Genomic DNA, 72089 nt, shown 5'->3' with positions numbered 1-72089 from the left:
TAGGCTTATTAGGAAAAGGTGGACTCACCACAGGAGAGTAGCCTGGACACAATGGCCAGCTCCAGAAGTCCCTAAAATACAGCTTATTAGAGGTTATAATCTCTAATCTAGTATTTCCACCCTCTCTTTGTCCTCTTTTTTATAACCTTTTTCAGCAGCTGCTACTGATAACTGTCAAAGACAGGATACTGTCTTGATGGGCTTTTGATTTGACTCAGTGCAGCCACTCTTAAGTGGTTTAATGGACCAGCTCCTCCTTGGACCGATTCCAATGTCTTCAATGAATTTGAAGCAGAAGTGATTTCCTACGTGTTTGACAATTCCTGCTTTGTTTCCTTTTCAGCATTTCCTAAGGCTTAAAAGCTGCTCTTAGCCTCTGAACTTTTCCTTTGAGTTCATGTCTTGGTTCTCTCAGTTGTGCTTGGCATCACATTAAGACAATCAAAAAAATTCTACCATAGTATTTTATTAAATCGTCACAACAAATGATTCTAAATTAGGACTAGAAACTCTCAGTTATCCTGATGATGGGATGAGACTATATCACTTCTACTCTGGATCTGAGTATTTTTAAGTACCTGCCAAGAGGGGACAGACAAGCTGTAATGGGTATATCCTTGTAACAATCATGGAAAATACSTGGAAGTACCAGTGCAAGAGGCCATAGGCAAGCTGGGTTCAGATCCCAGCCCTGTGAGAGCTGTCTGAGAGGCAGCAACCTTGGTCTCTCTGGTATTTCTATAGAAGAGGGATGACCTAGGAGCACTTTTGGTTCCCCAGGCCAGGCGCACCCCCAGCCGTGCCGCCTGCCCCCAGATGAGGCAGAGGTCCTGCACCCTTCTCCCTCACTCTACTCCCCGTGTCCAAGTCTCCAGTGAAAGGAAACAGAATTCAGAGTTGAACAGAAGTCACTTGCACTTTGTCAGAGCTTCAGTAGGGCAGACCAGGAGACCAAGCCCTGGGACTTGCTGTGCCTTGCCCCAGCAGATCTGTGTGCCTCTATTCACCAGGAGCAGGAGAACAGTCTTTCTTCCACGTAGCCTCTGATCACCACAAATACTATGAACTCTTCAGGGCAGATGCTGTCTTGTCCCATTACACTGATACTGCATAGCCTATAGGGGCCCAGGTGTAATTTGAGCCTCTTATGCAGCCTAAAGAACAATAACCTCTTGTCTATCTCAAAAGTCTTTCCATCCTCTCTTGTGATAAGAGATATTATCATCCTCCATAATTACAGGAAGAAACCATCTGGCTTAGTATGAGGTGGAACTGTGTGCTACAGACCTTCTGGCCCTTGCTGCATGGACCAGACAAAATGCCTGCTCTCTGGCTTACTTGAGTAAGTAGAGTTTATGCAATCTTGGATGTCTGCACAGCAGCAATGGGAACAGACACCTTCCTGGTGGTCAGGATCTTACTGCCAACTCTCCTTGGTTTTCTCCCCACCTTAGGAAGTGGTCTARTGTAAAGGAGAGCAGGGATGTTAAGCACTGCATATTTGTTGGAAAGAATGAGCTGTCAAAGCTAACACAGTTCATGAACCAAGTGTTAAGGAGTATCCTGTACAATTTATCAAGGGATATATTATGAGTCCAGTCCTCCATCTGTTTCCTGAAAACAGGCTGGAGAGTTCTTCCTCTCTGCTACTGTCCTGCTTTAAAAACAAGTCTTGCAATTGTAAAGAGACTCCTTTACAAAGCTGGAGCAGCAATTAAACCAGGGCATCTGATCTCACCTTGACTTGCTCTTCTATAATAGCCTTTTTTTATGGTATGTGCCATGGGGAGAAGGGGTTATTTATTGAGAGCCACAAATGGGCTGGCTCAAAAGAGATAGCAACTTCTGCTTTCATTTTCCCAAAAGTGGGCATCAAAAGGGCAAAGAAGGTTTATGGAATAACTGAAAATAAAGATGTTAACAGAAGARCTAGACTTTTACCGGGAAAGAACTGTGACTGCCCCTGCTCACTTCCTCCCTGTCCTCCCAGTCCCATGGTAATGGAGCAGATTGTGGCTGTGCAGCCCTCAAACTCAGAATGGAGCCATACTGAGCCCTGTTGGGCTCAGCAGAGCTGATCCCTGGGGTTATACATTAGAAAGCCATGGAAAGACTATTCTTTTCTAACTTCTGTGTAGTTTCACCTTTCTTGAAAACTCATGACAACTGATTAAATACATCCCCCAGGATTCTGTCTCCAAAGGATATCTGATGAAATGAAACTCACTTTTAACAGGAGACAGATCCACTGTAAAGAATTCACTGTTCCTTGGACTCTCAAGACACCTGATTTCACATATCGGCTTATGTCAGTGTAGACTACCCTACTATTTCTCTACTGCCAGTGCAAGCTTGAAGTTTAATTCCTGTTCATAGCTAGTGGTAATAAACCTGATCTGAGGCTCTCCGCCTCAGATAGGAAATCTTCCACTGATCTGATGGACTTTGGCCTGTTGTTAGGAATTCAGTATTTAGCAGAGTGTGGTTATTCAGCATTCTTATCCATGTAATTACCATAATGACCATCTATCGCAAAGATTCCAGCTCTGCTACTATTTCTGCTCGCCTTCTGAGGCTTGCCTAGATTTATGTTCAAGAGTTTGAGAATTTCACCTGACTGGCTTTCTTTCCTTTGGCTTTAGTTTTTTAAACACACCGTTTAGTTTGTCCTGAAGCCTGCTTTGTCGTAGGAGAAAATCTTTTTCTGTCAAATTTTTAGAGCAACTAGGTGCCCCTTCCAATATTCTGATTCTCACCCAGAATCTAAATGAAGCTGAGCCAAGTTGAATGATTCCAGAAGTGAGTTCACCCTTATAGGGCAACACAAGCTGAGAGATTAAACATTAGATGGGTGCTTACAGTTGGGAGATTAATGGCAGTGCTTCAAAATGTGTGGCCCTTTGGCCATCCAGTTCCCTCTAGTAATGTCAGAAAGTACATCGCACACCATCTGTATCTACCAGTAAGAATTTCTGTCACACCTGCAAGACCATTCTAAAATGAAAAATATTGCTAATGTTATCTCCTGCAGCCAGGGCTTGTACTTGCACAGGGAGTTTGAGGCTGCATGTAAGCTATTGCTAATCCTTTGATAGCTCCTGGTTGCATCTATGCTGTTGCTGTATTTCCAATTAAGTGGTGGGACAAAAAACTAGTCTGTATTACAGAGAACATTTCCCCCAGTTCTTCAAGCCCTGCAAACTCAGATATAAACCTTTCTTTGTGTAGATGTTCTGAAACTCCATGGTAATTTTGCTGTCAGCTTCTGATGCAGCTCCATCCTATGCAATTGAGCAAACCTGGCAAACAAGTCTTGACTAACGAGTGTGAAGATGGGGCCAGGACTCTACACTTTTTGGAACTCCTCACCCAGTGAGCAGGAAGACAATGCGATGATCTGGGATTTTTAGAAGCAGTCATGTCTTTGAAAGGATGGAAAGTCCTCCAGGCAGGACTGAACTGGTTTGGGCAACTACCCAGGGTGAAATATTGAATGGAGCAGCACCACTTCTGCGTAGCTTTTGCTCGACTAGTCCAGCTGTATGAGCACAGTGGAGGAGCTAAGTCTGCTCTGACCTGCCACCAATTGGTGATGCATTGGATGGATTGATTGGATGGTACTTTGCTGGGCTTTTTGTTTTACAAAAGTGGACACAGTTTTAGTATGTAAGTGCATGACTAAAAATGGTGGTATCTCTGCTTATTCTGTACTGCAATACTTGGAGCTCTGCCTCTGTTGATACAACATCCCATTTGTTCTAGGTTATCACAGCCAGCACTGAGGCATGGCTCCCATTTCCAACAGAGAGGGATCCAACCCTTATCATTTTGACTCACACTGCGTCTMAGAAAATAGGCACAGAAATGTCCACATGGAGAGTACGGAATATGCAATTATATATTTGGATTTCTTATGTATGTATGTGTACACACAAATTAATTTTACTTGACTTAGCTATATAAACCTATATGTCAGGACATACCTGAATCATATACACTTATAAAGAAACTCATACATATACACACATCCATGCTCACCAACATACATACATATGTGTATGTACATAGTTACATACATATATTTAGTCACCTTTTCAATGAATATCGTGGTCCTATCCCAATCTGTTACAAAGCAGACAGAGGCAGTGTTTCTAACCTCATACATGTGCAGGTAGATGGTATACCCTGTTGTGGAACTAATTGTTCCTGAATTGTTCTGTTTTAGCTGTGGGACAGCTCTGTTTTAAGATAGCACTAAARAAATTCAACATTTCTACCTTTTTTTTTTTTAAGTCAGATTGCTTTCCTTGCTCTGCTTTTAATTTCAGGACTTCAGGATATGTTCACCATCTCCTGCGCTCCTGTTGTGGAATGTCAGTTCTGCAATTTGTCTAGGTTACAAATTGTTTTGCTTTGCAGGCTTGTAGCTTGAACCAGAACTGTTAGTGAGAAACTCAGATGAATAAAATGAAAGAGACCCTCCAGGCACCATACAAATTTATAGTGCAGATTGCCAGTGCCACCTAGAAAACAGAGTGAAATCAAACACTAATCCATCTATGTCTACAGGATACTATGGAATACAGCATGGCCAAAAAAGGACACATCAGCCTTTTTAAATATGAGTTATACTTCTCATACATCAACAGAACAGAAGGATACAGACTCTAGCTCTCTCAAGGCACTATAAGAGCACATTAAAACTTTACTGCACATATGTATTTCTTAAGTTACTACAGCACTGTTTTTTCTTAGTGCAAATTGCTTTAAAATGCACTAAGATTACATTTAATAACATATATTCCTGTACAATACAACTCTGTATGTGAGAGCCACTGGTAACCTTCCCATGCAAAACAAGATGCAGTGAGTGTGGTGAAAGCTGTACATGTTTCTATGATCCCAGTCTATAGATTTATGATTCAATAAACAGCAACAACAAAAAAAAAATTAGCTGAAAAATCCTTCCAGACCTGCTGAGAGCACCTGATTGCTCCAGAACTCAATAAGAAGACACAGTTTAATAAACCCCAACCCATATTGTCTCACCAATGCTGCTTTATACATCGTTATTGCCCAGGATGTCTGAGGTTCATTTTATTGTTCAGAGTCTTTTGAATATGCTCAGGCTAAAATGAGGGATTGCAAATACTAATTTGTGGTGACCCACTTATGTGAAAGGACCTTGGGATGAGCAAAATTTGGAATGAAGCTCATATTCCTTGTGTTTTCAACTATTCTTTGTCACTACAATGCATAGTCTCAATTCTGCAAAGATTTTTGACCTGTACATTTAATTTTAAACATATGTTTAAGGTCATTCAGATTATCCAGGTTTAACCATGTGATTTATATCTAGACATAAGAGCTTGGCTGAATGAAGTCATATAATAAGAGATAACTGAGTTTTCGTAGTGAGTCCAAATGAAGCTGTAACACAGCTTCAGTATGCAAAACTCTGATTTATATGACAGCTAATGTTACAGGAATAAGCAAACATTTCTGGCGTGGGGGGAAGATTGTGACTGACAGCTAAACAAGAAAAAAATGCCAAGCTCCTAAATCACACTAACAGCAGATGAAATAAATTGAAGCTGTCACTAGAGAAGAAAACAAAAAATTGTCCGTTCATCTAGCCAACATCAGAAAATGAGGCAAAAGTGTGAAACCAAAGAGGGGTATAAATTCATTGCAATTGCTCCTAGATGCCTTAAGTCGGGAAAAAGAAGAGATTAAATCAGCTGTACTGAAAGAGAGGGAATCTGATGCACCTAAAGCAGAGGAGGACAAAAGCAAGTTCAAGTGCTCATTGGTGGTACTGAAAAATGGATGGTCTTTTCTAAAAGAGAAGAATTTGATCTGAGTGCATGTAACATAAGTTCTCTGTTAGATTTATTTTAAAAGAAAAAGAAGAAAAAGAAGAAGAAGAAGAAGAAGAAGAAGAAGAAGAAGAAGAAGAAGAAGAGGGAAAAAAACCTCATGGATAGACCATAGGGACAAAATAGGCCTGATGTAATTTTAACAAACTACAGTGGATGCTGTAGATGGAAGAATGGCAGCAAGGTCTAAGTGGATAAGAGGTTAGCATAGACTTGAGAAAAAACAGCCTTTGCAGCCATGTCATTACACCTAACACAGTGCCCATGGCTTGTTTTACCATTTGTTTTCTCCTCCTTGTGAGCTTCATATCTATACTGATTTGATGTTTTCTGTATACAAATGCTACAGGATCTGAAAAGTTACAACTAGGAGAAATGTAACAGAAGTCATCATATGCTTCTTCAGCCACAAGTCTTCCAAAGAAGAGCTGGAAATCCTATTGCTTGAAATATTTACTACACCGGACACAGAATAGACAGCTGTGTACAAGCTTGCCCTGGCAAAGGAGTGGAGTGGGTAACCTCATCTACCCTTTCAGTCTTTAAGCTTTGATGATTCATATTTTGCAAGAGCAGAAGAGCATTTATTTTTATAAATAAAAGCAGGTTTAGCAAGTGAAACCAGTTAGCCTTTAAACACAAGCTAAACTCATGTTTCCTAAGAAAAGGAAGAGCTTGCAGTCAAAGAGCAAATCCCTCTTGCTGTGAAATGCTTTCCAGTCTTTAATTTCACATGCAGGACCAGAAGCACTCACAGTGGGAAGGTGGAGTGAATCATGTGGGGATGTCAGGAACTGGGATGAGAAAGCATTATAAAAGTATCCATAACATAAATTGCTTATCGTCTTGTCTTTTGTTCCTTAAACAGTGATGACTTTGGCTCTGTATCCTGTTCCAAGAAAAGAGGAAAAGCAGGAGGGTGCCAGACTGAAGGCTAATTCCACCAGCACTATTACCATACTGAAAAGCAGCACAATTGTTTCTTATTCGATGCTGTAATGCACGATAAAGGGAGAGAAAACAATGTTTTTGGAAAGTTGGATTGTAYCTTAGTTGCCCTGTTTCTGTGTGGAGTGACTTATTTTGAAATGAATGAGAGGCAAAAATGCTTCATTCTGGTTTGACAGACTTTCTACCTGTTCCCAGAGTCCTTTACACTGCTCTACAAGAAAAAGTGCAAGGCAAAAGATATTCAGGCATGTTGCTAGTGACAGAAACTAACAACAACATCCTTCCATTTTATCTCCAGTCTGGTCCTGCCTTATCATTCATACCACTGCCTGTCCAGCAGAGAGGAAAGAAGCCACCGAGGAAAAATGATTTTCTTGGCTCCTTCTCAGGGTAAGAGCACACATACTCAATCCAGCCTACACAGGTTTCCATTTCTCAAGGGCTTTTATGCCTGAAAACCACCTGCACAAATGAGGCCTCTTCACTTATCTTATGGAGAAAAAGCCCTGACACAGAATACTGTTTCTCTTCCCCTATATTTTTATGTGAATCCCAAAGTGCAACATTTCTCTCCAATGTAGTCTCAACATGGAGCCTGATCGATGTATAGCTTTCGTATCAGTTTAACTCTTTCAGGGAAAGGGAAAGTAATCTTTCTAGGTAGTAGAATAGTTCCAGAATGGTTCTCATTTCCTAGGATAGGTAGTACAACTGGGGTGAATCAGTCAAATCAGAGCAAAGAGAATCTATACTAGTATAGTTTATCCTCCTCCTTCGGTAATGGATATTCCTTGTCTGCTTTTGCTGCATCCTGTGAAACAATTACATTGCACCAAAATCTTTCCTGATTCAAACAGTTTCCCGTCAAGCTTTGGGAAACGCAGAGATCATGGTGGAGGTCAGTTAGTTCATCCTGTTAATATGAATGCAGTCCAATGTTTTGTTCCTTCAGCAGAGAGTGGAATTAAATCACAGAAGCAATACAAGAGCCCAAGAGGCTCTTTCCTCCACTACCCATCCCTGTCACAGTCAGTAACCCCAGCACAAAGTGGGGACGAAATGCTCAAGAACAGAAGACAACAGGAAATATACTGCAAATGTGTTTAAATATGCATTGCCCCAGCTCTAAAATGTACAACTGAGTGAGACTTTTATGACATTTGTTTAGTCTGGGTATATCCAAAATTGGAGCCATGAACCTGTTTTCTTCAATGCCTTGCCTGCTGTAGTGAGGGATGGGTAGCCCAATGGCATTTCCCTTTGTTTTTGTGTCCACAGCAATTTTCTGAGAAACTGAGCAAAACAAGGGTCCTCCCGTTAGCTTGCTTGGGTTTGAGTGAGTCACCTGCTTGGGAAATATGTCTGTTGCATATGGGAGCCTTCTGCTTTCACATGAGGTCTGAAAGGATGGAGAGCTGGTCCCTTATAGATTGCTGCATGATAACCCAGGAAATCCAGAGATGGAGGAATAAAGGGGAATGGATCTGTCATTCAGAGCAGATTAAAAATACAGTACTGGAAAATTAATCCATATTTGTAGATGCCCCACAACACAAGGATCCTATCATTTCATTCAGCAATGGGAGACATAGGAACATCTATCCCCTAGATTTAGGTTTGGTTATTGTGCTTTTGGAGTGGGACTCATCTCATTAAAGTTCTGATATATACATGCAAGCTAGTCACATCAAGCCCATTTTATAGTCAATGGAAAGAAATGGGCGCTTCTAAGCAACCATTCACCTGATCATTGTAGAAGATTTCCACAGGCTGAAACAAATTTAACTTTTAGTGTCTTTCACCTGTGGTGACTGCTGTCTAATCCTCAGAAGATAAAACATTCAATAGCCCCGTAGTGAAACTACAGAAAATGCAATCTCCTACCAAGTACAAGGAAATTTCTACTTTGTCTTTATTAAACAGCTTCTTTCAGTAGGCAACACTTTTTAGACAATGCCTTGAACATTACCTATCCTGCATCACAAATTAACATGAAAGGAGCCTATTGGTAAGGTCATGTTTCTATAGATGAGATCCATACTTGGATATCCTGTGCAAATCCCCATCCACATTGTTATCAAYGGCCAGAAGCCCTGCGGGGGTGGTGAACTCTGCCTAACCAATGTGGCTGAATATGTTTGCCTGTCAGCTCCCCATCCTCTCCAAGCCTGAAGTCAGACTTGTCACATATTTGATTTTCAGAAATTCGAGAGGGCATCATAGCCTGTCTCATCAGCAGCGCTGCTAGCACACCAGGTCACAGGATGATGAGGAGCTCTGAGTGCTCCTGGTGGAACACATGCCCCCTTTAGAGGGCTCCTTTGGAGAGTGGGCAATCCAGACAATGGAGCAGTGTTCAGGCATCTCTTCCAGCCTGTGACCTGACTTACCTACCCTAGTTGTTAGCAGATCAGAGGATCCACTGGCCAGCAATACCTGCATGGCACATCGTGGAGAGGGAGAGAGACCACAGCTCTGCATTGTAAATGCATAAAGCAAAGACGGATAGGGAGGGAACCAGGTGGGAGCTTCATGCTAAAATACACAGGACCCACCAGGTCTGAGGACTGCAGCTGATGGTTTCAGGGAGGAGTCTTGTTTAATGTATCTGAGCTGGAATGACAGGTTAGTCACSCATATGACCTAAAGCAAGGAAGAAGCAGCGATGAAAGAAAGGGAATCCCAAAGGGAAGAGAGATGCAGAAATACACACCCCAGTAAAGATGACCCAAAACTTCACCTTGGGAAGGGCGGCTTGCTCTGGAGTAACAAGAACTACACAAACAACTGAACATCCAGGTGTCGAGGGTAAATCCCACAGATCTTTGTCCTGAGAGGCTAGGGATGGATGACAACTCATAAACCAAATAGATGACACATGACCTGCAAGGCATGTAACTGATCTGCTAAACCATGTTAAATAGCAAATATTATTAATTTTCTCACTGCATGGGCCTGTGGTCCATGAAAAGTTTGAAGGTTACTGATAGTCTRCTGGTCCAAACATTTGTAAACCACTGCTTTAGGAGTCCTCCCCCAGGCAATTTCAGGAGAAGTTTTCTGTGCTTTGTGGGGTAGAAAATGCAGGACTATCATCACCAAAGGAATCTGAAAAGGAGGTGCGTTAAACTAAATCAAAGTGGAGCTTTGGCTGTAACCCATGCCTAGGCATGTGAGTTAACCTTAACTTCCATTACAGGCACACAAGCAAGGGGATGGGCACACTGCCAGCTGCTTCATAGTAATTTTCTTGATTCTGTCTCTTACTCCACACTACACTCAAGATCATTTGAGATCTTGAAAGTGCTGAAACTGCCTTGGAGTGAGAGCCTGACACTGGGTAGTAACCATTAAGTAGCTCATTTGCAATAATATGGCATTCAGGAAAAACTTATTTGTCTGCAAAGGTTTGTTTTTCACATGCTAGGTACACAGACAAGCTAAAAAGAGATTGAGACTCTGGGCTGGTTCTGTAGTGAAGACTTGTCCTCAGATCTCAGACAAAAACATTAGTCCAGTCATACGGAATCAGGAAAACCAACTACATGCTCTCTGAATTTCTGTATGAAGCAATCACAGCTACACAACACATAATTGAGTTTACTGTTCTTTATTATAGTGTTGACTAATGAAGTCTTACTTTAAAATAAAACCCCTCTTCTGGTAACATTTGGGTGTTAACAAAATTGGCTTGTACTGTATTGTATTGTACCTGTGCCAGTGCTAAAGAGAAGATGTTAATAGTGAAATCTGAAGAGTTTATTATAAGCAAAAACAATTAGCTTCCTGTTCTGTAGGAACAAGTCTGTTGTCCACCAGACTAATTAGAACATCAGTCAATCTTGTGTCATGTTGTAACCAGATCTCTGAAATGTTATTTTTTAAAGTTCCTAGGCCTGACAATAAGGAACTCATCTGGATATCATATGAAAGGCTTGATTTTGCTCTCATTCATCCCTGCACCACCCTATCTATTGAAGTGGCCGTATACAGATAAGATGTTGTTATAATTATTTTTATCCTTGTTACTGTTACATGCTACGATTCTAATAATATTATCTTTTTATTTTTATAGGATCTACAAGCCCCTGTACACACAGACAGAACAAAAAGATATTTTCTAATCTAGGAAAACTTGCAACTGAACTCAGAAAACAACAAGCGGATAGAGTGCACTTTAGAAAAGGTAGGGACCAATTGTAGAGATGTCAAGGAGAACAAAGAGAATGACCGGACATCTGAGAAGGGACACAATAGCAGTTTTCAAGCACATAAAAAATTGCTGCAAATGAGAAATGAATATGCTCCTGTATTTACGTTAGATAGGACAATATTTAACTTGCACCAATGGAGATTCAGTGAAACATTAGGAAAAAAACTTTCTAATTGTAAGGGTAGCACAGCACTGGGATAGATTGTCTAGGAAGACTACAGATTTGTTTTCTCTGTGCATGTTAGACATCTGCTGTCACTATGGAAGCTGCTGCGGGGTAAGATAAGATGACCCCTGAAGGTCCTTATGCTTCGTGATTGTATGGGAGAGCTAGCCAGGCTGTCAAGGCACTGAAACAATGAGACAACCCAATAGCCAGAGCTGTTATGTAGATAGATAGGAAGGACCACATTTTAGAAAAGTTACACAGGAAAAGTCTGCAAGATAGTCTCGGTGTGAAGACACAATCCATATTCTGAGATGATGGGCTGAGGGTCAGAAGAGCAGCAGGATTGTCTAGGGTGACTGGGACAGAAGCTGACAAGAGGGTCTAGTCATGGGCTAGGCTTAAACATTGCCAAATCTTTTAATACAGCTGCTCGAAAAGGAGGGCCAAAAGAGCAGGGACCAGTTTCATAGGTTTGTGTTGTGTAATGCTGGTTTCTGTTTCTCTTTTTGCAATAATAAGCTGCATCTGCTGCTTCAGGGATTCTACAAAGGGTGCAGTTTATGTAATAWCCATTTAGAAATGACAAAGCTTTCCTTTCTGGGCCTTTCACGTAGTAGTCCACCTACACGCAGGCAGTGCACACAAATGACGTACCACTCGGAGGCTGAGACTTGCTGCAGAAATTGATAGTAAGCCGTTGTTATTCTAATTATGTGGCCGCCTTCCTTAATTAAAGCTATGCCACAGGTCATTTACCCTGGTGCAGAGTCCATGAACACTAAGCCAGGCAGTGTCTTGAAATCAGAGAGTTCTCATTAGCATAGGATTGGCTGTGAGGGAAGTATAATCATCTGAAAGGCTTTACAAAGGAATGTAAATTAGCATCCATGCCTCCTGTGTACTATTGACACAGTGAATTATTTTACTGACTAGAAATGAAAATGAGCATGGAGCAATGACATTCATATTTGCAGCTCAGGTTCTACTTTCTGTTTGCTGTGGGGATTTGTGTGTGTGTGTGTCTATCCACAGCCAGAAACTCCAATTATCATCTTTGATGGCTCACCAGCTCTTGAAGCTCACACTCCTCTCCATGCAAAGCACTGCAATCTGTTTACACTGAAGTACTGACTGAGTATAAAAAATAGACTTTATAATGCCTTATTAATCTTGGTGTGCTTTGCTCAGTAGCACAGAGCCTCATACTAGGAGCGGATCTAGGTTTGGGAGTGGCTTCTGAACCCTCTTTTAATAAGAGGATTTTAATCTCTGAGTTATCTAATCAAGCACTGTTAGAACTTAGTTTGGTCACAGCCTGGCATAAAACCATGGTTCAACATAGACCTTTGCTTTTGTAAAGTTTTGCAAAGTTTTGCAAACTATGGAACCAGCCTGGAGAAGAGAAAAATGGCTGGTTGCGATCAAGTACCTCAGCACTAACTATACACCAAAACCAAGATCATTCTAACTGTAAGTAACACAAAGTGTATCAAAAAATGTGCATTCTGCTCTCAAAGAGATTATAACCACATCATTTTGGTCGCTTAGAAGGTTTCCACATCCAGAAACTGAAATCTTTCTTCCCATTTTTTCATTATCTCTCCTTTTATGATATGCCTTCAAAAGATCATGGAGCACATCACCCACAACTAATCAAAAATCATTCTTAACCAGGAGATGAGATGATGGTGGCCACCCATGCTAGAGCAGAAGAAAGGGACACTGCACACAGAAGAGAAGGCATTCTTTCCATTGGTCCCCTATTCTAGCTATCTGATGCCATTGCTTTTACATTTATGTTAATATGGCAGCATAGAAATGACAAATGCAGTTTTATAAYAGGAATTGTTCTAAACAGTTGAGTTCTTTCTTCTTGAATAATTATTTCTCTGGAATAGTTCCCAGTACCATGGCTATCACTTGGAAGACTACTTTTCAGAAAAAAAAAGATTTATGTGTTACTGATAGTAAAATGCAGTCAGGACATCAAGACTGTAATAGAAAGCAATGCAGTATTCTACTGGCATGGATTAAAAGGCTATATTATACCATATGGATATAGCCAGAGTAGTTTTCATAAAAGTGGAAAAGTCAGGGAGTGGCAGGATAAATCCTGTTTTCCTCAAAGAGTCTGGTTCTAAGATGTGACTATTATGGCAGTCTTTACTGGAAGAAGGAAAAAACAACTAAAGAATAGGGACTTGTATATTAAAAATGAGCAAAAATAGCAACTGATCTTAAGGGCCACATCTCGACTAGGATAAAGCAGTCTGCAGTAAAGTAATACTATGTCTATTTAATTTATATTAAGGTATTGATAGGATTACCAGTAACACTGGTAATGTGTTCTGGGGATGGTGGTCAAGGGTCTGGGAGCCCAGGTCATCTTCTCCTCACTCCTGCCAGTAAGGAGGATGGATGGGAGGAGGAGACAGATTTTCCAAGTTAACAGGCTGCACTGCTGGTGCTGGCAACAGGGTTTTGGTTTCTACAACCATGGAACCCTGTTTGAAGATTGACAGTTGATGGGGAGAGATGGGATCCACCTCACTAAGTGGGGCATGCGTGTCTTTGCCAACAGGTTGGCCAACTTGGTAAGGAGGGCTTTAAACTAGGAAAGATGGGGGAAGGGGAGAGTTACAGAGACAGGGTAGTTGGCAAAATGCAGCTCAGGTCGGGATGCCTCCAGTGGGTGCATGCAGCCAGGGAAGTGCACACAGGACATGGCTATGGAAGATCCTCTTGTATCCCTCCTGGGAAACCTGCATGCGCCAGTACAGGTTGGGGGTTGACCTGCTGGAAAGCAGCTCTGCGGAGAAGGACCTGGGAGTSCTGGTGGACACCAAGTTAAGCATGAGGCAGCAATGTGCCCTTGTGGCCAAGAAGGCCAATGGTATCCTGGGGTGCATCAGGAAGAGTGTTGCCAGCAGGTCGGGGGAGGTGATCCTCCCCCTCTCCTCAGCCCTGGTGAGGCCACATCTGGAGTACTGCRTCCAGTTCTGGGCTCCCCAGTACAAGAGGGATGTGGCACTACCGGAACGAGTCCAGCGAAGGGCTACAAAGATGATTAGGGGATTGGAGCATCTCTTWTATGWGGAAAGACTGAGAGAGCTGGGCCTGTTTAGCCTGGAGAAAAGACTGAGGGGGGATCTTATCAATGTATATAAATATCTAAAGGGAGGGTGTAGAGAGGATGGGGCCAGACTCTTTTCAGTGGTGCCCAGCAACAGGACAAGAGGCAATGGGCACAAACTGAAACACGGGAAGTTCTGTCTGAACATGAGGAAAAACTTCTTCACTGTGAGGGTGACAGAGCACTGGAACAGGTTGCCCAGAGAGGTTGTGGAGTCTCCTTCTCTGGAGATATTCAAAACCCACCTGGACACAATCCTGTGCAATGTGCTCTAGGTGACCCTGCTTGAGCAGGGGACTTGGACTAGATGATCTTCAGAGGTCCCTTCCAACCTCAACCATTCTGTGATTCTGTGATTCTGTGATTCTGTAACACAATGTCCAAGTAGCTCACAACACTGAGATATTATTACCATCAACATCATCATTTTACAGATGAAGAAATGAATGTCCAAATTCTTAAAGCTATTTAGGTACATAGGATAAGTTACCTCAGCTAAGTGATTTGCCCTGCGGTAGGTCAGAAAATCAAATTCAGGTTTCTTACTCCCTCAGCAGCACTCAGATAACTAGTCAAATGGTGGGATGGTTTTCCTCTTGTTGTAGTATAAAATCATCTTAATCAAGCACACATTGTGTTACTGAGTTCTATCTTGCATGGGTTCAAAAACTGTTCAATCTCACTTCCATATTCAGGAAAGTAACATGTATTCCTTTGAACATTCAAAGTGATCTCACATGTGTGTTTGCTAACAACTCATGATAAATTTGTTTTCTCCCATATATCTTTGCCTTTAGCAGCCATTTGCTCCTGGTCTCCAGTCATCATCATTTTGATGATTCAAACCCAGCATCTTGGCATCAGAATTATTTGATCGTCAGGGTGAGTGGACAAAGAAGGTAGACAGTTKTAAACACTTCCAAGAAGCATCTGAATGACATGATAGAAGGTCTGGAGCTGACAAAGAGGTCACTTATTCTGCCAGGATTTGAATGCATTCTGCATCCCATGGTTCCACAGCATTTATGCTGTTTCTTTGTGTTGCAAACAAAAAAGTTGGGAGGTCAGTTAGCAAAACAAATAAGACTGGGCCACGGAGGAGTTTTGGGAAGTAAAAATTCAAACACTCCACACTGCTTTCTGTAATCAAACTTTCTTTCCTGATTGAACATCAAAAAATTTGTAAGCCACATGGTTTTGTCCAAAGTCCAAGCAATGTGAAAACAAAGGAAGGACTCCCATTGACTTTAATGGGCAGCCTGCCATATGACTGTGGGGTGGGTAGGTAGCAGTTGCTGGTGTTAGTTTAGTGAGATGACAACAGTGGAAAAGTGGCAGCAGGGACTTCAGCAAAGGCTGGAAACCTGAACATACTCTGCAATCCCCTGGTCTGGGTATGCAGGGTCCTATGGTGAATTCTTTGCTGCTTTGTTTTCCTGACAGAGCTTTCCCATGCTAGCAAGTTTTATGCTTGCTTATACTACAACATATTCTAGGAACTGAAAATAAGTAGGCAACAATATGTCCTTTAAGTGTACTGGCAACAAAAAGGCTTAGGAAAATGCTGACTCTCTGCTCAATGGGACAGGGGACTTAGTAACCAAGGACATGTAAAACACCAAGGTACTCAATGCTTCTTTTGCCTTAGTTTTTGCTGGCAAYGTTAGCCCTCAAGCCTCCCATGTCTCTGAGATTACTAGCAGACTAGGGGTGCAAAGCATTATTCACAGTAGAGGAAGACAGAGTTGGGGAGCATCTAAGTCAATTGGACATGCACAAGACTATGGGACAAGATGGGCTGCATCAAATAGTGCTGAGAGACCTGGTCAATGTCATTGCAAGGCTACTCTCTATCATATTTGGAAAGCCATGGCAATCAAGAGGTTCCTGACTGGAAAAGTAAATATCACATACTTCTTGAAGAAGAGCAAGAAGGAGGATCTGGGAAACACAACTCAGTCAGTCTCACCTCAATCCCTGGGAAGTGAGCCCAGAGGAGGGCCATCAAGATGGTCAGGTCACAGAGGCTGAGGTTAGATCAGGGGAGATCTTACTGTTGTCTGCAACAACCTAAGGGAAAGGTACAGAGAAGAAGGATTCAGATTCCTCTTGGAGTTGCACAATAATAGGAAAAAAGACAAGCTGCAACATGCACAATTCAGACTATATAGCAGGAAGAAAAACCAACTCTGATGGTGCCACAAGTTTCCCCCAAAAGCTGTGGAATCTACATCTTCAGAGATATTTAAAAGTTGGCTGGACATGGCCCTGAGCAACCTGAGGTAGTTGGTACTGCTCTGAGCAGAGGGCTGGACTAGATGACTTGGCCAGGTCCCTTTCAACCTAAATTAGCCTATGATTGTGTTATTTCAGGTGAGCACAATGACTTGTACTGGTCTAAGGAAGATCTCTCAAGAAGGTAGCTAGTCGTAATCTGAAGATCTGAGAAAACAGAAAATCCATTTCTTCTATTACTCTTGGGTTTCAGCTACAGTGTTAGAAGCAAGCTCTTCCTCCCCTCTCAACATCCTTCTCAGTTGTGATATGTGAAAGAAACAATGACTGTGCAGAAATCAGAAATAATTGATTCTTTTTATTTACAGTAAACCTCTGCCAAAAAGCAGATGCACATTTCAGTGTGCTGTATTAGACATGCTCTCTCTGCCCTCATCAATTTGTATTATTGTAATACTTGTCAGCATTTTCTGGGAGTGTCCACAGAACACATCCACCTTTTTATGATGTGCTTGTACAGACGCTATTATGAATACAGCCTCAACTGGGGCTTCAAGGCATGGTGGCAACACAAACTGAAAAAAATCCTAAATAAACACAGTGCAGACAAAAGGCTTTTCCACTCATAAGTAATTTTAGGGAAATGGGTAGGTCATCCCTTACACTCTATTTTCAGCTGGGAGGAAGCCCTTGAGATGCAGATTACAACAAGGGCAGAGGGAATAAATTTGTCATGTATGCTAGCAGTGAGCTGCTTAGGTATGACTCTGCACCTTCCACATGGAAACCTGAGCATGAAGAGGGCAGGGAGCCTTGGAGGTGAATGCAGCCAAAGGCAGCAATGTGCCACCCATCTCTGCAGCCTTACGGCATTGGCAAACAGGTGATGGGACATTTTGCAGGTCTGGCCATCCCCTCCCCTCAGCAGCTGCCTGATTTGCCTGCGCCCTGCAACGACTGTGGAAGAAAATGCCAGGGACAGAGAGGGAAAGCGTCCAAAGCTGACAGAGCTCATTTAGCCTTGGATGACCAACAGTCAGGGAAGGGACTTTTTGAATTCAAATCCAGTGAAAGGGTGGGACAGGCAAAGGGACTCTCTGCTGCCTGTATTTCTTTCAGAAAAGCCGTGTTTGTCGTGCCACCAGTCTTTAGGTTAAGGCATTTGAGAGAGGAAGGAAGGTTCTTTTATAAGAATTTTGATCTGATCTGGGGAGAAGAGAGAAAGAAGTCCACAAGCTTATTCTTTTTTTTTTTCTTCTTCTTTTTCTTAAAGACAGATAAAACAATGTACTTTGTTACACAGCAGAGATGTGCAGCCATGGACTCCCCTAAGTGCCTGGGGAATGTCCACCCAGGTAGTGACTGTGCTGGGGTTAGCCTTGCTGCATTTAGGTTAACTTGCTGACACAAGTGGGTAACAATTAAGGTATTGCAGTTGATCTTCATACAAGGTCCCCAGTAGTTATGTAGGGCCACTGACTGCAGTGGGATTTAGGTACTGTACATGTCCTTGGGAAGCTGGGCATGAGGGTCTCCCTAGATACTGCAGCTCCGAGTCTCTCCTCTAAGCACTGTGTCTGCCTGAAAGCACAACCAAGCTATTAATTACTGGTGGGGAGTCATACCTCAAGTAATTTGGCAGCAAAAAATACACATTCCTCAGGCTCTTAGCTCTGGTTGTCAACCACAAAACTGTCCTCTTCTAATGTATATAAACCAAAACCATTTTGTTACAGGAAGAACTGGCAACATCTCCCCCCCCCCAACCCTGCCTTGTTTGAAATACTTAAAGTCTTGTGTTTAAAAATGTAACAGCAATGGGCTAGACTACAGAAGACAGCCTCCTCTCCAAAATGGCAACATGTCATGCCTGACCGACTTCTCCAAAAAACCTTTTTTGGTTCACAGAAACGAACACAGAAATTGCACAGTTCTGGGCTGAAAGAGAGGCCAGGGAAAGGTAGAAGAGGGAAGTGATTCCACCAGGCAAAGCAGGCGCAGTGGCCACACAGAATCGGGTAAACCCAGGAGACTTCCATTTCCTGAAGCTGGATGCACACATCATGACCTCGTACCAGGGCAAGACAGAGGTGCACAAAACCAGTTATTCCCTCCACTTTTGTTTTCTGTGGAAAAGACTTTACCTGAAAGGAGGTGTGGCATCTTCCAGGCAGGTCCCTAGTCTGCTTGATGTCGGGGCCAGGACTCCAAGATGTATTCCTGCAGAGGCCCATGATTCAGACCAGCCACAGCTAGCCATGCTCAAATCAGGACTGAGAGGATTAGTGGGGGGATGTTTGGTCAAAAAAATCAAGGAACTGAATTAATGAAAAGTGCAGGTCCTCTTTCTGTTTGACAGGATTTGAAATGTTCCCCTTTACCAGTTTTCTTTGTATCTTTACTAAGACTTACTAAAATAATTTAAGAACTAATCTGTTAGTTATCAAACACCCAGACTTACCAGGTAAAAAATAGTCATAATTTTCAGAAAATGAAAATAGAAAACATGAAAATAGAAAACATGGTCTAAAGCCATTTGCTAGAAATATTGTTCACAGAATGGCAAACAGCAAAAGCTCTGAATTCTTTTAAAGTTGAAACCTTTTGATCCTAAGTTTCATCTTCAAGAAAAAAATAACTAACTCTGAAAAGACAGTGTTGTTGATAACATTTTCCAATAAGTTTTATATTGAATCATTTGAAAAGCTGGAGATGCAAATGTCATGTTAAAAACAGAAACAAAAAAGGAGAGAAAAAAAAATCAAAACAGACCAAGCTCAAATATTGTAAATCATGAAAACCTCTCTGGTGATTTACACTGTCTTTGGACTTAGCCCAGATGACATAGCAATGTTTTTATTTATCAGCTAACTTTTTACAGTCCTCTGATAGGAACTCTGCATTTTATAAATCTGTGTGCAGAACACTTTGACTTTTGAGGGTGATTTTAAAGGGTATTTTCCATCTGCTACCTAAATCCCTCACCTATATGATGTAAGAAGCCTTGTAGGGCAACCTGTGATGATGCAAACAGGAGTGACAGGTTTCCTAAGCCTTGTCAGTGCTGTGATTGCAAAGGGAAGGATGTGTTTGTGGCAGTGGTAGCGGCAGGTGTAAGGTACTTGGCACCACAGGTAGCAACCAAGCGCGTGTCCGGCATTCCTGGATGGACAATGCCGCTCAGTGGTTCAGTTCTGGCACTGCAAGCTCTGTGGGGTGCAAACATCACTGCAAACCGCCGTGGCTCCAAACAAAGGGAACAGCAAAATGCTAGCAGATGAAATGACTGACATAGCTCTGGGGATGGAGTTCAGCATGGCCAAGCTCAAACTCTGAATCTGAGCCCAGTCCCAGAAGGTGCCAAGTGCTGGTCAGAACTGGGAAGGGTCTCATTTTTTTACAGAAGGGGCTCAGTAGGTTTGGGCCTAAACTAATACTGCAACATCCTAAAATCCAGGCCTGAAAGGACTCTCCATGGGACCCATGAGACAACCAGAAGACACCCTCCAAAGCAGTAAGGATTCCCTATTATAGAGAATACCAGTCAGACCACACCATAAGGACCAGATGAAATTAAATGAAAATTCCCCCTTTTTTAACTTGACAGATAATTTAAAAATTTGAATGAGGATGTTTATAAGAACCCTTGCTTCATAAACTGGGGCTAGCAGACCCCTGCAGATGGTATTTACAGTGGATTTTTAAGCAGGTATTTCAGTAAGATACAATGAGGGGCAAGAGACATGGAGAAGGAGGAGTTTGAGGCTCTGTTCCCAGCTTTTCTATAGGATTTGGGAAGAGGATTCACCCCCTCCTGCCCATTTTCTGCCTCACCTGCCTACACCCTGCTGGCACAGTGCCTAACACGGAGAGACATCTATCTAGGCACTGCCATCGTACAAATGATAATAGTAATAACGCTAACAGATGGCAAGTCTAAAAGGAAACCGCTGCGACTGATGCAGGCTAGCAGACAAACATTCCAGTTTTGGCAGCTGGAACAACGGTAGCACAAATGAAACATGAACAATTTCCTCCCTGCCAGCAAAGAAAATAGCTCCAGGGAGAACGCAGGGAGAATAATTGTCAGCCTCCTCTAGGTATCAGAGGAAAAGAGGCCATTCAGTAATCCTGGAGTAAACAACAGCTTCTTATTTTTAATACAGAATAAAACCCCAAGAATCTAAAAACGGGTACAGTACAATGCTGAATCAGCTGCTCCAGTGCCCACCTCCTYCTGACCTTTCCTTGAAAATTATTGAAGTGAGGCACCCAGGACTTTAACTGTAACTGAAATGTTCACATAATAGAGGGTGAATCTCTTGTCACAATACAATGCAGATACGACAAATGCTTCACATTCTTTCTACTCTCTTCTTCACAGAAGATGCTAATCATTACTGTAGTGAAATTCCTCCCAGCTCCAGCCCCTCTCTTGGGATTCAGCCAGGTCTCTCTTTCTGTCTTCAGATGCTTGTTTTCTTTCAGTCATGTTTAAAATATACTGCAGCCTTATAACATGTACCTCAGACCCAACAGTGTATCCCCCCAAAAATTTCAGTAGCAGCAAGGCTTGATTCTCCCTCTCACAACAATGTAAATGGTATCTCTGCTGATATCCAAAGAGTTAGACCAATGCATCAGCCTCACTAAAGTCAAAATCCTGTAAATATTTACTGGTAATTCATAATAATACATCCATGAATGGTGCCATTGAGTTCAGTGGGACTATTCCTAGCAGAAGGAACTGTGGCAGAATATCAGAATAACTGTACTCAGCTAGAAAGGTCTATCTCACCCAGACTTTTTAACAGCAGCTAATTATGGCTATAAAGGAAAAGGGCAGATGTATCTCCCTATTACATTTTCTCAGTTTCCAGTAACATCCAATAACACTGGCAGTTCCTTTTTAGTTACAGTACTCTTAATATAGCAAAAGTTGTTTTTATTCCTGAGGAATTTATCAAATGTCCCTATTTTCATTCCACCAGGTACAAGAACTCTCTCCAAGCAGGAGTGTCAAAATGGCTCCTTAATGATCATCTTATGCCATGGCTTCTCCTTCACATATACTTGCAGATTACCCTGATGTTTAAGAGGTTTCTCTCACACATAGGGTTTGCATACGGATGGTGCAGTAGAGAGATGACTACCAGCTTTTCCTATCTGCAGCGACCTGCTGTGCAACATGCCTCTGGCTCTGGTATAAGAAAACTGATGAATACAAAACTGTCATGAAAACACACACTGTAGTGAACACAGCTGTCAGAAGAAAAAAAAAGAAAAAGATTTCTATATCCAGGGCTTGGAGAGCAATCTCTTTTCATATCCCAAAACTTGGAATATGCACAGATCCAGAGAAGTTAATGAGAGGCCTGCTCAGCCCTTATCACCCTTTTTCTTYTCCCTTCTCTTCCTCCATCTTCCTCACTCCCCCTCCCCTCTGCTCTGCCACTAAAACCCTGCACTCATTTCCTCAGACACAGCAGAAATAACACAGATAAGCAGAGTGTTTTCCTTTGCCAGATGATTTGCACCCAGAAGCCCAATTCCAAAATGCGATCTGCAGCCCCCATCTCTCCTTGAACCTCCGCAGTGGAAAAAGCCCCACAGGTGATCCCTCTAAACCCCCTTTTTTCCTCCATCTCATTTAGGGGGGAGGGAGGAGGGAACTGCACATTCCTGTAACAGCAAATAATAATGAGAATGCCCCTGGCATTTCTCAGAGAAGAACCTTAATATATTTTGACAGCAAGGTTGTGTGAACACTACTGCAGCAGGGCCTAGAAACTGGCAAAGTCTTAGGAGAGCACTTGGAGGTGTGGAGCAGGGGGATATGGCTTGTCATGTGAGCAGCAGCCAGGCTGGGCAGGATTTTGACTCCTATCTTCCATGTGATGGGGAGGATTCGGTTTCCACGGAAACAACTGCGTGATGCCGTCCCACCCTCCCCAGAGCGTGTATTCCGCAGTTGCTCAAGCGAGTTACATTTCCCCCAAGGCTTTTATTTTCCTCATGTATAATTTTTCAGTGCTCCAGCAGATCTTCCTTTTGCAGTTTCCGGCAGCCTGTTTCGGGAGCCAAGGGGCCCTTGGGAGGCCGCACMAGTAAGGCTCTGGTCGTGCTTTCCATGTGACATCACTCCACAAAAGACACAGTGTTCCCTGTCCCCATCTGACTCGTCTTCACCAAGGTCCCCCTCTTCTTTGCTTGTCTCTGGCAATCAGCTCACGCATGCCTGGCTTTACATAACAGAGCAGAGTTGTGTGTGAGCAAGAGGCAGCCCCACAAAGCACGAGCGCTGCCCACAGAGGAAATGTCAATACCATTTGTTATTCACAAAACCTGTGTTTATCCTGCTATGGAGATGCRTGTAGCTGTGAAAACAGTCACACCTGCATATGCTCTTCTCTGYCTCAATTTTACCCACATGCAATGTAGGGAGCCTTTTGCTTCTCTTGTTGCAGAGAATGTTTCTTTCACCAAAAGAGAGCAAAATGCACTCAGAAATAGGATAACTGTGTAACTGCAAACTGCACTAACTATTCTGGGGATGCGTAGGAGGATCTGGAAAGCAAAGCTAATTCATTTCTGCAGCTGATCAGTCTTCAGTGCAAGTGTTCCTTTAATTTTGTGCATTCGACATTTGTCTGCTTGAGAACTACGGGACTAAATTCTGTTCTTAGTGCCACAAAACGTTTTCTCCTTGGGTGTGGAGTCCACACAGAGAAGGGGCCAAATTCTCTCCGGTGCACTGATTTTGGCACGTTTCCTGAGATGCGTGCGCCCAGTATATTGCTGCCTGTGTTCTGGGAGAACCCGAACCATGCAGCTGGGGCACACGTGCCCCATGGAGGCCTGCCGATGGGCAGGACACATGTGCTTGGGCTCAGCGTCACACTAGCACAGTCTCCAGCCTTTAGATCACAGCTGGCGCTAGTCCTACCAACACAGAGGCTGACAGGTTGAGCCACCACTTATGCTTTTCTGTACGGGCTTGCCATGTAAGGAGCAGAGGATATAGCACCTGGCACAGCCTTGGCTTCCTGCTGAGGTCTCAGTGCATCTGCTGGTGGGAAGGGCACAATTTAGCATCCACCTATGTTCAAATATCAGTCAAGATTGTTCCCACTGCTTCGACCAGCTTGTTCCTGYGCTTTGGGCAAGCTAATTTCTCCCTGCCTATGTTCACTTATTGGCATTAAGATGTTCATTCAACCCTCAGAGGTGTTATTTATATACACGAATGTTTATAAGCACCTTAAGAGAAGTGGTTTGATCATCACTTTCAGTAATATTGTTGGACTGATGTGGCGGAAGAGCCTCAAAGGCTGCACTCACAAATCAAGACCTCCTCGTGGTAAGGGATGCTAAGACAGATTTGACCATGAAAATCCCATTAATTTCCATATGTCACCAAATTCTCCAGTCCTCTTGGAAGAATCTTCCACTGGAATGCAACATCTGTTCTGGCTCAGAAAGATGGTGGTAAATATCACATCTTAATTAGAACTGTGTATATAGTTGTGGGAGACATACTGGCACCTCCTAGAAAAAGGATATTAATGGCTCTGCTCCCAGGTACTGGCAAAAAATGCCTATTACTCTCATTGTTTTAGTGAATGCTGAGATCCAGTTTGTTCTAGTCAAAACAGAGTTCAGAGGAAATGAAGCAGAAGGGTACTGCCCCCTCTTGGCAGAGTGTCCTTCTACTGCAGAAAATAACAGATTACCCTTCACAACCACCTTGACAAAAAAGTGCCTCTAATCATTACTTCAAAGGTAACAGATGTAGGTTACACATTCAGAATGGTATCTATTAGGTAAAGGGATTAATGCTTTACCCTTCTTTTTACTACACTGAAAATCTCTCTCTGAAAGTAATGATGGTTTTCTCAACCATGTACAAATCAGCACAATCTTTCTACATCAGCATCAGCTAATACATTCTCAAGCAGCAGGCTCACAAACCGACTGCATTGCAAATTTAGTCCCCTTTCTTGCAGACCTATTAGCAGGACTAACATTGTAATGACCATATCACTCAAATATGAATACAACAGCTTCAAGAACCTGTTTTCAAYATCCTATCCTCATCATGCACTGTGAGTTGCTCAAAAAGTACGATTTCATGAGAACTCTTTTCTAAAACTGTTTTAGTTTGAACGAGACTGAAATCAAACTAGAAACTCCTTGTGGGATGCAGCAGCTCAGCAAATGTGTTGAAAGAAAAGAAAAAAAAGAAGCTATTTTCTATTTTGGGTTCATCCTTCCTTTGATAGCTGAGCTGGATTTTCACCTCTGTTATAACCTGATGTTGGTACAAGCACGTGTTACGTTGCTGGAGGCATAGCACAAAGACTGCACCCCACAATCCAGGATGCAGCTCTTTCCTTGTTGGCCTTTCAGTCTATATGCAGGCATAGCACAACTGAGTACAAAGCAGACAGAAGGAGCACACAGGTCATAACTGCAAGGCTATGTCACTCTGTAATGAATCCCGTGAGTATCTTCATTGGTTTTATGTTACAGTCTGTTTTGATTTGTTCCATTTCTTTTCTTCTTGTTTCAGTAGTTTTGTAATCTGCTTGTTGCTTTAAGGAAAATTAACAAACACACAAAAATAATGCAAAGCTCATCCCATTTTATTACTGTTGGCATTAGGTAAATTAGAATGAAAGTATAGTAAGTCAGTTCTACAAGATAAATACGAAAAAGCTGATGTTAAATAAGTTTATTTTGTTATGGACAATGTTGACACAGATGCTAAGTATACTTAAGAGTTCGTTCTGAAACCATTGTGTCTTTGCTGAAGTAAAGGGAAAAATGATGGCATAGTCACCCATTCAGGGAAAGTCCAGAATTGCAAAAATGAAGTGGATAGAATTAATCAAAAATTCAGAAGCTGAGTGATTTGTGTCCTTGTGAAAGCCTAGGCAGATCATTTCATAGGACTCTATTTTAAAAACAAAATAGGAGCTGCATAAATATGTAAATGAGACATCCAAGAATGAGCAAGAGAGAGAAATATTATTGCTATTTGTCTGGCTGGCCTGATATATAACGTTAACAAAAACAAGCTCAAAGTCGTATATRGCTCTTGTGTGCATTTTTAAACACAGATGCATAACTGCAAGTGTGTGTCTATGCATGTAAATAAGTGATAAAAATATGGATGGAAGCATATGCATTCAGATTAGTTGGCACCTCTATTCAAAGAGCACACAAATCTGTACATTCAATGATTTCTTTTTAAATTCAAAGGATCTTTCTTCCCCAACTTGTCCGCATATTCTTAAGCACAAAACAAACTCTTCTGAGATACAGGAGACCTTCAACTTCATTGCTATTTTTCACATTTTCTGCCAATAATTCTATGTTCCCTCTCAAAAGATTTCACATTTGAGACTTTCATATTTTGATCTTACCATCATGTTCTTCCACAACACTACTAATGYTTGTTTTCATTCAGAATTAATATTTTGTATTGAGAAGCTGTGGTGTTCATTGTGGAGTAGAGTTTGGCCTCTTGAAAATGGTACCTTATGGACTGATAAATTTCTAAGTTTTCCAGGTCTAGCTCACAGATCACCCTTCAAAATTTGAATCTAGTTTCCAGTGTAGGCTGCTTGAATTGTATCATGAGGATCTGTCAGGGCCCTGAGGGCACTAATAGCCTTTAATTGCCCTGCCCAGCCTCACCTGTGGCCTCCGCCTACACCCTGCCCATGCCCCGGAGCTTTATGTTAAGCTCAGCCTGGGACCATCACTCCCTATCTGAGCTATGCTGGAGAAGTGCTGGTCTCCAGCTCAGCCACAGTCAAGCCCATTCCTGGTCATCGACCCCCTTGATCCAGATCCCAAACTGTGGACCGATTTCCCAACTTGACCTCAGCCCTGCTTCATTGCTATGGACCTTCCTTAGGTGAAGGTGTGATCACAGGACCTGAACCCAAACCTGTAGATTGACTTTCTGGCTTGACCTCAGACCTGCCTCATTGCCATGATCTGTACACTTCGTCGGTCCTGTCTGCCACCTCTGGGTCTGCCCTGTTCACCTCACTTGGGTACTGTGGTGCAGGCCCTGGTCGGGGAGGTTCCTGCCCTGCTGGCCATGTCACCCCCCTCAGCTCTCGCTCACCTTCCCTTAGGGAGCTGCTGGCCCTCGTGGCACCCTGACAGCATCACCTGTGCCAACCAGTATCCTCTCTCTTTACACCAGTTTATGCTGAAAAAGTGAGAAACTAATACTAGATAATGAAGAATGAAAACTGCAAAGCACATCAAGGGAAATAGCAAGAGAGGCTTTACGAGATCTCTTTGTGATCACTTGCTTGGAAAAAAAATAGCACTTTGAGAATGTTATGAGAATGTAATAGACAGATGTGCTAGAGTTTCTGGTAAGAAGAGATCAGAACCACTGGCAGCACTCAACTGAGATTAAAATATTGTAATAATTATTGTCAGTTCTGGAGGGGAATAGGTTGAAATGAAAACAGGCATTTACAGGGATGCTGAAGGACTAATTGATCTAATTTCTTAACAGATATGAATAATGAAGACATATTAAAATGGAAGAAATATGCAGAGAACTTGACTTACAAGCAAAGAAATACACTGAAGTAGAAGCTAAATATTGACCTGGACATGCAAGTGATAGGAAACAGTTTCAAATAGTAAACTGCTTTGATTAAATTAACAGCACACAGACATGTCCCAAGTAGTTCCAGTGCAAGAGTTCTGGGTGTCCTACAATATAACTGATAAATCAGTGTAAGCTTTCATTGGGCAGTCTCTAATATTCAGCTCATGCTGTGAATCCTCTATGGATTATCTTTGTGGGCAAAAAAGTGTCTAAAAGGGATCTTATTTTGCAAGCAAAATGTCCTCTCTTTTTCCCATAGGCCACTAGCCAAACTAAGAGGATAGGATTCAGAAGCTGAATTTTTGCTTTTTATCCACACTTCATTATTGTAGCTTGTCCTCCTCTCCTCCCTCTCTGGATCCCTCATGGCCATCAGTCTAATTAGGTCTCCCATGGGAAGGGATGATGTCCAATCTTCAGAAAAAGTACCAAAGAACTTCAAAGTATACGTCATGTTTGACAGTTGAAAGACCAAACCCTGGATGACTTAATTTTAAGGCTTACTGGTCAAGATGAATTAGCAGCCTTTTGCCCAGTATAGTTCCATTTTTTCACAGTTCAGTAAAAGTAATGACATATTCACACCAGTTACCATAGGGTCCTACTGAAGGGGTCACACTGAATCTCTGTTTTCTGTGGAAGGAGGCAGCATTGGGCGAGTCTGGGTACTTTAATAGAGTGTATACTCCTCAGCAAGGTTGACCAGAACGCATTTCCCCCTCTACCATTTTTGGACCAACTGTGCTACCAGTGCTCTTGTTTTTTTTTTCCCCTTCTTGCATTAAGATGAGACTCTACATGAATGGAGATAGGAAATGGCCCTTTGTATCATGTGGCCTTTGTGCTCTTTCCAAACCATGCAGGAACAAGGTATGGCACTGCCTTTCTTCTGTAAGGTCCTCAGCCCACCATTACACTTTTGGCTAACAATATTCCATCCTGCTCTTGTTTTTATGGGAGATGTGCTCTGTAGAAACAAAGTGAATTTTCCACTTCAAATTATCTGGGATTATTCACTTCTCTTTTTAAAAATGATCTCTTTGGTTATGCTTTTACTCTTTATATACTTGCTTTCCACAAGTTTTTACTCATTTTGTGTTGGCATTTATTTTTCCAACATGGGAATTTGGGGAATTTTGAGTCCCTATGTGACTTTGGTAACCACACCTTCAGTTCCCATGCAGCTATATACGGGTAAAGGTAACTCACACTCCTCCAGTCAAAGAACTAATTTGATCAGTCACAGCTTATCAGTAAATTCAAAACAGAAACAATGACTTTCAGGAGACTTTTTTTGTGATCCATCCCATGGTTGAAAATTTTAAATACTCCTCATTTCAAAATACATCTATGAAAACTTCAATATGCAACCAGGAGAAGAAAAAATATTACAGCAATTTCAAATTGTTCCCTCTGCTCATTTGATAAATAAATTATCTGCTTCCRACAGCAGATAAGGCAGGAAATAGGAAACAGTCCAAAATTTCCTGAGATGGTCTGTAGAAACTGCATACTCAGACAGAATTTGAGAACAAAATGGTCAAAGTTGTTTTTGTATTGTTCATTAAACCAGATGATTTGTAAGAACACTAACTCACAATGAAATTACTATATTATTGCAACAACACTGATTTTCTTTGAAACAAAGGGCCTTACCTATGGCTGGGAAATTCCACTGCTTACATAAGAAATGTTTTATATAATATGTTTCTTGCTATAACAAAAATATATCCTGGCATTCCTATCCCTTTAAAAAGTGTAAATTTCTCACAGTGGGCCAGAGACGGTCTAAAAATGTGAAAGGACCTTACAGTGTCCCGATGCTACTACATATAACCAATGTAGCAGGCTGGGGGTAGACGACTATGTCTTTCAAGTGACATGAGGTTCACAAGCTCTTGAAGTACATCTCCCAAATCAATTCTAGGTCCCACAACTTATGCAAGAGGGCTGTTTTTTCCTGGCAGATGCTGTGCTCCTAGGGTGCCCTATGGCAGACCCAACTGTAAACACAGCCACAGATGCCTCCCAGACACATCATACATAAAGCCATGGGATTTCTGCTCTTTGAATCTCTTCTAGAAATCTCCCCATCTCCTCCCTTAGTTTTGAAAGTATCTGGTATGTGTCTCAGGACTATGAAATTTTGGGATGGCATTTGCAGGGCCTAGAAGTTTGGTACAGTCCTACAGGCCTCTTGGTCTATAAATCTTGCATGTCTGGAATCAAATACTAGAAATCGTCTTGGATCTCTAATCTTCCCAGCAGAACCCAAGAGAACTGATTCATTCCTTTTCATGATCTGCCTTTTCTCAGCACTGCAGCCTTGTGTAGAGTCTTACGTTGGCTACCATGTAAATAAGGAACAGTTTCACCATATTTAGCACCCTTGTCCCCTCTGCCCTCCTAGGACTGACTTCTGCCATGGGGAGAACAGAACAGCTGAGAGTATAAGTGTTAATGGTAAGTGCTCGCAGAGTTAAGATGTTCAAATGGGGCCCCATAGCAGCAGGGAGCCTGGACTTCTAAGCAAGAAGTTTGGGATTTGCTCCATAACAAACACAAAAAGATCCTTCAGAAATCTTAAACTCTCAGCTCTTGAGCCAAACATACCTCATGCCATTTATTCTCACAGCTAGCTTCAGAGAAATATTATGATAGAAAATCTTCCAAGTCTGTAGAATTGGGCTTTTAGCCAAGCTAAGTGAAATTTCAAAAAGCAGCTTCTCTTCCATATCTTCAGTCCAGTAATACAGCTATAGTGGGGGAGGATAGGTTTGCCCATCATTCTAATTGTCCTGGACCTGCTGAGGTGTCAGAATCCTGTGTGTAAGATAATATGTGCAGCAGTCATTCTCTGCCTCTCGTAATAAGCTGTGGTCCTCCCAGTACTTGCATAGATTAGAAGCTTGTAAATGCATGATATACCTATAGCTGGGGTTAAATTAGAGGTAAAGAGAGAGGAAAACTGGCACATGTCCATGAATACTCCATACCCCAACCTTCCCCATGGGGAAAAATCCTGAATACCCAAAGCAGCTTTGATAGCTTTAGCACTGTGGCAAATAACTGCACATAGGAAGATGCTTGGCAGCGTTACTCTTTGCTTCTGGCAATATGGTAGGGGGTCATTTTTCCACATGGATGAACTCTTTTTGCTCTACATCTCCCATGTGCAGGCACAGAAATGTCTTCAGCATCATGATGCTGTCTTTTTCTGCCTCTTCTTTCCAACAGTTTCTCATCATTGATATTCAGGCTAGCTGCATCCCAAGGCAGATTTTTGTTCCCTGTTTCTGTTTGTTTATAACAGCTTCCAAGACTTCAGCAGAGCCAAGGAATGACTGGCTGTTTTTTTCAGTCTCAGATATTGGCTTGGAAGAACATGGCTCATCACCAGCCTTAGCACTCGCTAACTCACTTGCTAAAAAGATGCACCAGAACCAGAAGTACCAGCTAGGAATAAACATGGCTTCCAGAGTGAAAAACTGTGAAGTCAGGAGGTGCTGCTGAACCCCTGTTTTCTGATATTTTTTATAACAGTGGCCATAAAGCATCACCCCATTATTCCAGCTCAGCCCAGTCTGCTAGGGATAAATTAGCATGTACAAAGGCATCCAGTTCTGATGTAAATATAATGCAAAGGATGAATGTTAGGTCTCACAGAATCACAGAATCGCTGAGGTTGGAAGGGACCTCTGGAGATCATCTAGTCCAACCCCCCTGCTCAAGCAGGGTCACCTAGAGCACATTGCACAGGATTGCATCCAGGCGCGTTTTGAATATCTCCAGAGAAGGAGACTCCACCACCTCTCGGGGCAACCTGTAAATATAAACCTGTCTCAATATAAACCTGTCTCATATTTTCTTTATTTTCTTTAATTGTAAAACTTTGAAATTATTTCCATTTTTTAGTTTCCTTGTGTCAAGGTTAGATTTTGAAAAAGTTTTTGCTAAAGATAAAATTTTTCTCCTACCATAAATCCTGTGTCAGCCTCAGAAATACCAACTATTTTTCATTTGCTGAGTTGAGCCTCATTCATGAAGATTGCTTCTAGAACAATGTGATGGATTATGAATTATATCTGGGAAGCCTAAAATAAATCCTAACTGAAGTGCAATAGACTATGACTCCTTCGAAAAAGAAGAAATGGAGGGAGACCAAGCTTATTCATTTAAGACTGCTTCAAGGTTTTTTGTACTGAGAAACACAAGTTTGCAAGAACAACAGAAAAATAGTTCCTCTACAAAGTTCAAAACAAAAATTGCTACTGATTCATAATCCCTAAAATACTAAATAAGTGTGGAGCTGTTCATGAGATTTTTCTAGAAATAGCTCATCACTGTTGCATAGCATTTTTATTACAATGTCATTTATGCTAACATGAGGCAGGCTGAAGAAGTGCCTATGCTCATGTCTATGTCTATGTTCCAACCATTTCTAGCATGGAGTTACATGAGCTGGGATGCTTCAGTAGTGGGAGAGCTTAAGCAAAGCTTCGGTGTAATTGAGGAAACTGAAGAAAATCTAACTATCAAATGTAGCAAGAACTGTCCACGAACCTAAAGGAGCTTTTCTAACTTGCATCTTGGTCTGCTCACTTTTCACCTCCAGAAAGCTTTTTATTGGGATGATATAAAGAAGAAAGCAAACATTTAGAATAAAACTGTCTGTATAATCATATTTTAAAACTAATTTTATGAAACACCAATTAAAAGCACCCATTAAAACCTATTAAAAGGGTTTGAGTCACCTGTCACAACAATGATTATATAACTGAGTTCTTTGTGATTCATTCCTGTGTAGGAAAATCAAGCTCATAGCTTTCACACAAAGAAAACAAAAGCAGAAAATAAATGTTTTCCTTTAGCAGTGATGTATACTTGAATGTTCCTTTAGAACAGAGCTCAGCGCCTTGTAGAGAAGCCCTAAGATATTTATTTCAGATAGGTAGGGCTTTCTATGGTTGTCATTAGTAAAATTATTTTAAACTAAAACACCTGACCAAAACTATGAATCACTGCCCCAAATCATTACATCATATTAAAAAAGGGGAATTATACATCTTGAAATGCAAACATTGCTTTCAGTCTCCCTTATAGAATGCATGTTCAGTTCTACAGCAGGCACAGCCCCCATTTTTGTTACGACCCATTTCAGATTTCAGCCTTTGCTATGGGTGGGAAAGGCAACACAGGAATACAAATAAAATAGTTACTATTTGTGAATTACATTTGAACTAGAATAGAGGAAATGACCCCTTAGATAAAAGTATTTGTGAAAATGAACCTAACAGTTTAGTATAGTCCATATTGATTTTGTCTCAGATCTCTTTTCTGTTGCAGGAATCAAATGGAAATCTATGCCGTGTCCTTGCTCCATGATTGCCAGAATTCAGGTTGCCCTGGAGACATGATGTCACATTTGCCAAAGTGGAATAGAGAGACCTCAGCCACACCGTCCTCCCGGGACCCAGCTGATGAAATTCTTCTGTAGGTCTCCTTTGACCCCTGGGAACTCGCAGACAAAGAGATCCAGCAAAATATTTGAAACATGAGATGCTACTGTAAATTAAACGCTTACTAATGAAAGATCAGAGGGATCACTTTAGAAAGCTAGCTTCCTATTTCTCTGCATGCCTTTGGGAAACACATAACAAGGCTCTTAAGCAGCACAGCCACAGGCACTGTATATTTAAAGCAAGCAGACCAGCAAAAGCTCTTAGTCTTATAAAACAGTGTGACACTGGATAACAATCAGTAACATCCTGGATACAAGAACATGCCTAATAAAGGTAGTTCTTAAATCCACATACATTTCTAACTGAATAATTCATCTGGAAACACTGGTTAATATCTGCTGGAAATGGAAAGTAGAACAAGTCAGCTTTACAGGCTGAGTTTGCTGTCACTCTTTGGAAGTATGCAGATCTCTCAGCAGGCCAATACATTATTTCCTCTGTCACATATAGAATCTACTGCTCCTGTCAGTGCACTGTCATCTTATATTGTTGCACAAGAGGTCTGAGTTCAGAGAGGACTTTGGTGCTCAGAGAACAAAAGCCTAACACACATGACATTAACACACACACGCATGCGTACACACACACACACACACACTGAGCCTCAGGATGAGTAAGTGCAGCTCATCTCTCTCTTTGCATCACCCAACTGCAAATTGAGCATGGAGTGGAAATGAGGACAGCAATGAGGGAAGCTAGAAATATTGACTTCTTGCCACACAGGCTGGAAATTAGGAGCTCTTGTGGAAACCTATGCAATGGGAATGGGTTGGAGGACACTGATAAAGATGCTGTACTGAGGGAAGAAGTTTCAGACACTGCTGCTAAAATAAAAAAGACATGTGTACAGAAAACAACAATAACTGCACTGCTCTGCACAAAATGGAATGTGTTTCCTCCAATACTGCTTGGTGCAGCCTGTTACTTGATTCAGAGGCCTTGTGGGTGGTTGTCAATGTTGCCAGACAGAAAGATAGCAATAGACAAGAGATAAGCATGAGGAAAATAAGCCTGAAGGCAAATTTTGCAAACACTTTGCAAATATACTTTGCAAACTGTATTACTGCTGGAGAAAGGTGATACCTTTCTGTCATTAAATGGCTATAATTTGGGGGGAATGTGTTGTCATTTTGATACACTTCTTGTGAGTCAAGAAGTGTCCTAATGTTCTGTTGACGGTCCAGTCCCAACTTCTAAGTCTGCTACCACTCTCACAAACACAGCCATCAAATGCAGCATCCTATCTCCAAGGGTTGTCAGTAGTAGGAGACTATCATTAGACCATCTTTAATAGCCACTGATGGACCTTACCTCTATAAATTCATTTAAGCCCTGTTTAATCTAAACCCCTTTATATTTTTGGAGCCATTATACATTCGAGCTGCACTGTTTTACCAGAATAGTGCATAAGGCCTTTCTCAGAAATGCTTTGATTCACTTCATTCAAATATATAAATGTAAATGAAGGTCCTGCTTAGAATTTGCAAAGACAACAAATGTTAATTAAACAGTAGGATCTACCAAAAACAGTATTCAATGTGATTATGTACTTGTGCTTTCCTCAAGGCATACCACAATGATACTTAATAATGTTATTTAATAACCTAATAATAGAGCAGAGACAGATTATAAATTCATGGGCAAGGTTAATAAATAGAATATGGTCATTAAATAGGTACAGTTGAACAATTTATGAAACATTTTAAGAGCTTCCCTAGAGATGGTGAATCAGGGATGATCTGTTTGACTCTTTTAGCAAGTATCAGGAAAAAAAAAGGAAAATGCCTACAAATTCTCCACGTACAGATGGAAAAATGGCCTTTTCTTCTTTTTATCATGTCCTTCGTAAATTTTTCATGTTTTTTATATCAGAATTATAATGTCTTTTTAGCAAGGACTTTTGACAGAAACTCTCTCTGTATGTGGTAGAGAGCCTAACCTGTTTGGAGACTCAACATTATTACCATTACTATTTTTTTATTGGTCTTGGAGCTCTCCACCTCAGTAACCCATGTACAAAAGGCTGCTTCCTGTCTTGACAGATTTACGAGCTAGGTAATTCAGTGTAAAAGAAATAATGAACAATAACTGTGGTAACGATTTGTCTTCTAAAAGCTAAAGCCTTCGGTGTTTCTGCTTATTCTGACATGTTCTCCAGCTTGTATGGTTCTACCGTGACCTGTAAATGGTGTTTTTCCAAACAGAAAGTCTCTGCTGTCATTCTTGAGCAGGTATAAACAAGCCAGGGTTTATAATCAGTTTCTAGTCACTGTGTCTTAATATACTGTTCAGCATCTGAACTGTGGAAACTAACATAGGTACAAGGTCATTTACTTACTGCAAAGTGAAATGCATTAGTTTGAAATCATGTTTGAGGTGAGATGGGCTAAAAGCAGGCGCATGGACACCTATGATGTTTCGGCTGCCAAGCGGTAAATTGCAAAATGAAGTAACTCAGCTGCTTTTGATCACATGCTCTTAATCTACAAGGGAAGAGGGTTAAGAGAAGGGCACTGACAGATAATCTCTGGCAGAGCTTCAGGTGCAGGGATTGAAGACTACATGGTGCTACTACCCCCACAGCAGAACAACAGAAGGGAACACATCTTACTCACTCCATTGCTAGGTCAAGCAGTGCCCATAAAGCAGATTCACACTTAAATATCAGAGCAGAGAGACAGACTAAAGAGCAAGGGTAGTGATTTTTTTACCCAGTGCAGCAAGATATGCCTGTCAGTGTCCATAATTATATTACCCTATATTTGGCATAGCTCAGTAATACACACACATACCATGATCGTAGCTCAGCTACTGTGCGTTAACATGCTTGATGGCATTAAGTTGCTGAGCGTGAGCCTGAACCTCTGCTGGAACTTAAACCCCTAATTTGAACCCTGCTGTGACTGTCACAGCAGTAAAGTCACAGACAGAAGCTGAGAATGATGAAAGTAACAGAGAGGTTTTTCAAAGATAACTGAAACAATTTTTTATTTAAAGGCCTGAAGTACTACAGCAGAAGAGGAATAATAAATAATATTTCTAAAGAAGAGGTAGGAGAACTGGAAGAAATAATTTTTTGGTAGATGGCTATAATCACAGGGTAACATAATCAGAACCACCCTTGTCTAAGAAACACCATTCACAGTTAAAAGAAAGTTTTTGCAAAAATCTGTTCTCCAAGAGGACAAGGATGGAACGGCTCTGAATCACAGTCCGGCAAAATAAAAAATAGATTACTCTTCAAACACAGATACCAGAATAACTTGGCAGATGATTGCACCGGCAATAAGAGCTTATGCTGTACAATGCTTCGCAAAATGCTGTTTGAAAAGCCGGCTACACAGTGCAGGCAGGGATGGAAGTGCAGTGTAAGTGAGCACTGACCTCTAGTGGGCAAAATTCTCTAGAATTTGTAAAGCTCTTTGGATTCAAAAATAGAAAGTACCACTTATGGACCATCCTCCCAAGACTCATGCTTGGGAACTCTGCAAGCTACAGTAAACAGTTTTAGACCTGAAAACAAAGGACTGAACTATAAAAAGGTTCCCACTGTTTTTGTGTCAGGAACGGTCATATCTATGGCAACGTCTACAGACAAGTTTTCTATAGGAGCATAAGAAAACTGGGCACATTTGGGTTTTGTTAGTAAAACAGGTAAGTCAGCTATTGGTCAGTAAAATTAGCTGATCTTCTGGCTAATTTCATATTCCTTTTAAAATATTTACCAAATAACTGAGGACTATTCAGACAGTCTCAATGGAGAGTAGCTGAGAGACAACAGTTTAATGAAAAATGCTAAAGGAACATAAGCACAGATGTCATATATTAAGCGTCTTAGTCCTATTCTTCATACAACGAAAAAAATACAGAAGGGTTAGGGTTCATAAGCTTGCATCTCAGTTATATAACTTAAGTTATTTTTCTATAGGTAAAGCCCTGTAAGTGTTTTGGCGCTATCTTTAAACTAATCCAGAGAAGGAAAACAAGTCCAGGCACACCATTCTATATGGCTAATCTTCAGCTGAAATTACCAAAGTTGGCTGTTCCCAAACAATTAATATGCAATGCAGGTTTCCTTTCCTATATCAGTATGTTATACTTCACCTCATTCAGAAGACTCATTCAGAAACTAATGAAGACTTTAGCTTTTGTGCTTTCACCATCTTAAGGCACTGAGGTTTCTGGGAAATGTTTGGTCAAGACAGCAAGACAATGGGAGCTTGCATCTTGTATTTCAGAGGGGCTTTGTCACAGGTGGAGGTTCTCCTTGTTCCCTTTGGCTCATGTCTCACAAGAGTTATTGGCCTCATACCCTAGATATTTCTTCTTGTCTCAGAATGGCAGGGAAGGAAAGGAGAATCCCAAGACCTGTGAATTGCTTATTGAAAGTCCACAAAAGGAAGGATGAAGACCTACTAGCAGAGCAGGAGGCCAGGCAATGCACCAGACTTATTGTCCAAATACTATTCAAGAGTAAGAGATACTAACTCAGTCTTTGATTGATATGAAGCCAATCTGTGTCCCAAAGTTAGTGCCATCACGAAAATGAGAGTAAAACTTATCAGGGTGGCATGCAGTACAGAAAGTGATATTTTGATCCTGGTCTGTGACAGAATCATCCTGGATGTTCTCAGGAAGAATCCCACCAGTCTCAAGAAGAATCCTTAGAGAAAGGAAGAGAAACAAAAAACAATGGATCTGTACATCTTCACATTCCTTAAGACACTATCATTCAGCACCTCAAATACCACCTAAGTAAACTGTGCCAATATTGTAATTGAGGCTTTTATTTGCTTTGGGGGATTTTTTTTCAATATTAGACTAAAATTATTGCTTTTGTGCAACCAGTAAGAATCCATTTAATCTGAACATTTGTCTAGAGTCCAGAAACTACTTTTAAAGTGTAACAGTGAAATAATAGTTGAAATCCAGCAAAAGTGAGCCAATGTCATTCATTCAAAGCTTGATCTGCAAAGYGCTGGAGAGTACTGTAACCCTGACCATAATATTGCTGGATAATAATCTATACTGATAAAAAGTGTTATGTCACAGAAATGCATACAGTAGACTTACCGTGTTGCTCTTCTAAGATCAATATAAGGACTTGCAGAGTCAAATAGTCTCACACACTTTGGATCAATTTTGTGAAATTCTTTAGCTGATTCTTGAGGAAGTTTATAGCAGCAAGGTCCTACAGATGGGCCCAGGACCACAAGGATATCTTTCACATTACAGCCATATTCAGACACCATAGCATTTACTGTGGCCATAGACACTCCTAACAAAGTGCCTTTCCATCCTGAGATAAATGAGAGGTTAAAAATTAAATAGATTGTATAAATTTTCTCTTTAATTTTACAGTAGCTAAAATATATACCATTATTAAGGACACAAACGGATAGACACAGCACAAATAATTAGTTGGGTTTTTTTAATTAACAGCTGACAGTTTAGTGATATCACCATTTTGCAGAGCCGGAAACTAAAGATAAGAGTTTGGATTAGGATTCCAGAATTCCTTCCTCCCAGTGTTTTGGCAACTAGAGCATACCTTATTGCTTGTCCTGGCCTGAAACTCCTCAACAGGAATATGACATAATAGAAATATATTCCAATCAGAAACATTCTTTATAAAAGGATGAAATTTTTTTGTATTATTTTCCCAAAAAAAGGCAGCTCCAGCCTCTAGCTTTATGATGTTTGATTACAGGAAATGTAAACTGCCTTTGCACTTTGGCATTGTTTGGAATAGATAGAAGAAAGCTCAACTTTGAGTTCTCATATCTTAGCTTGAGTCCCAAGAATTCTTTGCATTGCACAGGGAGAGTCTCATACCAAAGGACAGGATACGCTAGTTCACATTTCCTCTACTTTTCCACAGCCAAAGACTGAGACGCCCCTGTACATAATTGCCTTTATTTGTATACGTAGCAACATGTGCTCAAGTCAGACATGAACTGAGGCAGGGTTGGACAGGAAGGAATGGATTTAGGAAAAGAAAACTGTAAGATAATTGGAGAGCTGTCAAGGAATGTGATGTGGGAATGAGGCCCAGAAACTGGGGGATAGATGGTGGGAGTTCAGTTTGGGTATGGGCAATATGCATGGAGAAGGTGGCAATATGGGTTGGAGGAGCAGTGTCGTGGGTCAGGGAAGGCAGAACTAGGTAAGTGAAAGGCAGCACAGAAAGTAACAGCTACAGATTAAAGTATTTACCTATAATGAGGTTTAAAAACTTGAAGTGTAAAACTTCAATCTCTTAAAACTTTCAGGAGCAGAAAAATTCCTTCTGTCCCTTCTCCCCATTAAAACTACAACATTCCCCTCTCTCCCAGTCAGCTGTGGTAGAATTCTTAGCATCTTTAACCTAAGCTTGCTATGGTCCACATAAGGATCTCCTGAGAACAGATAAGTTTACGGAGCTCTTGTGTAATATGACTAAAGCCTTTCATAATCATATAAGAAAAACAGAACAACTCATCCACAGAATGTCTTGCTAAAAGTTGTTAGGAGTCTGCATTTCAAAGGCATCCAATGATACCTAAACTGTATTACACACAAGGCTAGGTAAACTCTTAGGGGTGGGGGTGGAAGCAACAACTTTACTGACAGAAAATCAAAGATCTGATCATGTTATGACGATTCACAAATTTGAGCTGGTTGTGGATAATTTTTGGAATGCATGAAGAATTATATGAATTAGGTGGTATTCACAAGATCAAGGTAGAGATGAAGCATCCCACCATATCAAGGTGTGTACTAGCATCGAAGCCAAGGAGAAACTCTCAGCCATTCATTCTCCTCGACCTCATAACATAGGGGTTTTTTATAAGGTGAAACAGCCCCAACAGGATGGTCTCACCACATAAGTATTCTCGCCTAACAGGTGAGACATCTAAAGAAGTGGAACGTATCCTCAGGGTGTTCTAACCATCCTTGCTTCAGTTTTATTTGCGTTTGGTTAGATCAYACAAATATTTCTTCTGATTCAAAATGATTGTTGGAGACACTGGATTTATAGGCATTCTTTTACATAAGAAGTTTGGTGAGGCACAAAAAAATTAATTTGGTTTTAGCAACCAGACCAAAGAAAAAAAAAATAGTAAAATCAACAAATTTCATAGCTCTAGAAACAAATTATTCTCAGGACTGATTCTTTTTGGGCAGGATACAACTTTAACAAGACAGGAACTAAACTGTTATGTGATCTTCAATTTATTCGTTCTCACTCAGTGTACCTTCAGTTGCTAATTTATAAATCCCAGTCCAAAGCTCTCTTTCCTGTGGTCGTCTGGTTATTTTGATATCTGTGATTTAAAATTCCTACCTGAATGAGCAGCACCGCAGGCTTTTCTGACAGGATCAGCAAATAGCACAGGTATGCAATCAGCTCCCGGAGCTGCTATTGTAATGCCTTTCTGATTTGTAACTATTCCATCATAGCTGTCAGGCTCGGTCTTTCCCATAATATACACAGCATTACCATGATCAGTCTGTCAAGACAAAAACAGAACATGCACAGTGATAAGGCAGCGAAAATTCAAGTTCTGATTAATGCAAGAATCTTTGCAAGAAACATTCATTTTTCCACCAACTGCTATGCATGGAAATCAGGCACTCCCTTGTTCAAATGCCATGCAAATGTATCAGTAGAAAGCCACTGAAAAAATGCTTTTTTTTTTTTTTTTTTAAGAGAAACTTCTCTGATCATTATCTGATTATTCTACTCTACCAATCTGTTAGAATATACTTGGGATAAGAAACAGTGCTTTTTCTTCACAGAGTGCCAAATGGCTGATAGTTTTGAAGGCTATTCCTGGAGATAAACTGCCAGAATGAGTGTTTTAATTGTCCTGCTTCTCACAAGTTCTTGCTGAGAAAGATAACTCCTATACTATTAACCAGTGATACATGAAGGAAGATTTGATCAGTTTACACAAGTCCATTGTTTGATAAGATACCTTGACCCTGTGAAATGTCTCGGGGTTAAATCCTGCAGCAATAGCTAGCCTCCGGAGGTTTTCTTTAACCACAGCTTGTGGGTCCCTCCGCTTGGAACTGCTGAAGAGATTGCAGGAGCTTAGAGTCGGTATGTAGGAGATCCCACCTGTCCTTGTGGTGAATCCATGTAGGAAGATATCATCTAGCAACACAAAGAAAACAACAAACAACTGTTTTCAGGACAAGACAAATCCAGATTTTACATGGCTTTATGCTGAAAAGAACTGGAATCAGTCAAGCAAGTCGAGAATTACTTGACTTCTTAGTTAATTATGGCATTTAAATTCAAGGATTCTAAGTCTCCTTCTGGCTCTGCTAAAAGTAAGAGAATTTGTGCTTTTTGCTGAAAGAAAACATGGTGTGAGTATGAGATGAAAGAGTAACTTCCTATTATCACATTAAGCATCCTAATCCACTGAGGTCTAGGCAGAGGGGTTTGAGCAAGGAGTCCTGGCAGATTTAGCTTGTCTTTTTACAGGGCTGTAGTGCAAACCCCAGAGAAGAGGTAATTCACTGAAGAAAATGAGAGTAGATTCTTAAAGCGATATTCTCAGGTGGCATCTCCCAAGGTTTTTTGACAAAAGTATCAGTCCTGAAAATTTCTTACAGAATTTCAAACATCTTTCAAAAGTACATTAAAAACATTGAGAACTTCTAGTTTAATTGAAAAATCCTCCATTTTTACAGTGCAGACCCCATATCACAGCCCCATGCACCCAAAGGGAACCAGTGTTTTTAGATAAAAATGGTTTTTTTTCTGCATGGCAAAGTCAAATATAAGTAGTCCCAGAAGTGGTATTTGCTATCTGAATAGCTGAGGAGCTTAGTGATATAATCAGAGTGGAGATTTGCCAAATCTTTTATATAGTGTGATTGTTTTAAAGTCACAACTGAAAACTTGAAGCCCAATGGGAAAGAGAGACTGAAGACTTTAAGTCACCTGTGTTCCCTTCAGATTCTGGATTTTAGGGAGAGACAGTTCCAAATATTTGTAGTAGCAAATGTCTCAGCTTTCTTCTGGATCAGGACTCTGTAATCACACTGCATGTGAGACATACTGCAGTATGCTGGGTCACACCAGAGCAAGAACACTGAGACATTGGTCTGATTAACCAGGCATCCACGAGACCATAGGGCAGTAGAAATCCTGCTTTGCCTTTAAGGAAGATGAAGGCAACTTTCACTGTGGGTAATTCCCACATGGAGTGAAAGAAATTTTACTGTCTGCAATAATGCTGCCAGTAAACCTCATCCTCTTCTTTCTCTGTCTGTGCCTCCGGGCTTGTAACAGACCTGGGAGTCTTTTACTACACTTGCATTGATACTTCCCCCTCTTAAAGACATGATATTACAACAACATATAGCACTATTTGCTGCCTGAAGAGATTTCCAAATCTTGAGCAATACTGTGATTCCCTTAAACCAAGAAGTATGCTGAGGAACAGTCTATATAAAATGTATTAGCTGAAACATAGTTAGAAGCTGTTTTCCACTTTACCTGGGATCAGGGAAGATCTGAGGATGGTGAGCTCCCCTTTCAGGTTTGGCAGGCTTTGCAAATACATCTGAATCTCATTTGTGATGAGTTCCACGTCCTGGGTAGGAAGTGTTTGCCCTTCAGTCTGAGGTTCAGCTATCAGTATGTTATTACAATTAGATGCCATCTGTAAATCCTCAAATTCAAATTGGTAAACTGTAGTAAAGAGATGGTCTATATATACTTTCATTAAGTTCCTCCTGAAGGCAGGTAGAATAAATTTAATGATGCTTAAGTCTTTTTCATCTAGTCTTTGTTTGATGGTGTACAAAGCAGCAGCTGTAGTCAGAGCACATACCACCTCCAGGCTTTTCTTCAGAGCCTGAAAATCCCTCAGAGCTGGAAGCAAGGACTCTTGCTCACCATTCCTTTCACTCCGCTGTGTCTGGCAGCACATGACATAAACCAGGGGAGCAGTGACGGAAGAGCATTCTTCAATAGTTCCCAGCATGTTACACAGTAAATCTTGGATGTTGTTCTGCAAGTTTGCTGGCAGGCTGAACAGATCAATCAGTACTGCTTCCACCATATTCCAGGCAACTGAAAGATTCCTAAAACTACCAAGTAGTCAATAATAAATCATAAAAAATAAACAAAAAGGCAAGAGGGCATCATTAGTCCAAACATGTAGTGTTATTTTATTAAGGGGATACATTTAGTGGTTATGTTTAGAGAAGGTGACATAGTAATAAAATATCCTCAGATTTCTCCCACCACATCCAGTATTGCAGCAGAAATGGGAATTATTCTGCATTTATTTATATTTCTCTACTACCTCACTCACCTCAGTTTTTTTCCAGGTCAGGGATAATGAAAAGTTAGTCTCTGATACTAGATTTATTGATACAATTAATCTACATTAACATAATGGATCATCTTGACCTCTGACACTGGGCACTCCTCCAGCTCCTGTGAGAAGAACCAAACATGGAGGTTTTCATGCTCTCAGCTTGCTGGGACTGGAGTGGTTTCCATAATAATTGGGGGCGGGGGAATTTACACATTTATCCCTGGGGTAGAGCTTATGTCTGCTACCCCTTCTGGCCGTGGGGGTGCCGGGCTGTGAACACACATTTCCCACAGGCCTTCACAGGACTTTTTGCAATTTTCCTATATTTCTACCAAAAGTCTTGACTTTCAGATTTCTAATTTCTACCTTCAGGGACACATGATAGCATAGTTCTTTTATCTGCAAACACAGGCACAGCAATGAACACACACATGCAGGAACTTTACTTATTAACACAAGAAATACACAGAAGTAAATCATATATACTCTGCACAACTTCCTGTCTCAGTTTCCTCACTAGGCTAGTGGCATTCTTTGCTCTGAAATCAAGACTCATCAAGATTATCCAAAACCATCCTGCAGTTCCTTGCTTGTCTGGTGATYCACAGTGTACTTCCAGTTTTGTTTTCTTCTTTTGCTGAATTTTGTTGATCCAAGCCCTGCTAGGTTACCTGTCTGTGGAAAGCTGTCCATCCATCTCTTCCTCTTTCTTTTGCTCTGAGACCTTATGTTATATAACCTGTTAGAAACATCTTATTTTCTTTTCTCTATCTTCTACAAGTTTTCCTTTGTTTCCAGTGCAGGCCTCCTGCAGAGGTCTGCAACAGGACACCAGCTCCCTTTTCTTTCAGGAACCTTGAACAGGTGCCTATTAAGGTTTCATGACTAAGTACTGTGCCTGATCTGGGAGGAATACGATGCAGCTTTGTCATCAGTGTTAAGACTCCATAATCATTTAGAGTGTTCATTAACACCCCAGTTTTTTGTGGCACAGTAACAAACTGTGTCTGAACACGAATTAATACCCTTGCAGGAACAAAGGTATTAATTATTAATACAAATGCATTATTATTAAAAGACTTGAGAGTCTTTAAGTCCTTGAAATCTGTGCTCTGCTACCAGAGCTAACCATATCATCTAACACCTGGCACTATTTTCCTGTCACAACTCCCCATTCTCCTGTAAATACGTGCTCTGGCTTCACAGTATTTCACTGTCCTGCAGAAAAACTTTGTACTTGAGTCCACTATGGTGGACTTGATGTCCTCCTTGGCATTTTATGGTTGACAACGGATTTCAAGAGTTTCTATATTCAAATGAGAGGTCGAAGACCTTTCTGATTTTAATGATTTCTCTATTCAGGATAGGTTTTATAGAAAACATTCTTTATTTTCTCCATGGTTCTTTCCCCTAGACTGGAAGGAAAATAATCCTGAATCAAAATGATGTTTTCTTATCTGTGAGTTGAATACTTACAAAGATTAATTTATCAAAAAGGCTGAACTGAAAGTATCAAAATGTGACAGCAGATAAAAGCATCTGTCAAGGGATTTATAACTCCTGATCTTGCTCAGAGTATTATTTACACATAAYTGATAAAAAAAAAATGTAGAAAAAACAGCTTGCTAAGCACATGGTGTTGAAATGGACTGATGTCAAAGATCATGACTTGGGAAATCAGGAGATTTCCTTCTTTACCCTGATTATCTCTGTGGGAGGCTTGTAATTCAATGAGAAGATCCCAATGTAAGTACAGCTAATAATCTCAACAAAGATAGTACAACAAAGAGGTGTAGTGGAAAAATATATTATTGCTCTACTTCTGATATGTCAATAGAGTAAGGTTAGTAGAGTTAATTGCTGTCCTCGTACTTCCCCAGAAAAATACCACCAAAGAAAGGGTGGAAGGAAATTGTTTGCAGAGGGAGAGGTAACTGCCTACAGTGTTATTGAGCCGTGTGTGTATTGCAAAAAATCCACAGGGGCAATTATTGGGATGTACACACAGAAATCATGGGGTTGATTCATCCTCGTATCCCTCCAGTTTTGCATCATGGAGCCCCACTAAGGTCAGTGGTGTCAGAAGTCCATTTGCTTACAGTCATAATAAATTTTATGGGGGGACTTTCTAAGTCCCCCAAACAAAACCCTTCTCGAAACAAGGCTCGACAAGCAAAGCAATGTTAGAATGAAACACGTTCATGGCTATTCAGGTTTTAAATAACTTAAGCTCCACAGACCTAAACTTCCATGGAAAGTCTCACGGTATATAACTGTATCAGAAAAACTTAAGTGCATTTATTAAAGAATTGCTCATTTAAATACACAATGCAGGGCAAATACTTGCATAAACTTGAAGCCAAGGCCACCCATTAGTTGTTTCGCCCACTCTGTGAAACACTGTCAGCACAAAAATGTGGAGAGTAGAAAGATTCTCTGGCACTGACTTCAAGAAAAGAAAATCAAAGAAAAATAAATGAACGGAAGAGCAGAGAGGAGAGGAACAAGAACAAAAAGGAGAAAGTGAATACAGAAGGAAACAATGAAGTAAATAAAACCAAATGGTAGAGAAGAACCAGATCGGGGTAGAAAATCATCTAAAAATAACTTTCAAAAAACCCTGAAATCTAATTCTGAAAGGTCTCTGCCAGATGAGAAAAGATTGCTAGCAATTCTTGCATCTTTGGATCCTATTGGTCACTTTATTTTCTTACAAAATGTCAGAAAACTCATAATTTTGACAAAACGAAAAAGGCAAGAAATATTTAACAACTGCTAGAGAGAGATGCCCAGAGAAAGAAAGCAGACCATTAAAGCAGTCCAAGCGAACAGGGATGACAGCACACTTTTAACAAAATAGTATATTGCAACAACAGCAAAGCTGAAAAAAAAGCATTAAAACTTCTTAAACCGGATTAAAACAAAACACTCTGCCTCTCTAATTTAGGGTTATTTAGGCAATGTAGAAGAAACAGAAATCAGCACTTACAATCAAAATATTGAAGTACACGCAGTTTTCATATATAAAGTTTAAAAAGCAGGTATTTACTTACACAGGTAGGCAATCCTTTTACACTCTGGAAAGATATCATCTGATACAAACACACATTACCAGCTTTATATATCTTAATTCTCACTGTCAGTCTTGCAGCTGATTTGTACAAGATGGAAATTCCGCTTCTAGGTAAGACTGGAGTGGGAACCTGTATTTCTTCTTCATGATGAGACCCTGTGTTGTTGCTGTCACTAGCCACAGGAAAGAACAAACTGTACAGAAAGGCACCAACATGATTAAGTGCCTGAGTAACATTAAACCCGGAAGCAGTGTTAACCCTAACTCACTGTTGTAATCATACGTGCAAATGCATTAGCTTTGCTGAACCTCAAACAGATTCAGAAATCCTCGGCATGCCAAAATAAGAATATGAATACAAATAAGCTAAGGGAAAACTTGTGCAGACAGAAAAAAGTGTCCTTTCCTGAAAGGCAGCTGCATGTTCCAGTGAAGTATTTGGCAGTCAATCAAGAAAAAAACATATTTAGAAGGACTAACCCTGACAGAGAGGTTATGAGAGGCCAGACTTCAGGGTCACAGGCCAGAAATGAGGAAGGCAGTTTCTCCTGCAAGCAGGAAAATGTGAAGTAATTTTCAAAGGATGTTGCTAAAACTGGACACTTTTTTTTTTTTAGCTGCGCTGGAGTCTGTATATTCTGTAGAGCTCTATAAAAAAGTTTGAATATTATGACAGGACAATGCAATGGTCAAAAAGACAAGGAGGGGGAATGAGGGATTTGTATCAGTTTGTCCAAGGATCATATGATAATAAATACATTTTCTCAATGGTGTCACTACTGGAGTAAACCTATATTTCTCCCAGATCAAGCCCCATAATACATCTTAGGCGTCCCTTGCCATTTCCCCTGCTGTTTCTGCTGCGCTGGGCTGGAGCTGCTGACAGACAGAAGGGATGAGAACTGAACTGTCCCAGCTTTCCCTCCCGAAGGGAACCAGCCCGGGTATCTTGTCCTTCCTTCACCCAAACACCAATTTTCATGAAATGTGCAGAAAGCAGTTACCTTATTAGGCTTTTGGCCCACTGTCAAATGTGGTTGAAGTAGGCCATGGAATTAAAAATTAGCAGCGGGATCTGAAAGACAGGCAGACCAACACAAGCATTTTGTTTCCTTCAACCAGACTAAGAAAAAAAGAATTATTGAGATATTTTCAGAGCAGAGTGCTGAAAAGGACAATGAAAGAGGTCAGAAAATATTCAGGGTACAAAACACTATTGAGAATAGAATGCCAAACTGATATTACTTCTCCAGCTGAAATATTATATTCAGCTTTTGTCATCCAATTTCAAAGAAGAGATGAAAGGAACTGATGGTATCCAGAGATGAGCAATGCAGTCGCAAAGATTTGGGATTTCCTTTTGAGCAAAAAATGAAAAGGTTAAATGCTTTAACCTGGAGCTCAGAGAAGTAAGAGTGGATGTGATAGAAATCTGTTAGTATAAAATAAGGAATGGTGTTAAGGAAGGACAACGGGGGACACGTTTCTTTCTGCTTATAACCTAAGGGTATTCAGTGAAACTTATGTGCGTATCAAATACTGACAAATTAAGACACACAGAAAATACAGTTTAATACAATAAATTAGATAACTGAAGGAACTTAAAGCACAAAAAAAGCTTAGCAAAACTGTAGGAAAAAAAATTATCGGCTATTTGGAATGGCAGCAGCCAGCGTGGACCCGCGGGAATGACATCAGAAGCGCGGCGGCTTCGGGGCTGGGCCCCACACAGACGCCGCTCCGCCAGGTCTCTCACGGGCCGTTTTTCCTCCGCCTCCTGCGGGGCACTGCCCTCGCCCTCGCCCCCGCCCCGCCTCGCCCCGCCCCGCCCCGCCCCGCCCCGCCCCGCCCCGCCTCGCCTCACCGGCCGCCTGCGCCCTCCCGCCGCCTGGCCGCGGGCAGCGGCCGCTCTCCCCTCCCCGCTCCGCCCCCCCTCCCTGGGCGGCCGTTGGCGGCGGGGCGAGGCGAGGCCACCCCTCCCCGCTCCGCCCCCCCGCTCCACCCCCTTCCCTGGGTGGCCGTTGGAGGGGAGGAGGCGCGCGAGCGGGGCCGCGGGTAGGCGGCGGTGGCGGCCGCTGCCGCCCTTGTCTTCGGGTTCGCGTCTCAGCGCGCCGGGGTTTCTGCCTGCCTCCCGCGCAGGGGGCGGCGGTGCTGGGCCCGCAGGCCGGGTCGGTCCTGCCGCCGCCGGTGTTACCTCAGCGCCTGGTTCCGCCAGGACGGGCCTTGCGCGGGCACCGTGGTACTTTTCCGCCGGCCGGGCCGTGTCTGGCCCGGGCATAGCTTGTTGCCTGCATGTTTTCCAGTGTGGATCGGCCCACTAAGCGCTTCTGGTATTTTCCCAAACAGCAAGTCAGAGCTTTACTTGCACCGCAGGGAGTTCAGCTTAACATGCTGCTTTGCCCCGTCAGAGGCTGACAGAGACTGAGCCTTGTCTGGGACCGGGCAGGCTTGTCTGATCTGAGGGGAGGTGCTGCTGCTTCTTTGCGACTTGGAGAACAGGGTAGAGGGGAGAAGTTAGGGGAGAGATGAGGAAGGGCAGGACAGCAGTAGCAACAGCCCTAAACACCAAGTGATGAATTCCCTGACCAATAATACTGCCTTTCAGACAGTTCGTGGGTCATCTGTGTGCCAGTTACTTTATGTTGGTCCTGAAGATAGCATCAGTCTCATGCATGTATTCCTGAGAAAGTAGTGCCACCTTATTTGACAATACAGATTTTCTTCATTAACTTCTGTTTGAAGTGATACAAACATAGCACTAAGCACTTCTGATCACTCAGGTGATCTTTACAATCATATCAATTTATGATTGTTTCAGTGTGACAATTTATTTTTTTCTTTTTTTTTTGTCTTACATTAAAAATGGTTGAATAGTTAAAAGGCAGTTACAGTATGACAATGACAACAGTACTGTAAGTGTTTGGGCTAAAAACGAGGGAAGCAGCTATTCTGAGAGCTATGACTATATTCACAAATTGAGGATCTGTCCTGTGAATCAGCCAGGAGAACATTGTAATATGTTATTTTAAAAAACTCTGCAAGAAAGAGTTTTAATTCTCAATCATTGTCTTTTGAGTATCCACCCATTAGTGATCTGTTCTTGATAATAAAAAATGAATCAAATGAAATTATGTATTGATCCGGGCTCTCATACAAAAGTCCCTAATATTGTTCTCTTTCACTAATAGTAAGGAATTAAACTGAACTATGATAAAATAATTCACATATCTTTTATGTTCTTACAGTTCTGCCCTTTTGTGTAAAATGGCCAAGCAAAATTCTCCGTCACTAATTGAAGTTGTAAAACAAGTTGCAGAGCAGCAGCATTCACAGTCATCAGAGATAGAAAAAAGCAAAACAGTTCTTTTCCAGTTACAGGTACTAAGCCTTATTTAGAATAATTTAATTTGCAACACACTGATTAGATGAGGAAATATTCCTATGAACAAGAGATGCTTATCATATCTTGTTTCTTCGAGGTGTTTGCATTTAAGGCAGCACAATAGCGTTCAGGCATTTTTGAGAACAGGAGAATGGAAAGGATGTACCGATTTTCTATTGTAACATCTCCAAATAACGCTTGCATCTGAAATAACTGAGGTTTGAAATTTTTCACAAAGATAATTTCCCTTAAGAAGCAGTGAAAAACTTTATTCCTTATGAATGTATATTAACTCACCACACCTTTCAAGAACCATTCTCCTAAAAGAAATTTAAGACATCATAATATAGTATGAAACTGTTTCAACAATTAATTTACAGTTGAACAGTTTAAACAGATCTTATGTTTTCAAAAACCCACAGAACTTGAGAATCCTAGATTCTTAAGGTTGCTCATTTCCTTTCTTCCTCTCTCACATTTTCTTTCTTCTTTCAAAAAAAAACTTAGGAAATTCCATACAGACATTAATATTAGTAGAACAGTGAAGTTAAACAATCAGGAACTTAAAAGTCAAAATGCAGGACTGCTTTTCCATCTTTAAATCTGTTCCCATGTGTACATTCACAGTAGGCATGTGAAACAATTTTCTTTTGAAAATTTGAGATCTTTGCCATTAAGAGCTTTTGCTTGCCTGTCCCTGTTAGATGGTGGCCAGCACTGATACAAATCATACTAAAATTGTAGTTCAAGATTTCAAAATTAAACATTATGCATAAAGGATACTTTTTATTCTTAAAAGTTAATAATGTCTTAATCTGTTCAAGACATTCAACAAGAGACTTCATAGTACTCATGATGCTCCCAGTAGGGAAAATATAATGGGTGAAATAAATTGTGATACTAATCTTACTTAATGCACTACTGTTGTCTGGTACTTAGGGTGGGTTTTGTCATAGCTAATTGGTATCAACTGCAAGGCAGATGTTAAGCCTAAATTAGTCATCTGGGCTCCCTCTGTAGCCAGCAAAGAGGGACAAATGTGTTTGAGATGGCAATTCAGCTCTCCCATCTAAGACCTCTTATGATGGGATGAAAAACTACCTGGACGTGTCCACTTTTGCTGACTGAAGAAACATAGGTGACTGTTAAACTAGATGCTTAACTCTTAGAGGGTTAGAAATAGCTGAGGTTAATCTCACTCTCAACAGCAAAGACTAGTTAAGCTCAGTCACCCCAAATGCCATTCTATTTGTTTGTGTGTGTGTGTGTGTGTGTGTGTGTGTTTGTGTTTATAAGTGTATTTTGTGCAGTTAGCTGTTTTGCAGTTAGCTATTTTTTACTATGATTTGAATTAAAGCAGATGGCTGCTCTAAACAAACATTAAGAAGACTTGCGTGGGTGTGATATATCACAACCTACRTATCTTGTGAATATAGGAAATTAAAGTATTTTGAAGGATACTTTATTTCATATTTTAGACTCATTTTTTATATCAAAAGGGACATGTCTAAGACAGTATTCTTACATTATGTCTCTATCATTTTCCATTCAGAACACATTATGCAAGTGAAAAGGAAGATGAATAAATATAAATTACAGTGTTTAACTAGATACCTAGTATCCTCTTGAATAAAAATATTCTTAAGTGAATATTGAAATATTTTACAGGCTAAGTTTCAGGAACTTGAAAAAGAAATGGAGTCTGTTCTGTTAGAAACAAAGATAACAGAAAGGGAAATATATCAGCAAGATCATGCCATAGAAATGACAAAATATCATTGTGAAAATCTGGAGGCCCAAGTCAGAGCCCTTTATTCTGAAAATATAAAGCTGAGGCTTAATGCAGAAACAGTGCAAGAAGAGTTTGAGATGATGTTTGCAAGAAATAATGAATATCGTGAAAAAATAAAGGCTCATAAACGTCTCTTTTGGGAGGTGGAAAGTAAAATGCCAGTTATGATTGAACTTGCTAAAAAGCAAGCCGTTGTTAAAGAGCTAAAGACAAAGAAGGAGGAGTTAATGCATGATCTCCAGAATCCAGAAGGAACAGTTATTAAACAAGTACAGGTACTGTATTTCCTCTTTGAGTCTTTTCCTTGTGTGTGAAATATTTTTGGCATAGCTTAACTAATATGCTCATTTTGTCTAATATGTTTACCTTAATGATGGACTGACTATAGGGAGTATGAATTAGTTTCCAGTGCTAGATTAACTGATTAGGACTTCAGTAAAAAAAAAAAAAAAAAAAAAAAAAAAAAATCAGACACTATTATCTGCATATTATTGTAAAAGCCAGGTTCATCTTACATGACAGAATGAACTCAGCTATGAAAAATATTACAGAGCTGTAAATTAAAATGTATCATTGCCAATAATTTGTGAGATTCTGTGGTTTGTTGGATAAACTTACATATACACCTTCCAGAATTCTCTGGATCATTATAATATTGTTACACTTTTCATATAAGAGCACAGTATTCATTTAGCTTTGTTGTCAGGTAACAAACTACATTTGAGCTGTGTGCCAGCAGGAGGTAGATTTGTTAAGAGGGTAATGGAAAGCATGAGAGAGGAAAATATATTAATTTTGGTATTCCAGTGTCTAACACTGCTGTTTGTACTTAACTGCAATACTTTTTAACAACTGTAAAATGTAGAAAGTTTTCACTCCAAAACTTTACCAATTTTTAAGCAAACATATGTATGAAGTTGAGCTGGAGTCACAAGTTCAAGCTTTGAAGCAGCTTTCAATACTGAAAATCTGTGTTTAAAGTAAATTGATGAAAATTTGGTTGTACAAGTAAATCTCTAAACACTGATAAATAAAGGCTCATTAACATTATATTTCCATATGAGAAAAAGATCTGTCTCAATACAGTGAGTGTTCCTTGATTTTTTCCAATAAATTGAATTTAAACAACATTAAAAACACCAAAATGAGTTAAAATTCCTGTACTGCTATAGTTGTTTGCACATTTCAGATCAGTAGCATATCTTCTTAAGTACCTAAAACCCTATGATTTGCTAAGTAATCAAAACTTATTTTTAAGTCAAACTATTAAATTGTGTATTTTTATACCTTTATCTCATCTTTATTAATGAAGTGACTATTAAAATGTGACTTTTTTAGTAAGATGAATAAAAGTACTGTACAATCATTTAAAGAGTAGATTTCTATATCCTAACTTACATTTGCAGGAAGAAATTACATTTTTAAAAAGGGAAATTACAGAAGTGAAAGAGTTTATCAATAAAAAAACAGATTTGCTGGAAGAAGAAAAAATATTACATGCTAAGCTTAGGAAAGAAATCGAGGTGAGTCATTTGAATAAAATATAATTTCGGTCTCTGACAGAATGGAGATAGTACAGATGAATTTGTAAAATATTTTATACATGGTTTCTAGCCATACACTATTCAAGCATTTACAGTAACCATACACATGCTGTCATGAGAAAAATTGATGTTATGAATACTTTTTCTCAAATTTTTTAAGGAGTTCAGCTGTGAACTTTTAAAACAATGTCCTGAATAGGAAGAGGTCACTGAATGGTAGATAGTAGAACAGCATGAACAATTTTTATTTCTGTAATATTTTTGAAATAATTTAAATCTCACTGCTGTCTTGATTATTCATGACTTGTCGTATGGTTCCTGCTAACTCATCAATGGGAGAATCAATTGCACCAAGAAAATGGCCTTCCCATGTATCTCCCTAATTTGAGTTGACATCAAATTAGGGAAAACACAGCAGCTCCTAGTTATCTGCCAAGATAAAATTCCAATGAATAGTTTAAAACCTCTCTTTTTAAATAATTGAACTATATTTTATCTTTTGTTCCTTACTAAAATTCTTTGCATGTCTAGATAGTTTTTAGCCTGAAAGTTTCACATCATCTATCTTGTTAGTTCAAATAAATGCCACAAAATTTGATGAGCAAAGCCTGATAATATAAAGATTAACTGATTTGAGGTTAGCTCTATTGTCCATTGTAAAACTTAGGAGGAAAAATAATCATTTTTCATGTGATGGGGAACAGGAGAGAGTTCTTAAAATGAAGAGCAAAGTACAGCTACTTTAAAATAGGTCAGTTCTATTCTTTAGCATCTGAGAAAATACTTTATTATCAAAGCAACATCCTCCTAAGAAAGATCTCTAAACCCAAAGTCAAATTAGGCAACCTAAAAAAATGTTCTGTTTTATCAGAAACAAATAGAGTGAAGGTTAACTTTTTCTTGGTTGCTTGGATTGTAAGATCTTTATGTCTCAGAAGGAAGCAGGATTAAAAATCAAATCAGGTTATCCTTTTCTTTTAAGAGCTGAAAGCTTTCTGGAAAGCAGTCCAACCTTTGATATACCAGCTGACAGTGAACAGGCACAGGCATTAATACCCAACAGTACTCAACACAGCCCAGGAAAGAATACTCAAACCAAACATGGGGAAAAAAGTGAGATGCTAGAGATACAAGTGAAGTTTCACTGAGCTGCAAGAGTGGGATTCAGCTCCAGTTTGCAGACACCTAAATGTAGCTGTTTGAATGTAGATGTCTACATGAGTCAGCCAAGTTCCTTCTATAATCAATGGAGATGCAGTTAGTACAGTTGATGGAATCTAGACAGCAATTCAGCTGGTGTCAGTCAACACCAAATGTAGATGTTTGCAATAGGGTGAGCTGCATAATCTAGTCTTTCTAGACTTTATAGGTTGTATTGACCTGGTCTCTATTGATCAAAATGAGAACTTAGGCATGGAGCTCACGTGTACACCTTTAAAGCTAGGTGTCTTAATCTGCAAACTGACCCCTTTCACAAGGCTCAGAGCTTGTCGTATGACTTCTACGTATCATATGGAGTCTCAGCTTCTAGCACTGCATGGACTAAGAGTAATTGGTCTCCTGTCATAAATTTGCCAAGAGCATTTGAGTTCCCAGGATTCTGAGCCTCCTGATACAAGCTGATCATCACATTTGATTAATGAGTTTGTTGTTGCTGTAGAACGTCTGGAGCCTTGATTCAGCAATGATTTTAAGCACTCAAGTAAGTCCATGTCTATACGCCAGAGCACTTAAGTGTCTACAGAATTCCTACTGAAGCCTTGCTAATGGCTCAGAAAGAATAAATTGACTCTCACAGCCCTGTTGCTATCCCTTTGCTTCAATATTATTTCATGTTTCCTACAAATGTTTCCCTAACTAAGCACACTGTGCAGGAATGTGATTCAGAATGCCTTTCTAAAGCTGCTGAATTTTGGAAAATCAAGGAATTATTGATGAGATGTCTTTCTTCAAGGAAATGTGTGCCTCTGACTTCTTTTTCCAAAAGAAGTCAATGATCTGACATTGCAGACTAATTCATAAACTGTACACATAATTCATAACTGAGATGTTTCTCATCGGGCAGGAGTATCCATGGATTTGTAAGGTGGCTCATAGATGCTGTCCCACTCTGTTTCCTGAGCACCAGTACCACCACCCATCTTTTGAGGAGCAGAGCCAAGATTCCAAGGATTGGATAGGAGTTAACAATAGATCATGGTTATTACCTGTGTAGGAGCAAGGCATCAGTCATAAAGACTAATTCAAGACATCCATAAATAATAGAAAATGGATTGTTATGTAAAACTATGAGAAAAAGAAAGCTCAAAAGACTGTCTGTTCCCCTGCTGCACCCCTTCCTCCACTTCAGCGTGTGCCTATATTATTCTTGACAGATGTTGTCAAATCTGTTCTTAAAGACCTCCAGTGGTGGCGATTCCACAACTCCCAGGGTATTTTTTTCTAATGATTAGCTTATATATTCAGAAGGCCCAGTAAGAAGAGTAGTGTTCTCCCTCCCATGTGCCCAGTAAACATATTAGTGCTCTCTGCCTCAGCAGGTGTGCCAAACAGCCCCCGATAGCAGTGCTGGAGAAGGATGTAAACTTGGAGTACTAAATGCTATACTGCTTGGACCATCTCCCTCCATGTTGCTGGACTGGCTTGTGCTTTCCAACTGGCTGTTACAGCTCCTTGAGCCAGAGCCTCCAGTTTCTTTCACTTTCCTTTCCTTTCTGCTCTTTCTCTGTCAGCATCAAGCAAACCTGCAGACCCTTACTCAGTGTTTTGCTTGCTAGTGTTCACTCCATGCTATTTAGTTGTCCCCAAAACAGCAAGGAAGCCCACTGCAGATTTCCTCTCTGCTGTTTAGTGGTAGCTCTCTCATTCAATGAGAATCAGGTCATCTACCACCTCATTCATGTCTTTATTCTTCGATGACAGGATGCACATTTCTAAAAGGAGTGGATGATATTGATCATGGATCTTTCAGTGTCATACAACACAACCTTAGTGATGTTCAGATCCTGCAAGTACTCATTCAGATGAGTGAATCTGACAGAATTGCTAGAAAAGTTGTGAAGAATGATAGCAGAGAACTAGGCAACATGAATAAAGACAACTCATCACCAATAAAAGAAGGCAGTGCAATTTATAAAAGCATTACTGAGGAACTTAATTATATGTTAAATTTAGGCAATGAAACTCATAGGAAGTCTCTGGCAATGCTATAGTTTTGATGCAGCTGTACACCATCATTTGTACAATAAACACAGCATAAAAATGTTTCAACAGGCAGACAGAAGAATAATTATATACTGCCACTCATATGCCATTCAAATTAAGATAAGTGAGCCCAAATTTTCATTAAGTGAATACCCATTATTTCCATTTTTGTTATAATGAATGTTTCATGTGTTTACTCTTCAGAATACAAATCTTCAAAGGGTCTTCAGCAGCCATTCTCCTCCAAATAATGCAGCACTGAGGTGCTGCGTTGTTTCAGTATTGCCTTACTAAGAAAAAAATCCATTACAACAGTGGAGATGCTACTACAGCCATCTAGCCTGCCTCACTTATATTCTAAACTATACCCAAACACACATTTCAAAGAATGAAAATTTCTCCCTTTCTCACCTCTTACTCTGCAGCCTGAAGTCTTTGGTATACAAAGTAGTGTTGCCACAGCTGTGAGGTGCTGACTCCAAATGTTTGAATGGGATTCACTTCATTAAATTTTAGACATTTACAGAGTAGATACCCATGCTGACGTAGTCACTTGAGCTTCCTTACTGGGGAGAAAGAGGTATGATTCATATTACGCTAAAGCAGATACTTAGAGTAAGCCTGATGAATTGCTTCACAGATGTGTCTGTCTCTTCAGTACTTATAAAGTGAACATGGATGACTGGGTCAGATGTCATTATCTACACTTTAAACAAGAGTTAGATGAGGTCATCCCCACTCTGTAAATATTGATTTACTTGGAAGCAGTTTTAAAATATACTTTATTCTATTTTATTAGGTGCAGAATAAAAGATATGATGCTATTCTAAAACGTTTGCATTGCCAACTGAACAAACTTCATTCAAATAAAAGACAATGGCACTGGAACATTCAGCAGATGGAGAAAAAGGCAGCAGAACTAAGAAAGCGTCTTGGAGTGGCGGAGTGATAGAATAGCATACAAAACAAACCTAGCAGATAAAATGAGGTAATGCCTTCCAAACAGAGAAGGTTTCTTTTGGAAATAATAGAAATTGTAAAGTAGTCCAATAGTTGGGCCAAGGCTAGATGGCTTTGATTTTTTTTTAAGGTTTTCTCCCCTCCATTTTGTGGCCCAAACCTGACTGTAGTCTGTGCTCAGCCCTTAATGGTTTAGAATACTTTTCCCTTTTGTTACTGTAGCCACAGGCTGTTCATGAAGGAACATACTAACATTTCCAGGAGCTTTCAGTGTATGGGCCAATTTTGTCTAAAAGCTCATTTGAAGTCAACCAGGTCAGACTTGAGGAGTTCCTTTTTATCTGATTAGATCTTCGAAAATTTGAGATCTACATTGTTTTTCCTTCTGACAGATTAATATCAGTGCATATTTACATTCTTGGGATACAGAAATTCCAGATCTTTTGTCCATGTTCATTATTATTGTGTCCTACTAAGTAACTCTGAAATCTCTGATAGTCTGTATTTTGCCACATGGGAAATTCATAAAGACAATAGTACAGCTCGATTGACCTTTATGTGCCAGAATGTCCCAGCATGGGGGACAAAGAGGACATGGCCTTTCCAGCTATAAGGCCTAGGAACAATTACACTCAGATGTGGGATTCGAATAACCCAAATTTAACTGGTCTAATATATGTTCCCCTAGTAGTTAACAAAGAGGGTGAATAGCTGAAGATCACACTGCATTCAGACGCCTGTTTTAAAATGGAACAACACACTCTCTAGCAGTAGAAATGCCTTATAGATGGTTGATTATAGAGGAGCTGATTGTGTAGAGTATCTTAACTAACTAATACTAACCATTTAACATCTAAGTGATTAATATTAGCTAAGATGACTCAACATAAAACAATTAAACATTAAAAATTAACATATTAAAAATTCTTGTTAAAATACTAGTGAACAGTAGACTTTTTCTTTGCTTTATTTTTTATTGTTATGTGCTTTGTATGTGAATACATTCTCTATTCTTACACTTAAGGTAAAAGTTCTGGCTGGATGTAACCTGTAACATTTATCTGTTCCATGAAAGTGGTTAGCATTTTATTTGAGATAGTGGCTTGCTTATCTAATTTAATTTATCTTTATTCCTGAATATAAAATGAGGATTTTAGCAAATTGAGTATTTACTATTGAACTTACAGTATCTGTAGAACTGCCTATATATTGTTAGTTTAGGAAGTCAGAGTTTAAAATGCAATACTATTATTATTTTTGTCAGGACATTCATATATTCATGTGCATTTATATTTTGCTTTAATTGCATTTTCTTTAATATAAAGTGATTTTAAACAATATGCTGACTCATGAAAGATCTCTTAACTATTTTAGACTCGTAGGTTTGTTTGGCTTTGCAGTATTATTAACCAGGTTACTTTTATAACATGATAATTTAGAAATAAAAAACTCAATACTCTATGCTATAGTGACAGTAATGTGATATGAATAATTTATTGAGTTAAAACATTTCTAACCTGATTTAATTTAAAAGAAGACACAGAAAGACATCTTAAATCTAATCCCTAAACTTAATCCCTAAACTCTCCTACCTTTCTGTTCTGGTGTGAATCATACATTCATTGCTTATGAATTCCGAAAGCACCATCAGAACATTTAGTCTGGTCTTGTATATAGTACATTACCATAACATTTGAGCTGTTTATTCCTACACACAGCAAAATAGTTGACATTTGATTCAGGTGTATCTTCCAGAAAGAGATCCAGACTTGAAAAATCAGAGAATTTACTGTTTTATTGGTAGTTTCAGTGATTACCTGCTCTTCTTTTGTTTTGCCTAATTTCTAATCTGAATTTATTCAGCCATCCAGTGAAATGACTGTACTTTGTATCAGATACTTTCTTTCCATAAATATACTTAAACCCTGTTATCAAATACTGTCTCTTCTTTTTGCTAAATTAAATAGATCAAGCCTTCCAAATTTATTGACTGTCAGATTAGAATGGGATTAAATGGTGTTTAGTTGATATTTATCACTTCTGAAAGGCTGGTTTCTCATCAGTCACAATAAAGCGATGAGAGAAGGTCACAGGGTTATAGCAACAAAGAGCAAGCGAGAAGCTTAACACTTCTTACTGCCAAAATCAAAAGAAGGATTTTAGCTTAATGTATCTTTAAGAAAGCAGAGTGATGCAACATCCCAAAATATCACCCAGATTAGGTGCCCTTAAATATGCCTTTTATAACTTATTTTGTCTTGTTTTTTATTTAGTTTCTAAATATTTCTGAACCAGAGCAATCAGTGCCCTCGGATATACTTCTTATGAGCTACACAAATTACTTTAACCAAATTTACTTTGACACTTACTATCATATTAGCATGTTTATAATATCACAGTTTAACCTTGCACTTTATTACCAGCTGAAAACAATTATAGAAACAACTCAAACCTTCTAATTTAACAAAAATATCACATCTCCATTTTTCTTTTTAACCAATGAAGAAGTTCTTTCTGTGTAATAGGGCACTTTCCATGTATACCTACAACACAGTTCACTTATATCAAGCAAATACTTTATGCCTAAACTTTCCCTGTTCTCCTTTATAAATTTCAGCAGTGTTCAGCATCTGAAATTACTTTTATGGTTCTTTTGTATATCTTCATAAGTTGTTTAATATCATTTAACAAAAGTGAATGCAACAACTATAGGTAATACTCCCATTAGTGCTACATTCAGAGGAAAAATCATTCCCTTCTACACAGACTTTCCTGTCATCTAAAGTCTAAGGATTATAATCTTCGTTTTTGCTCTGTGTTTTCCAAGAGAGTTCATGATCTTGTCTACTGTGGCCTTTGACCCCTTTCAATGGATTTTGGCTATCAAAGGTGTGCTGCACTTTTTTTCAGTACATTCCACATTCTTCTACCTCAGTGTAAAACTTGCTTTTTCAGTATACATATATAAATGGACTAAGCTTATCTAAATTGCATCTGAAATGCTCTGGTAATTACAGAGGATTCTCCTACTTCTCCTTATAGCTGAATTTGCTATCAAGAGCCCTGGGTACTTCTGATTCCCTCCAACTCATGGCCTGGTTTTTCCAAAAAAGAAACTCAGCTGTGCAGGCCAGAGCTGCTGCAGGCTTTAACCACATCCCTCATATGAATGGTGGGAGCTTTGGAAGTTCAAGCGTACCTCAGCTTTCCTGCCACAAAGTGTAGATATATGTTCAAGTGTTTCATGTCACTGAGTGTGTTTGTGCTATGTGCAACTTGTTGTGCCCTCATTTTGGTGTTATTAACAAGTTATACTGAAACTGAGTTTATCTTTAATTCCATATCAAACAAAAGTAATAGTGTTGGTCTTAACACCAATCCCTGTGGAGTCCTACTGCGAATACCCCTATTACATGTTGCAGGTTTTTTAGCAATTATATCTGTGGAAATGTAATTGCCAGCTCTTAATCCATTTTACGTATACTGCACTGACCATGTAGAGTATGAGCTTTTTAATACAAATGTTGTGCAGTACAAACTACACCATCTTCCAAAAAGTCTGTTTCATCTCTGAAATAGTTTGTTATAGGATATGGACTCTGATTGTTATTGGCTTCACACATTACTGTCCTAACTAAATGCCACAATTATAGGCTCTCATCCTGCATAAACATATTATGTGTGTGTTTAATTCAAGTATCTTGACACCTAACTTGATTTCATTCCTCATCTTTGAAGCTTTGACTGTGCTCAGTACCGCTAAAATTGCAGGAGTTCAGTCACTGAGTACAGCTGAAATTTGTATCTGGTTGTTTTGGTTGATGCTAAGCATCATTTTACAGGATGAAATCCATTTTGCCCAGTTCTTATTAAACAGAAATCCATATCACACAATATTTACATTTTTTCCCATGTGCAGTAATTTGCAGCACTGCAAATTTAGAATTTTAATATTTAGCAGATAATAAATGTAAGAAAAACATAAACATTTTAATAGTGAATTTCAGTTCATCAGGAAAATACTCATTTGGAAAAAAAACCTCATCTGAAACAAGGAAATATAAATTACTGCCTTCTTAAACTATTAGCATTCTGTAAAGGATGTGAAAAAGGAAATGCTTTCAACTTTTTATAAAACATCTAATTCTAGCAAATCCTGGCAACCTGCTGAGGCAGATTTTTCTTGGTACAATGTTGAACAGTAGTAGGTTGATCTCAGGGCACTTTTTCCCTTAGCAAGCAAACACAGACAGTAGCAAAATGATTTATGATTTTAGGGGAATAACTCAATGAATGCACTTTGTGTTCTTTACACAAGGCTTTTTCTGGCTCCCAGGACAGAAGCGTGCTGCCAAACCCCTATCAATCACTTCCGAGGAGAGGTGTGGGGCTAAGGCAGGAACTTCTGGCTCCAGCGCTCTGCAGGCAAGGGGAGGAGGAGGAACTGCCCTCTCTGAACAGCAAAACATGCAGCAAGCAGTAATGGAGGTGTTAAAAAGAACGTGGGAAAACTTACCAACAAGTGAGTCCTACCCACAGCATAGCAAGACTTTGTGGCACAGGAAACTGGACTGATTCCAACAATACAGTGTAAATCAGTAGGAAAATACCAGAGGAAGCTCCACGCTCAACAGGGGAACAATACAGCAATTTGAACATGTCACATGATGCAGCAATGTGTACTAACGGGTGCTAAGGGGAAGGACTTTCCCAGTGCAAAACCCCTTTCACATGACCCAGCAACATCATAAGATGCTGAAGAAGAGGAAATGTGTCAGAAAATATAGAAATATCTACTGAGATCCTTGTTCTCATTTAGGCTACACTCAATAAAGAACCAAAGAGGGAAGACACCAGTTTTATATTTTATGCTGCTTTGCCTCTAGTGCAGAGCTTACTTTGGTCCTCAGAAAGAGAGTCACTTTCAGAGTGCCATCCATTTCCATGACTTTGTGACAGTAAGTAATGCATGGTATCCTACTGCGGCTCAAATAGGATGTTTCAGAGGAAGAAGAAATATTGGCTGCACCATGCATCAATAGTGTGTCATACAGCTGAGGGTGAAAAATAACTTTCCAAACTCTCACTCAGTTTTCTGAGATACAAGAATATATTGATATCAAAGTAGTTATTTGATCCTTGCTAAAATGCAGCTACAACATGTAGATCTGAGTCATGTTGAGGCAGTGACTTCTTGAGGAATTCCAAGCTGCACTGAAATATTTTTCTTTTAATTGTCTCCTTTGCAGGAGGCAAAATTTTTTCAGGGGCAGGGTTAAGGCAGTGCAGTGAACTGCATCAGAAACGTGGATCTGGCAAAAACACTTTACAGCTCGCTGAAAGTACCAAGCCCAATTCTTTCACTTGACTTTTTCTATCATTTATAGGATGCATGTATAGACCCAACAAAACAAAGAAAAAAAAAACCTGCTAAAGACAAAGCAAAGTAAATAAGCAAAGCCTCTATCCTGCCCTCTCTGCCCCCCAAAAGAAAGATAATTCCACTACACATTTCCCATTCTGAGGAAAAAAGGAAATAACAGACAGATGAGCCAGGTTTATCATGTCACTTAATATACTCCTGGTTGACATGGGGATACAGTACAGTAATGCGTACAGGACAGTGATCTGTGGTGAACAGAGAATTTCTCCTGTCAGGAAATTATCTAAGTGTCTGCACATTTTATAGTACATTTTTAATTTAACCTATTCTGGCTTTACATAATTTGGTAAAATCCTCTGTAAATCTCTCCAAGACAAGCTTCTTAATCTCTCATTTTATTTAAATACCATATGCCTTATATATTTATTGAATAAATGTCACATAAAAGCTTCCGTGTTTTGAAATACACCTACACATCATATTTTATCAACATAGTAAACCGTTTAGAGTGTTTTCAACAAATTTGTAAATACTTCTTAAGTGCAACTAGCACTGTCAGTTTGAACAGTGGTTGCTTCGTCTTTTCCCACCCACAGTAAAGTCTAATAGTTCCCTCTAGTGGTGAAATGTCTTTTTACAAGGTCAAAGGCACCTTTAGTACTTGTCTGGATTTGATTTACTGTGGGATTAGTTAATATTTCTACAGAAGCGTGCTAAGTATTTCTAAATGATATTTTATGATAAAAAGGCAGGACGAAAGATCATGCTGAGTACTCACTCTTACAACTGCAAACAACATGAAGATTGGATTTATGCATTTTCTTGTTAATTATTCTTTTGTTTTTAAAAATCATAAGCAGTTTCATGTTAGGCTGGCACATCTTCTATGTAAAACCACTATAACTGATTAAAGAGGAAGAAAGACTTCATAAAATTTCCTCAGACCTTTTGTTCTTCTGATCTCAGTTATGATGCAAACTGCATCTACTGCAAATAGAAGGACTTTTTTTCCTAATGATTAAAAATAAATAAATAAATCCTGAACTAAAAGCAAACCTCCACAAACTTTTGCTCAGTTCACTTTTTTCTTAGAAGTATGCTGTTTAGGATCATTGGATCCCTGCTGTTTGTTGTTGAAAAATACACTTCAAAAGGACTAGGTGCTTTCAAAAAGCCTAATAGCTTATTAAAACTGATTATAGCTGTTAGTTATGGTTTACAACATAATATAAATCCATGTTTTCAGGCTTTTTAAGTAAGCCTGCCTAACTGGAATCTTTTGAGTTGACACTGGAGTTCTGAAGCCTCAAGTTCAGTATTCTGGAAAGCTTAAACATAAGGTATGAATGTCATCCCTTGAGGCTCCCAATATGCACAACAAGAGAAAGGCATCCAGCAGCTGATTCAGATCTTGACTACCCTATGGCAGGGTTTGTCTCTTTCCATTCACTACAAAGGGATCCTAATGCATTTACCCTTAACCTAAAAGACTCACTTAAATGCCTATAATTCTGTGAGATGAACCCAGAGTAAATAGCACAGCCAATTTCAAGACTGGGTTTAGGAAAAAATCTGTTGCTCCCCCTATTAAAGCTTCATTTTATGGCTATATGCTTTAGAGCAAAGGGCTGAGTTTTGTCAGGGGCTTTTGATTTTGGGGGGAAGAGAGAGGAGGTTCTTTCAGGCTAACCAGCATGTAGTTATCTACTTTATCACCTTTCCCTGTTTGAATATTGCCACAGTATTCTAATCTATTGAATCCTGACATTATAACATTAATATAAAAATAACATCAGTAGGCCACGACCTCCTCAGTCAACTTGGATAAAGGTTATTGGGGTCTGATGATTAAAATTTTACCCTCAGATTTTATCATATCCCTCAGAGTCGCTAAAGGACCAGAATACCCTACTCTGGTGCAGTACAAATACACTACCTACCTTTTGTTTGTCTCTACTGAGTATGTACCATTACTAAGATTCCATTAATTGCTAATGAATTTATATTATGTTAGCTGGTAGAGTTGGAAAAACAAATGCACTTTTAGCAGAGAAGAAGGGCTTGGATATCTCAATTTTTTTTTCACAGTTATATCTGTTGGTCTAATAAGAGATATTCCATATCCCAGCAAGCCTTTCTGGGATTCCTCTCACCTAATTTTAGAAATCCATGCCTGAGCTTATCATTTTAGGCTTGCTTTATAGTAATGGAGGGAAATAAACACTTCTAGGGGGTGTTTCATCTGAACTGCTTTAGATATTTGCTTTAGGATAACAAGAACCATGCCTTAAAAAGCCCTGTTATTCTCCACTGACGGTAAAGGGAGTGAACAGTGACTAGCTCAGATGTAATAACTGTATTCTTCCAGTGTGTAAAATTAGTTAGGTTGAATCCCAGCTCTATATCCTTAAGCCATCAGAGCTACAACAGCATTATTAAAAAATGCTCAAAATTTCTTTTTTGTCCTTTATTGTCTTATTGCTAGCCACATATTTTCTTCTGTATTTCCCTAGCTTTCCCTGTTGATTTTTCCGGGCTTTAAGCCTCTAATTTATGTCTATTACAATCAATGCCACCTTTTCCATATGTTACATTGGGATGTGGTAGGAGGTTAGTTCAAACAATTGCTTCCATTTGCCAGTGAACTGGCTTTTAGCTAAACATTTCATCTTTCTTGATGGTATGGGGTGCTCTTTGCTTTTAAAGCATCCTTTTAGTTTCTTTTGGAGAACTCCTTGTTTTCATTTACTTTTTTTATGTCTGCTTTTCCCCAGTCACCTTCACTCATAATTTTCTTCAGCCAATGGGAAATTACCCATTTTGCTGCATCAAGTATTGTGCAGGAGACTTACCTCCCCTGTCTTAGACACCTATTTAGAATTTGATAGCTCACACTCTGGTGGTGCCTTGCCCTTTTCATCGACTATGAAGGGAATCTGTATGGGAAGAAATCTAACTTTTGCACACAACTTACGTGAGGCAAGATGGAACATCCCAGGGAGCTAAGATAGGTGGCATTGCCTTCTGGAAGTGGCTATTTCCCTCTGTTGCTTACAGAAGGAGTCCAGAGCAACTAGTTTTAAACTACTTGTATGTGATTAAATTACATGATATAAATCCCATCTATCATCTTCACTTATCCCTCACCAACTCCAGGACAAGAATTAATATAGCTATCCATTGTGGTAAGACCCATAACTGAGTTACCCCGTACTGAGTGCAGTAATACTTTCTGTGTTAAAGGATTGAAAGGAATAATTTTAGAAACTCTAATAAGTTATGTGACCTCCATGCTACATTTCTGAAATTGATTTCACCCATGGCCAGACAATTGCTCCCCCACGGTCTTCCTCCCACTAAAGTAGTAAAAAATAATTCTGGTATGTTTTCACAGTCTGTAAAGACTCCCCCATCTTCCCACTCCACTGTATTCTCTTCTCATCTTTTGTGTGTTAGCACATTGATCAATTAGTTTCTAAATCATCAGGATATACACACCAGATAGGATTGTCTTTGTAGTTCTGCCACCACATCATTCACTACTTCACCTCTTCCCCCAAACAAATTTTATGTAGAGATTTTTAGCATTCCAGTCATGTGAATCATATCACCAGTTACCAATAATACTTGCATTAGTGAGACTTTCCAACCTTTTCTTTATAACCTAGACTTTATAATTAGTAACTAACCACCAGAAGGACGCCAAACAGTCCCTGAAAATGGGGGTGAAGGTGGAAGCTTAGGTAACAGAAACTGAGACAAATATAGGAGGGGAATGTGAATGGGAGGCAGACAGGCTACAGTGAATGGGAGCAAAAGAAATCATCAGGGGGAGAAGGGAGTAGGTAGGCCTGTGTTCATTTTATACCACAGAGCCCATAGTGAAACCTGAGGTTCCTCAGTCTGAAAAATCCTCCACAGTCAGCAAACAGGTGTGACACCCACTGTCTCATCTTGCTGCAGCCACTGGGGAATCACAACCTGCTGCTCATTAGCTCATTGGGCAGAGACCTGTGCAAAAAATACCAATCCTGCTGTTGACCCTGCGAGGTTCAGTAGATTTTCACAAGATTGTTATTTTTTAATTCATTCTTTAAAACAAGCTGTGAGGTTTGTTTCATTTACATTGTTCAGTTTTCCAAGTAATTTCTTTCTCTTCCTCATGGCACCTCTGGTGCTTCCTCGCAGAGTGCAATAGATGCTTAATTTTGTTAGGTAATAAGTATGGCAGCTAGACAGATAGCACCTAGATCCTGTTGCAGCTTAACACAGCAGCTACTTCTTCACTGTGTAACCTAAAGGCCTAGATGTATTTCACCATTATGGGACCCAACATTTTGCTATCTAATGAACTAGGAAAGAAATTGCTTGAGAGACCTAACTGGAAGAGAGTTTTTTTGTTTTTTTTTCATTGATTTTGAATGAATAGGCACCCGCATTAAAGCCTGAGATCAGAATATATGTTTATTTTGCCATCTCTTCAGTGGTGTCCTGTAGTTCCTACACCTCTAATACACTTTTTATGGGCAGGGAACAGAATTTGAGTTTCAGTGAGTAACCCATAATTGCAGAGGAATTTTATGGCAGAACTTTGAATAATATCAGGATTAAAGATTCTTATTTTGGCATGTGGAGAAGAAAGGACAGTGCAACTGTTATCATTTCCTGTTCTACTTTTGAGAGTAGCTGTATAAACAAAAAATTTGATCTTATAGGTAAGAAAAAAAAAAGGTTTTGAACAGTTTTTTTGACAAACCATACAGAACCCCTCACTGAATTGCTGTAAAATCTCGTTTTTATATCCATGCACATTTTTAATGAACTACTACTTTATAATTTTTCAATTATCCGTCCTCCTGCTCAAGAAGACCAGCATAACAATAATCTAACACAGTACTGCAGCAATTAGCATTCACAAAACAACAAAGAAACACCTCACTACTCAAAGAGGGATCAAAGTATAAAATCAAAAATAACTCATTACAATCGCCCTAACACCACTTCAGTTCTTATAATAGCAATCACAATGTTTTGGTGTTTTTGATTCCTTTGGTACTTAAGAATTATACCTAAAAACAAGCTACAGAGCATGCTTGTAACATTTTCAAAAGTATAATTATTAATTGTTTCAAAACATCTTTGGTTTTCTGTTGAAAGGTAGGAGCTAATAGATGAGTTGCTGAGCTATCGCACCTTTTGTTTAGTCTGACTCCATTCACTTCAATAAGTCTGGAGTTGAAAAAGGAACCATACTTTGGCAGTTATACCTGGAGTCTAGTCACAATTTTAAAAAACTTAATCTAACTCACTTTGTCTTCATATTGTCCAGGCAGTTAAAAATGGCTTCCTTTCCATTTGAATGGCTTTGTGAATAATCTCAATGTTTGCCTTTTTTTTCCTTGTTATTACATGATATTACTAGCTGATGGCACAGGGGATTTTGACTACTTTTTAGGTTGTTGGCATCAGAGACATCCTTAACCATGCTTATCAGACCTTTAAGGGTGTTAATTTTCCTGTGCAAAGTGAGTTTTGAACTTTCATTAGTGTATTTCCAGATGCTTTAATTCTCTGATAGCGTTTAGTACAATTATGTTTGCTTTTAATGCGTAAGTGTGGAAAATAATGTACATTGGGAAACAAACAACAAAAAAGCTGCTATATAAAAGCATAAGAGAGCAGCTGATAATAAAAATAGCAGTGACAACTTTTTTTTTAGAAGGCATGGAACACATAAAGAACAGACATATTGTGATGCTAACAACTTTAATTAACGTTGTGTAAAAGGTCAAGTATAAATGAGGAAGAGAAGATCTGTTAATAGAAAACATGGGCTAATATACTAAAATTAGAAGTTTAGAAACATGCAATACAAAACCAGAGAATCCTGATGAAACGTTTGACTGGAAATACACTTGATGAGATTTTTTTCCATCCTGAATGGAAAAGTGGGGATATATGTTAGAGATAACAAAAAGAAAAATTGTTTTGTTGAGTCCAAATTACCAGTGTGAAATATGCACCCACTTTACCTCTTCCTCATTCATGTATGATGATAGTTATACATGTGAAATTCAAGATATGTTTGTTTAACCTAACAGTTATTTTCAATCAACAGCCAAGTGGGAGCAGCTTTTCAGTAGGGAGTTAGTAGTCATGAAAGTGAATGGTCCATTTCAGGGCTGTTAGTTTTCTTACTTTTGCAGATGTGTCTAATGAACTCCGGTTGGGAATGATGTACCTTATTAGATACACTAATGCAGAACCTCAATGCTGGAATTCAAAAAAATTTATATGGAAAAAAAACCTCCCTCCACAGCCTGCCCTTGGATGCTGTGTATTAGGTGATCAGTCCCCTTCTCTAGAATAGGAAAGAGACAGCAAGGCACAAAACCCATCGCAAGGAAGCTTGCTGAATCTTTGTGTGGGATACTTCTTGCCTAACTTTAGCCATGCCAAAGTTAGGTATTTGGTGTAAGCTAATCAGATAGTTTTCCTGTGCAAAAGGCACCTTGAGAAGGTGATTCATCCTGTCCTCAAATAAATGTTTTGGCGAAATGAATTGCCCTTAGAAAGCAGAATTGCCCTCCAGAGATGTCCCTTGCTAGAGATGCTCCTGTTAGCTGTGTTGGAATTCATCTTGTCTAATATTTAGCCATCTAAACATTACCTAATGTAAGCTAATTATCTAGGCTTCTTGGACTGAGAAGCACATCCAGAGTGCGTGCTAAATTGATGACTGTTACAGGTAGAATGAATCACCCTGTGAATATGAGTCTTTTTTTTTTCCATGGACTATAGAAGGAACCAACATGATTTGCTTCATCTGGACTTTTTGAAATCAAACACGATTTTTTAGTTAAAATAGAGCACAGATACACCGCACTTACTAAACTTCAGCTGTGCAAAAGTTGGGTGTCTGGCTTAGATGAGGCTGGTATTTTCATTCAATCTATCTTAGCCATTTATTTTAGGTAACTAAAAATCACTTGGAAGTACCTGTCTCTTTCCACTGTCTATAGCAGAAGCCTAGTCATGCAACTTAGACTGGAAGTTTTAGAGCTAGATAGTGGAAGTCCAATGAGATTGTTAATGTGTTCAGGGCCTAGAAATGTGCATGGGTGGTGCAAGTTCGATGAGCTGTGCTGGAAGACATGGAGCTTTCCCTTGGTTAATGGAGAAGCCCACAGAAAGACTGCTTTAGCCAGTGATCTAGAGAAGGTAAAACAAACCAATTCTATTGATACAACAAGATTTTTCTCTTGATCTGCTCATGGTGCTCATATTTGTTCAATGCTTAGTCTGACTGTAGAAGATGGAGACAGGTCTCTTGCTTTTAGGCTTACTGTGTCGCATTTGTTCCATGAGTATCCACAGAGAATTCTTCATATGTAGAGCAGGTGGAAAATATACATGGGAGAGGAATCCGTGGAGCACATGGCACATGGCACATGGCACATGGGAAAGTTACTGCAAGCTACACCATCACAAATTTGCATTTCTTTTTGTTGTTGCTTGTTCCCTGTACAGAATCCTAAGAGCACATCTGAGGTCATGTTCATTGGATTTATGTTAGATGTCAGATGTGTCTAAACTAGGTGTCTAAATATTACCTTAGTCTGGTGCCATCCTAGAGGATTGCAGTGACAGAGAAGAACAAGTGTAAAGGTACCATATTAGTAATAATACCATAGTCTGGTTCTGGGTGACTATAATATTTGCTGTATTTACTAATACAGTTCTGATGACTTACTATCAAAAATACCACAGCAGACAGTTTTTCTTCTTGCATTTGTCTGGGGTCAAGGTGGTGACATTCAGAAAAGACAAGCCAAAATAGTTGCTCTTTAATTTAGAATCACCTATTGTGTTGCAGTACTGTGCTGAGGGTTCTGCCAGCGTTTCCCACTGTGATTTCCTATATTTAGAAATATACAGCTCCATCAACAATGAAAGAATGGAACTTGGCCCTCTAGAGAGCGACCTTTTTCCATCTGCGATAATTAAACAAATCCATGTGGACAGTGACATTTCTTCCTTTTAGAAACTGGTGGTTTAAGAAGACATTTTATATCCTTTCCATTCAAAAGTATTTTGTTTGTTTTACCACATTGTAAATAGCTGATCTGTAATGAGCGTGGTAGTTGAATTATCTTTCATTTTAATGAAAAACATAAAACATCCTTAAAAGCAGAAGAAACTTAGCAACCTTGCTCAAAAGTGAAAGGCAGACAGAATCTCTGATATAGTTCCTCCCCCAGAGCAGTATAACCATTGTCATTTATTGTCCAAGAGCATGTAAAATATGCCAGGGACATTACAGAGGGCAAAGCCACAATTGTCACCACAAAAAGAGTGAGATCTGTAGCCTGTAACTGGTGGAGAAGAAAGAAAAGTAAAAGTTGTGCTTTTATATAACATAAAAGTTGTTATGCTGATGCCACTCTTTAAAATGGAATAGTTTACTGGAACAATTCCCAGACTTTTTCACTGGTTCCAGCATGCTCCAGAACTCCCAGTTGCAATTACAGTCTTTTATTCCTGCTACCAGTTGTGAAACCTACTTTAGCAATAAAACTTCTGTCATGTTTCCAACTCTTACTGAGTTCTGATCCCTTGTTTAGGAAACACTGGCCTCATCTTAGTTTTTACCCAGCATATTTTTCCCAGGTATGGTAGACCATTCTACTGTACTTCTTTTATAATGACTACCAGGCTTTTTATGAGAGTGGCAAAAATGCATTAGAGATGATGGCACTCACATAACTTCTTTTCCACTTGACACTGTAAGAGAGAAGAATCACTTGCACACAATTTTTGGTCTGTGAAGAATTTGCTAAGTCCAAGTTGCCTCACAAAGTTCTGCAGCAAATTTGGTTAGTACAGTTGAGGAAATATGATTGTCTGCAGTAAAATGATTGTTGTTTTCACTTGCTTTGTTATTGCTCAGATATCTGTAGTTCTCGGATATGACAAATCACTGCTAAAAGAGAAGTGTGAAGTGTCTGCCAGTTGATGGCCCAGCATCAAAACACATCAATTAGCAATATCCCCATCTGCTGCCTAGACTCATGCTTGCTTCCTGCCTGTTCCCAAAGCCAAGAATGGAACTGGAAGCCTTGTGTTTCATGTGTAACATCTATGGCCAATTTCTCCAGTGCTACATGTTGTCCAAAGAAATTATTACAGGAGGTAGAGAATGGAAATATTGCCAGCACTTTTCCTATAGAAGCTAGGCCTCTTCTCTTAAAAGTTACACTGGTCAAGAGATCACTACAAACTAGTTGAAACCCATTCAAGATGAGAAGTTGGAGTTGGTGCCAAAAAGAGAGCTCTAACTCTTTCACACTAGTACCATGACAATAACTGCCCTGCTTAGTGGAAGGAACCAGTGTGCTGACTGTCCTCTTCATTAGGTTAAAATCTCACACTAATCTGAGACTGATGAAAAATGTAAAAGGAGACTGTTGAAAGTGTGGTAGAAAACTGACTCTGTATCTACCAAGATACCAAATCTATAGAACTTCCGTTCTACAATATCAGGCCATTAACTACTGCGTAAACTAAATGAAGCGAGAAGAAAATGTTTGCACATGTATTTGTTTCCTGTTGACCTGAAAACAGTCTGTTGGATAGGTTCTGCATGCTAGTTACAAAATGCTTACATTTTTATCAG

The 72089-nt window shown here is 39.8% G+C and overlaps 2 protein-coding genes across 4 annotated transcripts; one reads left to right on the top strand and one right to left on the bottom strand.

Annotated features, from left to right (window-relative positions):
• Window positions 1-36506: 36506 nt before the first annotated feature.
• LACC1 (laccase domain containing 1) lies at window positions 36507-61631 on the bottom strand. 3 transcript variants are annotated; one of them, XM_026086497.1, is made up of 7 exons: window positions 47153-47230; window positions 46129-46321; window positions 42247-42842; window positions 40709-40890; window positions 40075-40240; window positions 37821-38046; window positions 36507-37410 (listed from the first exon to the last, which is right to left on the bottom strand). In XM_026086497.1, the coding sequence occupies exons 3-7, from the start codon at window positions 42812-42814 to the stop codon at window positions 37236-37238; spliced, it is 1317 nt and encodes a 438-aa protein (XP_025942282.1). In that variant the 5' UTR covers window positions 42815-42842; window positions 46129-46321; window positions 47153-47230; the 3' UTR covers window positions 36507-37235. The 3 variants fall into 3 exon arrangements, with proteins under 3 accessions (XP_025942282.1, XP_025942281.1, XP_025942283.1); XM_026086496.1 differs by lacking the exons at window positions 46129-46321; window positions 47153-47230 and adding an exon at window positions 61547-61631; XM_026086498.1 differs by lacking the exons at window positions 46129-46321; window positions 47153-47230 and adding an exon at window positions 56482-56496.
• On the top strand, window positions 42735-57019 carry CCDC122 (coiled-coil domain containing 122). Its single transcript, XM_026086499.1, has 5 exons — window positions 42735-42769; window positions 49394-49526; window positions 51199-51597; window positions 52729-52845; window positions 56870-57019. Exons 1-5 carry the CDS (start codon window positions 42735-42737, stop codon window positions 57017-57019), a joined length of 834 nt encoding a protein of 277 aa, XP_025942284.1.
• Window positions 61632-72089: the final 10458 nt, after the last annotated feature.

Source organism: Apteryx rowi, unplaced genomic scaffold (assembly GCF_003343035.1).
Source record: "Apteryx rowi isolate R43461 unplaced genomic scaffold, aptRow1 scaffold_698, whole genome shotgun sequence".
In the NCBI taxonomy this organism is placed as follows: Eukaryota; Metazoa; Chordata; class Aves; order Apterygiformes; family Apterygidae; genus Apteryx; species Apteryx rowi.
The sequence above is the reverse complement of the archived record's forward strand: the minus strand, read 5'-3'. Positions and strand labels throughout refer to the sequence as shown.

Bases quoted from the DNA above. Each gene is read 5' to 3' on its own strand.
- LACC1 (XM_026086496.1), bottom strand. From the start codon at position 61,572: ATGCTGTGGGTAGGACTCACTTGTTG. The intron at 40,891-42,246 runs GTAAAGTGGAAA...TTGTGTTGCTAG, and splicing joins CAGATCTTCCCTGATCCCAG to ATGATATCTTCCTACATGGA. The intron at 37,411-37,820 runs GTAAGTCTACTG...CCTTTCTCTAAG, and splicing joins GATCTTAGAAGAGCAACACG to GATTCTTCTTGAGACTGGTG.
- CCDC122 (XM_026086499.1), top strand. From the start codon at position 42,735: ATGTTACACAGTAAATCTTGGATGTTGTTCTGCAA. The intron at 49,527-51,198 runs GTACTAAGCCTT...AATATTTTACAG, and splicing joins CAGTTCTTTTCCAGTTACAG to GCTAAGTTTCAGGAACTTGA. The intron at 51,598-52,728 runs GTACTGTATTTC...TTACATTTGCAG, and splicing joins CAGTTATTAAACAAGTACAG to GAAGAAATTACATTTTTAAA.